Consider the following 72089-nt stretch of genomic DNA (forward strand, 5'->3'; position numbering starts at 1 on the left):
CAATGTGATTTGTTCTCTGAATGGATTTACAATAGACCTGGGCTTACAACATGATGCACTGGCTTCGAGCCAACGTCTAACCTCAAAGTCAGTATCCTGGAGGGGATGAAACAAAGTAACAGAACCAAAGAATGAGAAACCACCTACAGTACATCTCAGGCATAGGCACTTTTCATTCATGTAGGTAGTGAAGGGGATGTTCCTATAATAATATACAGTACATTTATTAATATAAGGCATTTCGCAATGTTTTTTAATCCAAAGCGACTTGCAGTCATGGGTACATCCATTTTAGGTGTGGTTGGCGCCAGGGGAAAGGAACTCACGACACTTGGTGATGCTCTACCAACTGAAGCACACAGGACCACAATACAATCCCACCTCTCTTTCTATTCTCTCTGTCATACCATCGTGAAAGCAGCTGCCGGGCAGAGGAGTGTGTGTGAGTACGAGAGAGAGATTTGCTAAGTTCACTTGTCCTCTGGTCTGGACCACGGGACGCCCATGCGCTCCAAAGCCCTGGGTTACCCTCCTCTCTGGTCAAAAAGGGTAGAGTGCCACCTATTGGTGCACAGCCCGTATCCTACTACATCTTGTTTGCTCCGCACAGGCTCACCATATCCCTTGTACACACACACACACACAGCTCTGCTGTCAGGTGCTACGTATGCAGGCGAACGGGGTAATGTTTTTGTATCTACTTTCTGTTTTTTTTTTAAGGTGAACTTTTGCTGTAGTAAGTGAACTCTACTTGTAACGAGTGCTGTTGTGCTTTCTGGAGCTAGATTGATAGGTGTAGGTGGATAGAGAGAAGACATTATCATCCCCGACCCCCGAAAGAAGAAAAAAGCCCCACACAGTCAGGCACAGAGGCATAATGAGTGGTGTGGATGGGAAGCAGGCAGACAGTAGAGAACTGCTGTTGTGTCTCAAGCTTCGTCACACTGAGCTTCCTGATGATTTCCACAGGCCTGTCAGAGGACACCATATTAGGCCCATCATATTCACTCAAATGCCAGACTGTCACATGCAGTCTGATTCATCAACTTCCTTGACACGGTCAGAGCCAGAGAGAAAGGGGGAGGACAAGCCAGCGGAGGATTCGAGAGAAAGAGAAGGGTGTATATTATGTTTTTAAGCATAGATGCAGAACTCCCACTCTTTCGTTCCTGAAATGCCAAGCTGGTGCTTGAAAAACATGACTGCAAACCTGCTCCATCCAGGGACATCAAGTGTCACACGCACGGTTCCACATAGCTGGCAGTGCTTCCACAATAACAGAGATAAATCAAATAAAAAGACAAGAATGTGTGGTGCCCTTTTTTTTGCCAGATTTTGCCAAAATTATATTTCCCTTTTATTCCGATATATGAATGAATTACCACTGTATCTTCTGTATGTATGGATCACCAATTCCATGTCTTCTGAGGAGGTACAGTAGCTTCTGGTGTGTGTCTTTGTTGAAACTGAACGTCCACACACTAAGAGTCACACATTGCTATGATCATCAGGCGTAACGGGCAGCAGAAAGCCTAGCGGTTAAGAGCATTGGGCCAGTAACTGAAAGGTTGCTAGATCAAATCCCAGAGTCTACTAGGTGAAAACTCGGCCGACGTGCCATTGAGCAAGGCACTTAACCCTAATTGCTCCTGTTAGTAGCTCTGGATAACAGTGTATCATTAAAGGCGGCAGGGTACCCTAGTGGTTCGAGTGTTGGACTAGTAACCGGAAGGTTGCAAGTTCAAATCCCCGAGCTGAAAAGGTACAAATCTGTCGTTCTGCCCCTGAACAGGCAGTTAACCCACTGTTCCCAGGCCGTCATTGAAAAAAAAAATTGTTCTTAACTGACTTGCCTAGTTAAATAAAGGTCAAATAAAAAAAGACAAACATGTTAATAAACTTTCTATAAATATTAACAATGTGTCCCCAAACCAAGATTATTCCTGTACGTGCTAAACTCTCAAAAATGATAGTCGCGCATGCCTTCTGTTTGATTATACAAATAATTCCTGATTTAATTTATTATAGAACAGCATGCTCTGATTAAAACTCTCATGAGGCCCGGTTAAAAATAAACTGAAATCAGTGACAAACGACCTCTTTCCATGGGCTCTATCGCTTCACAGTCCCCCACGGTGACGATGCTGGGGAAAGGGGGGAATTAAGATGGGGATTGAAGAGGCCATGGGTTCTGTTACAATTCTGTCTGATTAGGTATGGACCCCCGATAACTTTATAGTGCGGTTACAGTCGATAAGCTCTAGTCATACCCCATGTAAAAGACAGAGGTCCTGTAGAATGAATGGCCTCTGTACACCCACGCGAACCCATTGAATTTCCCTATTTCCTACATTGGCCTTATTCTCATTGACAACTCCTCCCAGTGAGAGAAAAATAACCTGGTGTGTGTGTGTGTGTGTGTGTGTGTGTGTATATGTGTGTGTATATGTGTGTGTGTATGTTTGTGTGTATGTGTGTGTGTGTGTGTGTGTGTGTGTGTGTGTGTGTGTGTGTGTGCATTTGTGTGTGTATATGTGTGTGTGTGTGTGTGTATCTATGTGTTTGTGTGTGTGTATATGTGTTGTACATGCGTTTGTGCGTGTGTGTGTATATGTGTGTGTGTGTGTGTGTGTGTGTGTGTGTGTGTGTGTGTGTGTGTGTGTGTGTGTGTGTGTGTGTGTGTGTGTGTGTGTGTGCGTGCATTTGTGTGTGTGTGTATATGTGTGTGTGTGTGTGTGTATCTATGTGTTTGTGTGTGTGTATATGTGTGTTGTACATGCGTTTGTGCGTGTGTGTGTGTGTGTGTGTGTGTGTGTGTGTGTGTATACGTGTGTGTGTGTGTGTGTGTGTGTGTGTGTGTGTGTGTGTGTGTGTGTGTGTGTGTGTGTGTGTGTGTGTGTGTGTGTGTGTGTGTATCTATGTGTCTATGTGTTTGTGTGTGTGTATGTGTGTTTTAGCCTATTAGCCATGAAAGCCCAGATAGAGAGTGTACTGTATCTGTTCTGTACTGTGTCTCCTGCTCTTGGAAGTATTCTCAGATCAACGCTTGTAAATTGACGAATTATCCTATCAGAGGAGAGGTGAGGTGTCAGGTGACTCTGCCCTGGGATGTGTCTGTTGTCTCTCAGTGAGGTAATGGGGCATTCGCTCTCCTATTAACGTCAATATGTTGTTATTAACATGCCCTATTATTATCTTGTCGTGACTAATTGCCTCTTAATACTTGGACAACAAGTGACTAACTATATAAGCTAGCCAACTTTTTTTCCGGGATTTATTATATTTTTTTTAGGAACAATCAAATCCCCATTAGTCACCATGGTCTACCATTGCTCCAGGATCCTGCACTGCCAGGTAAAGTGTGGCTCGCAGTGGTACCCGGTGGGGACCGGCACCATACAGCCTCGCCAGTGTAGATTGTTAGCAGATTGCTTGGAAGCACTCTTTATGCGTGAGGTAAAACACATGGCGCGAGGAGATGCTTTCCAGCATATGATTAAAAGCACTTCTGATTCCATGGCAACCGTTTCTCTTTTCTGGGATCTAGAGAGAGATCCAACCAGACGGCAGCGCGTCGCCACTCCGCTCCGCTCTCCTACGCTGGAGTTAAAGGACAGAGAGGGGGCGCTTAGTGCATCTAGCCCCCCAGGCTCCCCTAGCATGCAGAGATAATCGAGGTATAGCTTGAAGGGATTGGAACCATTAAGGATGCCTGAAAGGGTATTGTTGACGCACTAGACTCACCGCCAAGCATGTTGGCAGGAGGCCCTTGACGAGTGTTGGAGACAACCAGCTTTCTGTAGCAGCGAAGGCTCATTAAAAGCTGATCATTTCATTGATCGTCATAACGATCCGATTTGCTGCTAAATATTCAACAGGCCTTATCTGTTTTAAGGACTATGTTTTCAGTCTGCAGTTAAAAACATAGTTGGCATAATAGCCTACTGTAGATATATATGGAGAGCTAGTGAAGAAACTCATCATGTTAAGACCTCCTGCCATACATGTAAAGTGTTCAACCATCCTTGGCCCAGTGAAAATGGTCTAGTTCTGCACCTTGTTGAGATGCACCACGTACAGCCTCAAACCTTTCCGCTTCAGTCTCGCCATCTCCCCGTTGACACAATAACCTGATAGTGAAGTAAAAGCAAGGAGAGCTCACTCTCTCTTAGATAAAGATATGGCCTGGGGGTTAGTGGGGGGGCAAACACTTGTGCAATAACTACAAGTAAGCAGCTCACTGGTTCACAAGGGCCAGATTATAACTAATATGGCTGCATTCTACGAGTGAAACATGAAACAAGAACTGACGGAGGAGGCTAGAATCAAACTAATGATGTACTGTAGGTCCAAACAGTATGGAAAATGGTAGATATTATATTTTAGGTGTAAATTACAGTAAACATTCAATAGATTTGACTATGATGCTGCACACATCCTCACAGCGAAGAGTGTTTGTCTTGCTTGGATTTTCTCTGTTTTTTTTTGTCTTGCTTCACGTTTGCATATCTTAAGTGGAAGATTGATGACAGCTTGAACAGCATGGACAGAACCTATGCTAATGTGAAGTGCAGGAGCGTCCCCTTGGGTTTAAGGTACAAGTTGGATGCGAAGCAGGGCACAGTTACTCCTCCAAGCAGGCCTGCCAGAGCCTGGAAGGGGAGGGAGGGGAGAGGGAGGAGAGATATTAGACATCAGGTCAGCTCCACATTACCATGGAAACACAGCAGAGCGGACTAGCTGCTCCATCTGTTCCAGCTAACTTTGAGTTGGAATTCCAACACCTCATGCCAGCTGTTTGTTCAAGCAATCTTCCTCTTCTTTTTTTTTACACCCACCCTGTGCTGTGTAATTAGTGTGAGAGATGCTTCTTGCAATGTTCTCGCTAGCCTTTTCTACTGCGCCATTCTCCCATGGCATCAGAGTGCCAGGGTTCACCATTGCGTAAAATCCCTGCTAAGTGTTTGGCATCTATATGCCAAATGGATGTTTTTATAGGCAATTTCTCGCTGCAAAAGGCACTGATTGCTCTGTGCAGTCCAGTGACGATAATGGAGTGCTTACATAAAGTCTTCCCTGTCTCACTGTCAGGATGTCCCAGGAAACTCAGTGGAGCGCATGCATGGAATGACCGTGGTGCAGAGGGGGCCGACTGGAATGACCGTGGTGCAGAGGGGGCCGACTGGAATGACCGTGGTGCAGAGGGGGCCGACTGGAATGACCGTGGTGCAGAGGGGGCCGACTGGAATGACCGTGGTGCAGAGGGGCCGACTGGAATGACCGTGCCGACTGGAATGACCGTGGTGCAGAGGGGGCCGACTGGAATGACCGTGGTGCAGAGCGGGCCAACTGGAAACCGTGGTGACCGACTGGAATGACCGTGGTGCAGAGGGGGCCGACTGGAATGACCGTGGTGCAGAGGGGGCCGACTGGAATGACCGTGGTGGAATGACCGTGGGCCGACTGGAATGACCGTGGTGCAGAGGGGGCCGACTGGAATGACCGTGGTGCAGAGGGGCCGACTGGAATGACCGTGGTGCAGAGGGGGCCGACTGGAATGACCGTGGTGCAGAGGGGACCGACTGGAATGACCGTGGTGCAGAGGGGGCCAACTGGAATGACCGTGGTGCAGAGTGCAGATAGGACCGACTGGAATGACCGTGGTGCAGAGGGGGCCGACTGGAATGACCGTGGTGCAGAGGGGGCCGACTGGAATGACCAGTGCAGAGGGGCCGACTGGAATGACCATGCAGAGTGCAGATGAGGGCCGACTGGAATGACCGTGGTGCAGACCGTGATGCAGAAGGGGCCGACTGGAATGACCGTGGTGCAGAGGGGGCCGACTGGAATGACCGTGGTGCAGTGCAGACCGTGGTGCAGAGGGGGCCGACTGGAATGACCATAGTGCAGAGGGGCCGACTGGAATGACCATAGTGCAGAGGACCGACTGGAATGACCGACTGGAATGACCGTGGTGCAGAGGGGGCCGACTGGAATGACCGTGGTGCAGAGGGGGCCGACTGGAATGACCGTGGTGCAGAGGGGGCCGACTGGAATGACCGTGGTGCAGAGGGGGCCGACTGGAATGACCGTGGTGCAGAGGGGGCCGACTGGAATGACCGTGGTGCAGAGGGGGCCGACTGGAATGACCGTGGTGCAGAGGGGGCCGACTGGAATGACCGTGGTGCAGAGGGGGCTGACTGGGAGGAAACTGAAAGTCAATCCAGCCCTGCAACCCCTTATTCCTTGTTACATAAAATACATTAAATCCCCTTCAGTCTGCTTGGCTAATATAGCACATCTCCAAGCCCTTCCACTGTCTTTTGAGAAAGACTGCAACATGATATCATAGGAAAACACCACCCTGGCACGTTTTTTTCCAAAAGGGAAAACTTAATATATTGCATTCAATAGGAAAAGATGCGTGTCACAAGGTTGACATTTTTGTCAATACATAGTGTGTGTGTATGATGAACACAGTTATCAGGCCCCTGCTCACATGTCCCAGTCCTACTTTTTTCCCTCCCCCCTTTATTTAACTAGGCAAATTCTTATTGTCAATGACAGCCTAGGAACGGTGGGTTAACTGTTTTGTTCAGGGGCAGAACAACAGAGTTTTACCTTGTCAGCTCGGGGATTCAATCAAGCAACCTTTCAGTTACTGGCCCAATGATCTAACCACTAGGCTACCAGCCACCCCACTTTGATCTAATCATATGACTCTTGAGCAGAGAGCTCCTGATCTGGCTGATCTGCCATCAATACCTGTCTGTCTCAAATGACATCAGTCCCCAGGTACACACCCACTACTTCACGGGGGCACAGACAGAGAGGTGTGAAAATATGTCTGTTCATTCCTGTCTCAGAAATGTACACTGACTATACAAAACATTAGGATCGCCTGCTCTCTCCATTACATAGACTGACCAGGTGAATCCAGGTGAAAGTGATGATCCCTTATTTATGTAACTTGTTAAATTTGTTAAAAGATGTTTTAAGCCTTGAGACAACTGAGATATGGATTGTGTATGTGTGCCACTCAGAAGGTGAATGGGCAATTAAAAAATCTAAGTGCCTTTGAATGAGGTATGGTAGTAGGTGCCAGGCGCACTGGTTTGTGTCAAGAACTGCAAGAACGGAGTTTTTCATGCTCAACAGTTTCACGTGTGTATCAAAATAGCCTGCTATCCGAAGGACATCCACCTAACTTGACACAACGGTGAGAAGTATTGTATTCAACATGGGCCAGCATTCCTGTGGAACGCTTTCAACACCTTGTGGAGACCATGCCCCGACCAGACCAACTGAGAATGTTCTGAGGGCAAAAGGGGGAGCAACTCAATATTAGGAAGGTGTTGCTAATGTTCTGTACGCTCAGTGTATACATGTTGTTGCTAGTCGGTGGAAATCATGGCACGCATGATGTTCTGAAAACAAAAGATTATCTATGAATGTGAAAATTTGGTAAATTAGTAGGTTCTAGCATCAGCTACCCAAAGAGATTCTTCCGCTGCTTAGTTGTTTGCGACATTTGTCGTTCGCTACATAGTCTGAGACTGCCGTCATTGAAGTCGTTCATGGTGGTGAGGGGTAAGAGGGGCGTTGTACAAAACAAAGTCTTTAACCAATCAGAGTATCAAAGCCAATGACAAATTTTCAAACTACCGCTTTACCCATGTGTGTCTGGCTCTGGCCCAACAAGTCAGTTTCTGGACCAATCAGACGGCCTCGAATGTGTTTGCATTTGGTGAAGGGTCAGGGAGGTACTCAGATCCAGACTCATTGCAGAGGAGAAACTAATGTCTGTGGGCGTGGTGTAGCATCTGACTGAATCAAGGAGTCTGGGTAGCCAGGCAACAAAAGATCAATGCTCTGATTAAAACAGCACATTACCAGAAGGTGCTGATCTGCTCATCTGTGTCTAACATGAATGCATACATCGTGTCTCCAATCTGCCGCTACATGCAGCCTTGTCATGCTGTCAGTGCTGAAGTCTCAAATGTTCAGCTCCAACCCTGAGTGAAGGCAGTATACAGTGCACACTAGAGGGCATGTCACATGTATGAGGCAGTCAAACTGGACGGGAGAGGGAGACAGGGGTGAGGTAGAGCTGGGGGAAGGAGGGAAAGGGAGACAAGGGTTTCTCTCTCTCTCTCTCACTCACTCCCTCTCTCCCTCTCTCCCTCTCTCCCCCCCTCTCTCTCTCTCTCTCTCTCTCTCTCCCTCTCTCTCTCTCTCTTTCTCTCTCCACCATGTGGGCTCACTGCCATTCATCATTTTAAACAAGCTCTGTTGGCTTGTGGTAGGAACCACGTTGCAGGGCCCAGGGTGAGGCAGAGCCTTCACGAAATGCAGAGAAGCCCTGTGGCTCATGTCCAGGTGGTAGAGTCCGCCGGTCACCACAAGGTCAGTGATGATGATTGATGCCCGCGGCATGTGGACCTGACCAGACACCCACCCAGGTGGGAGTGGTCGGTGATTGTCTGTCTGGATGGTAAGTGATATTTTTGTGCAGTATTTCCTAAATGACCACTCTCCAAACTAACTGATTATGAGGCCATTTTCTGAGCTGAAATGTCCGAGCTGAATTGTCTGAGCTGAAAGTCTGAGTTGAAATGTCTGAGCTGAAATGTCTAAGCTGAAATGTCTGAGCTGAAAGTCATCCACTCAGGCTCTCTAGTTGTTTTAGATAATTTCTAATTATATGTTTACTACTCACATCTATTTGTGCAGAGGAAATAACAGTGTTAAGAATTGATTGTGCTCTCTCATGCTGTTACTGAGAACTTTATATGGGAGTGTACTTTATGAAAACAAAAACAAGTGCTGATAAACACCCTGCTATCATAAACTCCTCTGCAGCCATGGGAGATGGAGAGAGTTACTTTCAAATGCACCAGTTTACTCAAGCAATGGCCCCTTTCACCTGGAGGAGGATGGAGAGGTTGATGAAGGGGTTGTTGGAGAGGAGGATGGAGAGGAGGATGGAGAGGAGAATAGAGAGGTTGATGGAGTGGAGGAGAGGAGCAGCAGTGTAGCCAAGGAGTGTTGATAGACTTCAGCACCAAGGACAGCTCTCTCCACATACCGCAACCCAAGTCCTTCAGACACCCTGTGGTCACTGGAGGTACCCACTTAAATGCATACATTAAAATTACTGTGTGTGTGTGTGTGTGTGTGTGTGTGTGTGTGTGTGTGTGTGTGTGTGTGTGTGTGTGTGTGTGTGTGTGTGTGTGTGTGTGTGTGTGTGTGTGTGTGTGTGTGTGTGTGTGTGTGTGTGTGTGTGTGTGTGTGTGTGTGTGTGCGTATCATAACCCATAGCCATAGCAACTACCTACGGTAATATATGAGCCACAACACTCTTCATTTTATTACGAAAGCAAAGGCTGAACTTGAGGCCCACACCTGCAGAGAATTCACACACATTATTGTTCATTATTCTGAATGAAAAAGCATGAGATCTGTTTAGAAGCTATAAATGATCCACTGGGATGCTGGACCATGTTGACTTCAATCCTTCCCACAGTTGTGTAAAATTGGCTGGATGAATGAACAGACATATTTTTCACACGTCTCTGTCTGTGCCCTCATGAAGTAGTCCCCGTGTGGGTGTGTGTCTGGGGACTGATGTCATTTGAGACAGACAGGTATTGATGGCAGATCAGGAGCTCTCTGCTCAAGAGTCATATGATTGGATCTAAGTAGGACTGGGACATGTGAGCAGGGGCCTGATAACTGTGTTGCACTGTGTTCATCACACGACTTTCGCGTTGATAATGTCACCTTTTCAGTGTTTCATTACAGTGCTAACAACCAAATATGTGCCTCTCTCTCCTCCTCCTCCTCCTCAGGTTAAACAGGTTAAAAAAGATGTTTTAAGCCTTGAGACAACTGAGATATGGATTGTGTATGTGTGCCACTCAGAAGGTGAATGGGCAATTAAAAATCTAAGTGCCTTTGAATGAGGTATGGTAGTAGGTGCCAGGCGCACTGGTTTGTGTCAAGAACTGCAAGAACTGAGTTTTTCATGCTCAACAGTTTCACGTGTGTATCAAAATAGCATGCTATCCGAAGGACATCCACCTAACTTGACACAACGGTGAGAAGTATTGTATTCAACATGGGCCAACATTCCTGTGGAACGCTTTCAACACCTTGTGGAGACCATGCCCCGACCAGACCAAAAGGGGGAGCAACTCAATATTAGGACGGTGCTCCTCCCCCTTTCCTCTCTATTTTTGGGATTGATTTTATGGTTACTGTTACTCCATAAGAGAGAGAGAGCGGGAAGAGAGAGAGTGGGAAGACAGAGAGCGGGAAGAGAGAGAGTGGGAAGAGAGAGAGTGGGAAGAGAGAGAGAGTGGGAAGAGAGAGAGCGGGAAGACAGAGAGAGAGAGAGAGAGCGGGAAGAGAGAGAGCGGGAAGAGAGAGAGCGTGAAGACAGAGAGCGGGAAGAGAGAGAGAGCGGGAAGAGTGAGAGTGGGAAAAGAGAGAGCAGGACGAGAGAGAGAGTGGGAAGAGAGAGAGCGGGAAGAGAGAGAGTGGGAAGAGGGAAGACAGAGAGAGAGGGAGAGACAGAGAGTGGGAGAGAGAGAGAGAGTGGGAAGAGAGAGCGGGAAGAGATAAGGAGGATAGAGAACTACCTAGAGTAATAAGAACAGGGATTTTAGAGAGAGAGAAGGGAAGAGAGAGCAGCGGGAAGAAGGAGGAGAGAGGATTCTGAAGAGAGAGAGAGGGATCTGAGAAGCTATAAATGAGACTGGAGAGAGAGACCATGTTGAAGATCCTTCCCACAGAGGTGTAAAAAGGAGGATGAATGAGACAGAGAGAGAGAGAGGATGAAGTAGAGAGAGGGGTGTGTCTGAGGGACTGATGAGATTTGAGAGAGAGAGAGAGAGAGAGTATTGATGAGAGATCAGGAGATAAGGAGGATAAGAGAGAGAGAGATAGAGAGAGGAGAGAGAGGATAAGGAGGGAGGAGAGAGAGAGAGGAGAGATAAGGAGGATAAGGACTGAGAGAGAGAGAGAGAGAGAGGATAAGGAGGATAAGGAGGATAGAGAGAGAACAGAGAGAATAAGAGAGGATAAGGAGGATAAGGAGGATATGTTTTAAGCCTTGAGACAAGAGATATGGAGAGTGATGTGAGAGAGAGAGAGAGAGTGAATGGGGATAAGGAGGATAAGGAGGATAGAGAGAGAGAGAGAGAGAGAGAGAGAGAGATAAGGAGGATACTGGTTTGGATAAGGAGGATAAGGAGGAGAGAGAGAGAGAGAGAGAGAGAAGAGAGCCTGGATAAGGAGGATAAGGAGGATAGAGAGAGAGAGAGAGATTCAAGATGGATAAGGAGAGAGAGAGAGAGAGAGAGATAAGGAGGATAGAGAGAGAGAGAGAGGATAAGGAGGATAAGGAGGATAGAGAGAGAGAGAGAGAGAGAGAGAGAGAGAGAGAGAGAGAGAGGGGGGATAAGGAGGATAAGGAGGAGAGAGAGAGAGAGAGAGGAGAGAGAGAGGGGAGAGAGAGAGAGAGAGAGAGAGAGAGAGAGAGGGATAAGGAGGATAGGGAGAGAGAGAGAGAGAGGGATAAGAGAGGATAAGGAGGATAAGGAGAGAGAGAGAGAGAGAGAGAGAGAGAGAGAGGAGAGAGAGAGAGGATAAGAGATAAGGAGGAGAGAGAGAGAGGGATAAGAGAGAGAGAGAGAGAGAGAGAGAGAGAGAGAGAGAGAGAGAGAGAGAGAGAGAGGATAAGGAGGATAAGGAGGATAGAGAGAGAGAGAGAGAGAGAGAGAGAGAGAGGATAAGGAGGATAAGGAGGAGAGAGAGAGAGAGAGAGAGAGAGAGAGGATAAGGAGGATAAGGAGGATAAGAGAGAGAGAGAGAGAGAGAGAGAGAGAGAGAGAGAGAGAGCATAAGGAGGATAAGGAGGAGAGAGAGAGAGAGAGAGAGAGAGAGAGGATAAGGAGGATAAGGAGGATAGAGAGAGGGGCTAATCCTTAAAAGCATAGTGTCTTTGAAGGTAGAGTTTTATTGGACTCATGGGATGTCTAAGTATCTGAAATATCTATGACAGTAAATGATTGGCCTTCATCACAGAGAGAAAAGTCAATAACTATGCTGTAAATATTTATCGTAACATCAAACTGACCATATGTAGAATGCAAAGCACATACACAATTAATTGTACCAGGTACACAACAGACAAAGTAAGTGTCATGACTCTTAAAGCATTGGATTCAATCTCCCTGTGTTTTCATTTATTTTCATAGTATATTTTACAAAAACAGCATCTAACTGATACTTTTCCTTGAGTTCTGAACTCGTGCACATTGTTGTTCCAATAAAAGTTGTTATGGAAGGAAAGTATTTGAAAGAAAGCAAACAAGAGGAGGAACAGATGGCCAGTGGAGGTTTTAATGCCGGAGCCAAACTGTTGCACTTTGGTAAATCTATGGGTTATAATCAGTGTTATGTAAACTGCGGACTGGATACACTGCGCTGTCTGCCTGCACCCCCTACGCACACAACATAAAATCAACCCTACACTATTATTCAGTACAAGCAGCCCTCTTCCTGAATCACCCACTGCAAAAAGACTGCTGGCAGGAGATGTTATCCATCAATGATGCATTATATATGCATTCATATGTTTTGCTAAACTGATTTATTTCTGTCTTGCGTCGTGAAGATGTTTTCTTTTTCCGAAGCGGAATACACCAGATATCAAGATGCTACATTAGAACTTGTATATTTGTAACTGTGAGTAATATGTTCAACAACATAAGTTGTGAAGGCATGGGAATGACACGGAATGTTCAGGTAAACTCACTGGAGAACGGACCCAAAGACAATCCTCCTGAGGCAGTGAGGGCAAGCGGACGCTGTTGCTTACCAAGGTGGATGGTTGAGTAACTATTGGTGAATGACCCCTTGCCTACCTTGCACGTGTTTCATAGCTTTGCAGTCGAATGCGTCCACAGTTTGTTGATCATACATTTAGTGCATGAGTCACCAAGATGGAACGTTATACACCTAAAGACTTAATTAATAAAGAAAATACCCCCACTGAAACTTCTTTCCGCCTCACTGTGGATCTGTAGATGAGTCACAGACAGTGTCAGCTTGTGGCTGATTGCTGAGGACCCCCTTCCTTCACCACCAGTGGGAATCTGGTTGCTTCCTAAAACTGAGTGATTGAGTCCAGACTCAGTTAAGGCTCCCAAGTAGCGCAGCGGTCTCTGTGCTAGAGGCGTCACTACAGACCCTGGTTCGATCCCTGGTTGTATCACAGCCGGCCATGATCGGGAGTCTCATAGGGCAGTGCACAATTGCCCTAGCGTTGTCCAGGTTAGGGGAGGGTTTGGCCAGGGTAGGCCGTCATTGTAAAATAAGAATTTGTTCTTAACTGACTTGCCCAGTTAAATAAAGGGTTTTTAAAAAATGCTGCTCATGCAGACAGTGCACGTTTCATCATGGTTGGTACTGGCAGGTAGCTTCATAGAGAAATAGTATGTTCTAAGTGATTCCCTATGCAGTGCAGTACTTTTAAGCAGGGCCCATAGGGAATAGTGTGCCATTTTGGACAGTCCCAAAATCTTCCAGTGTGTAAGCTTCATAGCAATATAGTCTTCCAGCGTGACAGCTATGTAGGTTTTCCTCAACATCCTTTAATACAGAAGACATACGCATGTCTTTGTGCTTTTCAACGATACAATGGTGACCACTTTAGAGGAACAATGTGAGCAGGCGGTTAATATGAATATACACACTCATACACATAGATACAAACACACACGATACAGACAGACACACACACACACACACACACACACACACAGGGAAACACACACAGATACATACTGTGTACATACACACACACACACACCCAAGATACAGTATATGGATAGTGAATGATAGTGAAAATGCTGTTAGGCTGCCTATATTGTACAAAAGACTTGTGGGGAATGTAGATGCTGGAATATAAACAGCAAGGAAAGATGATATAATTCACTGGGCAACTGGCTATTGGATAGAAGATTATTATACTCATGTAGTTTCCATTCAAACCCTTACTTTAGAAGCAGTGATTATATCTCTGGAACCCGCACATCAAACAAGGCACTTACATAAATGCTAGTCATCCATCACATTGATGTTTAGTCCTACTTTATCCCCACACTACACCACTGCTCCTCCTTTATTGAAGGTAACAACATGCAACTCTCAGAGATTGGGGTTTCTCGTTTGGGCGAAAGTCTGTCCTCTCCTCCATGGCCCGAAAACTCATAAGTGGTCGAGTGGTGCAGGATTGTGTCAATTCCTTAGTATGCAAACGAAAAGGTGTGTCCCTTCCTCTATAGCCTCCTTTTGGCGAGGAAACGCAAATGTATTATAACCATAGAGAATGATAGAGGCCTCTAGTGGCCAAAAGGCTGGTCAACGCCATTGAGAGCTTTTACCATTTTAATGTAGTGACGTGTTGGAGTCATGTTCAACCGGACATCAGGAGGGATCAGCCAATACTGAAGAAGAAAATGTACTACTTCAAAATTCAGATTATGTCAGTGGCACTGCCCATGCTGTCACAGACGCTATAATGGCACAGATAAAAAATATGAGTAATCTATCTATCTCTATGATCCTACCTGAGACCTTCAATAAAAAGTTTTGAAATCTGCTGCACCCCCTTTGAATCAGCTATTGTTTTCTAGAAGGAGAAATGCATGCAAACATTTAAACGATTTAAACGATATGCTATTTATCCTTTTATGTATAAAACGTATTGCACATCTAGCTACATTTGTTTGTATCACTTTATACATACATTTTTGTATTCCACCCTGTAAACGTCATTTGCCCGATGACGCGCGATTGGAGAAGAAGTGTCATTTCATGCAAGCACATTTTCGTCCACTTTCCCTGTCCTCTCCGCCTCTCCTCGATTACCCTTGAACTTTTCAAAAGCAGGCCAGAGAAGACAGAGGAGAGAGGATGCAGGAGGTGAGCAAATCTAAATGATGAAAGGCCAGTGTCGTTTTGTTCGAACTCTGTGAAGGGTGTGATTTTCATTGGAAATAGACTTGATTGGCCACAAGCGGTCCGGTTTTGAACTGCTCATGGTGCTGAAATGACAGTTCGCCATACACTGCATTGTAGTCTCTCTCTCTCTCTCTCTCTCTCTCTCTCTCTCTCTCTCTCTCTCTCTCGTCTCTCTCTCGCCCTCTCTCTCTCGTCTCTCTCTCGCCCTCTCTCTCGCCCTCTCTCTCTCTCTCTCTCTCTCTCTCTCTCTCTCTCTCTCTCTATATATATATATTCGCTGACTTCTGACCAGACTTAATGTTATTGTAACGTAATGAACTCACTGTTCATTGGACAGTGAAGAAGCATGTCTGCGAAGACATTACGTTATAATAACAGAGACAGAGAGCGAGAGCGACAGAAACCTTACTGAGTACCCATAACTCATACATGCACTATATTAACCACATATAAAGCAACACATAAATCCGGTTCCATTTCAGACGAGAGGAATCACAGTATCCGTAGTCTGGTAAATTAAACCCAATGCCAATATTGCATTGGCGAGTTATGATTTGTACATGAAAGACGAGTAGTATAGATGTCATCATAGCGTGTTGTAAACGTATTCAAACAAACCAATAAGATCAGTGTGTATTTTGCTTTGAGGTCAATAAACCGGCTACATAAATGTTCCGTTATTACATATCTCATCATGATTAAAATGTCTTCTGGTTTGTAGTTTAACTTGAAATACGCAGATGACTACAAAAATATAAGCTTGGTATCATCAGACGGTTTTTGCAGAAGCACAGCACAGCTCTGTCTGTGCTCAGTCGTGGAGTGCAGGCGATAGCGGCATAATATTTGACAGTAAACAGGCGGTCCTGTCATCTCGATGCGAATCCTTGGCTTTTGGGGTACAGTGAGTGACTAAAGTTAATTTTCAGTGAGGCTTGTCTCATCAAATATATCGGGTGAGGGAATATGCATTTATTAACATTGGGAAGAATGTATTCGTGTGTATGAATGTGTTATTTTTATTTGCATTGTGTGTTCATTGATATGAGATAATAATTTAATAATCGGTTGGGAGTCTTCGTTTTGGTCAGAGAGAAATCTCGTGCTGGTTGATATAACCAATTCTATAAATGTAAAACGCTGCTTTTATCGGAGAACATGAAACATCAATCAGGAAGAAAAGGGGAGCGGGGGACAAGGGAGCTGGTTGAAATGGAAGAGGATTTGATTTTGCAGCCACTGAAAAAGAGATGAAGTCTAGAGCAGTGGAAGTTACATTGTGCTGAATATAAACAATGGGCGGATTGGTCTTTAGATGAGACGTTGGTACCACCTTCCATTCTAAAATAAAATCGCCCTGGCTTGAAGTCACAGCCTATTTCATATCCGGTTTACGCAGTGATATGTTACCATTGTCCTGGTAAAGTAAAGCTTTATTTGGCTGCAGTCTCGGTATTTAGAGTAGATTTTGTAGTTAGACTGCCAATTTGTTGGGGACTGAGAAGAGTTTCACTCAACCACACCATTGAACAGTGCGCGAAACCTGCGCATACTCAGCATCGTCAGCTGCCGCTTCTCGAGACTCAAGCTAAATTTGGTCAGATCTGAGATCTTGGAGGATTGTTCTCATCGAATCCGTGTAGAAAATATATCCATAAAAGTTTGAAAATACGACAGCCTCGAACATCTCTGGCATATCGCTGTAAGTGAATTTTCCTTTGACTTGTCTTTTTCGGTGCAGAAGGGAGTCGGGGAATTTGACTTGCAGTTCGAACGGCAGTGAGTTGTGTTCAGCCTAACAGAGGCAGAATCCAGTTCAAATAGATGGCATATGAGTTGCAACTGTCGGGGAGTGGATGATGTGGAGTTAGCTATTGAAAATGAAGACGATTTACTGGCATCTGCTGTGGTATGACATGGTTTTGTCCAAGTTGTTTCATCCCTGGACAGCGCTCCGAATGTAGCATTATTCAGTTGCTTAATTACTCGCCACACACGAATGTTTAGGGTGAGCATTGAGAAATGCCAATATCTCCCTGAACTCAAGATGTTTATACTGGGGACACATTTCACGGAATAATATAGAAAGTGTGGTGTATATGATTTTTTCCCACATTAAGCTGCATTATCCCTGGTTTATCAAATCCTTGTCAACTAACGACATTTTAACAGAATATTGCACATCGTTTAATACGCTTCGTTTGCGGTATATTCCAGTGCAGTTTGGAGAAATTAGGCGCCGTATCTTCTACAGTATGTATCTTTAATTTACAGGTTATTGTAGTCGTTTGTTTGATAATGGTGTAGCTATTGATTACAATACCTTTGCATGGGTAATTAATTGCTGCTGCCGTGGGAAACATCGTTTTATATATATATATATATTATTTTTTATGGTTCAGTTAAACGGGCATCTGGCCAACAATTGTATTTTCATAACGCAATAACGTTATCCTACCACTTACATCCTCTGAAAGTGGGTTGACATTATGATTTCGGACGAAGGTGAAAATGCGTGAATCGAAGGGGATTTGGTTTAATATGTGGTTTCAGCCGCCTTTTAATTGCAGGCTATGAATAAACTAAGTAGGCTATACAAGTGCTATGAAAACAAATGACATACAATACTATGTAACCGGTAACGTGTTTGATTCTTTATGCAATATGCATGCGTAATGTAATGTATGTCGACGGATCATCCGAAATCGATTCTTCATGGAATGTAGCTCTTTTTTAAAGAAACCAATACATCGCCGCCAGTGTATCACATTCATTCAGACGCGCTCTCGCTATCTTTCTTTTCAGGTAATTATATTAAGTTTAATATATAATAAACTGAAAACACTAAATTATATCTGATGGCTTTAACGGCTGTGTGTTTATGTGTCAACTGACATCTGACTTGTGACGAGAACGCTTGGTTTGATTTGTGACATATGAGCTTACGGATGCAGTCTCGTTAAAAGTACGGTTCAAGATAGCCCATATAGGCTGTTTTTGTGAAATATTTAGTGTTTTGAGGTTCGACCCATCACTACATCTTAATGTAAGTCTTTTTTTGTGTGTACAAAAGCTGGATACTAATATGAACTGAAAGATACAACATAGTTATTGGGAAAGGCTGGTCTTAGAACGGTGCCTGCCTCTTATGTTCCTTGATCTTCTTGGTTTCAGAATCACTCACCTCTTGATTTGTGTCTTGTTTGATTCTCTTTTGAGCCAGTCTTGTCAATGGTACTGCTTATTTTCTGATGTGTAGTTGTTGTCTTCCTTCTTCAGTGACAAACCACTCTCCAACCATGGGTGGACGGACAGGAACGGCCATACTGCTATGTGTATGGGCCTGTTTGCTGGTGGCCAAAGTGCTTTGTGGGAAAAGGTAAGGTGGGCTTCGACCACACAAACAAAATGTTCACTGTCAAGCTAGATTTGGCCCAGAAAAGAGAATCATTGTGCTCTGTTCTAGGGTCTAGTTACGGAGACAATATGCTCGCTCGTCTCTTAAGTCCCCAACAGTGTGGAATTAGAATATATTTTGTGATCTGCAATCATGTCATGTTGGAATCCATCCCTCACTGGCAGTCTGAGAGCAAACACCTGATTATCCTGGAGAAGAAGGTATGATTGTAATGATCATGTTTTGCCAACTGATCATATTTTATGTTGTGCATGACTCTGTGATGGCAGTAATTAGGGCATCACTTCAAGACTCCACACTGTAATTGCGATAATAAGAGGAGCTGGGGCGGATTTGCCCAAAATAGCAAATACTGTGTTACAGTTTCGATATGCTAAGCAACCATATAGGATAACACTAAATGTTCAACCAGAGTAGAGAAGTGCATGTCTCAGACATTCTGTCGTTTATTCAAAGGATGTATGTGTTTCAAGTGACATAGTTGAAGTAGAGGTTAGTCCAACATAAAAAGTCAGACTTGGGAATACAGATGGGGTCTGTGCTCAGACCACCCACTCAGTACCACAGTGAGATGGGATGAGAGATGATAGGTTTTGACTTGTGATTGCCACACTACTGATCCCACCATTGGAAATGACAGACATTTGCATTTACACCTCAATGCTAATCCAGTCTTTAGGATTAACATTGAGAAGTTTGACATTGAACTAAAAATATGCAAATATCAAGGATTCACTATTTGCAAATGAGGCCGCATATACCTAGATAACTTTGTGTGCATATGATCATGTGGAATCACATGAAGATGCTTGACTATTAAATGAATGAAGTTTTTTTTCTTTCTATTCTGCTCGCCTAAATAATTCAGTAGAACTGTCTGAGCTGCATCCACATCTAATCAGTCTAATGAAATTGCCATTTAAGGATTTATTTTCTGTGAGCTGTGACATTTTCCCTATTAATCAACAGACAGTTTAATGTATCTTAACCGCACTGCTTCAAGGATGGCCCATTTAACCAATAAACACCTTCCCTGATTACTCCACCTTACAACTGTCACCATAAACTGCAATGTAATTACTGCGTTGTGATTGACTGTATTGACCTCTAGAACTCAAAAACAAACCATGGAGGGTCTTTGAACAAACGCAATAATCAGGAGCACACGTTGATATTGGTGTTGTGATATTTTAACAGAATAGGCAGGGAGGCAGGTAGGGAGAGAGGCAGAGAGGTAGGGAGGGAGGTGTGGGAGGTAGGCAGGGAGGGGGGAGGGAGGGAGGAGGGAGGGAGGCAGGGAGGCAGGCAGGGAGGGAGCAAGCGAGGCAGGCAGGGAGGGAGCAAGCGAGGGAGGCAGGGAGCGAGGCAGGGAGGCAGGCTGGAGGCAGTAGCATTTATTTAACTTTCCTACTTAAATAAAGGTTCAATAAAAGAAAAGGCATGCAGCAGTCGGCAGTACTGTTGCTGTTCAGTGGACCTGTAGATGGGGGGGGATGATGCTTTATGAGGAAGTGACCCCAGCAGCTCCTAAACATCCAGTCCATTGCTCTCTGCTTATCTGTACCCCCCCTTCTCTCTCTCCTTCTGCCTCTCCCATCCTCTGTCCCCACCTCCCATTCCCAAATATATTCTATGTCAAACGCATTTGAATTATTCCTCACTTGAAAGAACTCCAAGGCGTGTATGTAAGTGTAAGTCTGTGTTAGTGTGACGGAGTGAGCATAGCATGATGTACTGCGTGTGCTCTGTTTGTTCGTTTACCTCTCGGCTTCGCTTACTGTTTTTACTCAATGTTATGTCGTTGCCATGTGTTTCTGTTCTGCTGTGTTGTGATATCAGCTCTCCTGCTGCTGTAAGTGTTCTGTATTGGCGTTTGTGTTTGTCATAATGTCCCTGTCCTTCTGTGTTATGATGTCTGTACTGTCCTGTGATTTCAATGTTTTAAAATAATAATAATAATTGCACCGCACTTCCCAGTCATCACTGGCCAAGTCGTCATTGTAAAAAATAATTTGTTTGTAATTGATAATAAAGGTGAAATTTAAAAAAGAGGCATCCTTGCACGTTTCCTGTTGTGTTTTTTTGTGAGGAGGATATAATGAACTAATCTACTGTATCTGGGGAAGATCTAAAACCTTCGGCATGTTGTTTTCACTCATTGTATCAGCAAGCCAAGCAAGCAGAAAATACATGTGTGTGTATGTGTGTGTGTTATTCAGATGAGAGTGTTTCAGCCTCACATGACCCTGCAGGCAGTTCATTAGATATTTGTTTTGGTGGCCCAGGCTCTTGAGCTATGGCATGGAAGATTTGGCCATTTCTTAAAGATTCACACAAAATAGAGATTCATAACTGTGGAATTGTTTGATATCAGACGCTTGTTCCAATTGCTTGTCTCATTATTTGTCTTATTTATATTTCCTAATAGTATTTTTGTCAGGAAGCTGCATTTTTAACTAATAGCCTATGTGGGAATGAAAGGTGTGTTTGATGGCACATTAACTATATCATTCCTGCAGTGATGTGAGTAGCATGTCCTTATTTAGAAGAATCGTTTACCTGCTCACATCTAAAGCCGTGTGATCTGACCCCCCGCCCCCACCTTCTCTCTCACTCTCTATCTCTCTCTCTCATTTGCGGCCGCCTGCATGCATGTCCTCTCAGCTGTTTTGTTCTCTCCTCCTGCTACTTGCCATTTCAGATTCCCCCTTCCCTTCCCTTCCCTTCCCTTCCCTTCCCTTCCCTTCCCTTCCCTTCCCTTCCCTTCCCTTCCCTTCCCTTCCCTTCCCTTCCCTTCCCTTCCATTCCCTTCCCTTTGCAAGTCCATGCTAACTTATCTTGATGACCTCCCCTTCTCCTTGAAGCTACGTTCTGAGTAGAGATTGTTTCCTAACACTGGGGACTGTTTATTTAGCATGCAATCAAACCAGTGTGGTCCGCGATTGGGTGTAAAAAGAGAAGGTGATTGCTCAGAGGCAAACTATTATTTATGAGGAAAGTTTTCCTGTGATTATGTATGAGAAAGGCTTTCCTGTGATTATTTTTGAAAGAGAGAAAATAAACCCCCCCTCCTTCCCAAGCTGACCATCTCCCTCTCCATCTATACTTCCACTTGTTAAAATACATATTTTGCAACATAATGAAATCTATATGGTTGTTGATTATTGTGTTGAGATATTAATGAGTGGCGATGTTTACTCCACTCACACAATTACTGATTGTGGGTGTTCTGAGTATGAATGAACTATTTTGTTTCATGTTGCTCAAAGAGCACACTCAACGAGTCCTTTGCGGTTAAAAGACCACATTAAGGTATGAATAATTAATTATGAGTCCTGTGTGTTTACAATTTCATGCCCTGTGGATAAAATAAACCTATTTCTCACATTAATATGGCTTTATTACAAATCTGTATCATCAGAGGAAGTAGATTTTAAAGGATCAAGAGAAGTTGCTCAGGTGGGACTTTTCTCCAACACTCCTGCATCGATTCACAGAATTCACTTTCCAAAATGTCTCTTCCTTTTCGTCAGCTCTGGACAGAATGGCCAGACGGACGAGCAGAAAGACAACACAACAGTGTTCACCCGGATCCTAGACAGTCTTCTAGATGGCTACGACAATCGTCTCAGACCAGGGTTGGGAGGTACAGTACTGTACAATGGTTTCTCACCAACTCATATCATTTTGAAGTTTAGGGAAATAGAGGTGATGGGAGATAGATGGGTGGTGATGAGTGTCTTTGATTTAGTTAATAACATGTTTATTGCATGATGCTGTCAAGTATTTTCCAGCTAGTCATTTCCTGAATCATTTGTTGTGTCATTTGGAATTGTTGGCACCAGGTTGCAGCATTCTGTTGGTTTAATATTGATGGTTTGCCAAAACCATTACTTGGAGGATAGCAGTCAAGAGCACATCAAAACAGGATTTAAAGTAATATAATATAATATACTATAATCTTATATAATATAATATATACACCATTTAGCTGACAGTTTTATCCAAAGTGACTTACAGTCGTGCGTATTGACGACAGTCTGGAGTCCTTTGTCCTACTTCATGAAAAATAATTCTGCAATGTGCTTGCGTATCGTCACAAGCATGCTCATATCTTGTTTTCTCTGCCTTTGCACTCGTATCAGAGGAATCTACAGGAGGGTGATTTACTGTTAGCTTGTTTCCTTAGCAGCATGATATCAAGAACTAGCATCTTTTGAAAACTAAAGCAAACTGAAATTACAGCTCCCCGATAAATAACTCCCCTTGTTCTTTTGAGGAAGAGTGTATGGTGTAGGATACTCTCATTGAGGAAGAGTGTATGGTGTAGGATACTCTCATTGAGGAAGAGTGTATGGTGTAGGATACTCTCATTGAGGAAGAGTGTATGGTGTAGGATACTCTCATTGAGGAAGAGTGTATGGTGTAGGATACTCTCATTGAGGAAGAGTGTATGGTGTAGGATACTCTCATTGAGGAAGAGTGTATGGTGTAGGATACTCTCATTGAGGAAGAGTGTATGGTGTAGGATACTCTCATTGAGGAAGAGTGTATGGTGTAGGATACTCTCATTGAGGAAGAGTGTATGGTGTAGGATACTCTCATTGAGGAAGAGTGTATGGTGTAGGATACTCTCATTGAGGAAGAGTGTATGTAGGTGTGAGGAAGAGTGTATGGTGTAGGATTGAGGAAGAGTGTATGGTGTAGGATACTCTCATTGAGGAAGAGTGTATGGTGTAGGATACTCTCATTGAGGAAGAGTGTATGGTGTAGGATACTCTCATTGAGGAAGAGTGTATGGTGTAGGATACTCTCATTGAGGAAGAGTGAATGGTGTAGGATACTCTCATTGAGGAAGAGTGAATGGTGTAGGATACTCTCATTGAGGAAGAGTGTATGGTGTAGGATACTCTCATTGAGGAAGAGTGTATGGTGTAGGATACTCTCATTGAGGAAGAGTGTATGGTGTAGGATACTCTCATTGAGGAAGAGTGTATGGTGTAGGATACTCTCATTGAGGAAGAGTGTATGGTGTAGGATACTCTCATTGAGGAAGAGTGTATGGTGTAGGATACTCTCATTGAGGAAGAGTGTATGGTGTAGGATACTCTCATTGAGGAAGAGTGTATGGTGTAGGATACTCTCATTGAGGAAGAGTGTATGGTGTAGGATACTCTCATTGAGGAAGAGTGTATGGTGTAGGATACTCTCATTGAGGAAGAGTGTATGGTGTAGGATACTCTCATTGAGGAAGAGTGTATGGTGTAGGATACTCTCATTGAGGAAGAGTGTATGGTGTAGGATACTCTCATTGAGGAAGAGTGTCATGGTGTAGGATACTCTCATTGAGGAAGAGTGTATGGTGTAGGATACTCTCATTGAGGAAGAGTGTATGGTGTAGGATACTCTCATTGAGGAAGAGTGAATGGTGTAGGATACTCTCATTGAGGAAGAGTGTATGGTGTAGGATACTCTCATTGAGGAAGAGTCATTGAGGAAGAGTGTATGGTGTAGGATACTCTCATTGAGGAAGAGTGTATGGTGTAGGATACTCTCATTGAGGAAGAGTGTATGGTGTAGGATACTCTCATTGAGGAAGAGTGTATGGTGTAGGATACTCTCATTGAGGAAGAGTGTATGGTGTAGGATACTCTCATTGAGGAAGAGTGTATGGTGTAGGATACTCTCATTGAGGAAGAGTGAATGGTGTAGGATACTCTCATTGAGGAAGAGTGAATGGTGTAGGATACTCTCATTGAGGAAGAGTGTATGGTGTAGGATACTCTCATTGAGGAAGAGTGTATGGTGTAGGATACTCTCATTGAGGAAGAGTGTATGGTGTAGGATACTCTCATTGAGGAAGAGTGTATGGTGTAGGATACTCTCATTGAGGAAGAGTGTATGGTGTAGGATACTCTCATTGAGGAAGAGTGTATGGTGTAGGATACTCTCATTGAGGAAGAGTGTATGGTGTAGGATACTCTCATTGAGGAAGAGTGTATGGTGTAGGCTCATTGATACTCTCATTGAGGAAGAGTGAATGGTGTAGGATACTCTCATTGAGGAAGAGTGTATGGTGTAGGATACTCTCATTGAGGAAGAGTGTAGGATACTCTCATTGAGGAAGAGTGTATGGTGTAGGATACTCTCATTGAGGAAGAGTGTATGGTGTAGGATACTCTCATTGAGGAAGAGTGTATGGTGTAGGATACTCTCATTGAGGAAGAGTGAATGGTGTAGGATACTCTCATTGAGGAAGAGTGAATGGTGTAGGATACTCTCATTGAGGAAGAGTGTATGGTGTAGGATACTCTCATTGAGGAAGAGTGAATGGTGTAGGATACTCTCATTGAGGAAGAGTGAATGGTGTAGGATACTCTCATTGAGGAAGAGTGTATGGTGTAGGATACTCTCATTGAGGAAGAGTGTATGGTGTAGGATACTCTCATTGAGGAAGAGTGTATGGTGTAGGATACTCTCATTGAGGAAGAGTGTATGGTGTAGGATACTCTCATTGAGGAAGAGTGTATGGTGTAGGATACCCTCATTGAGGAAGAGTGTATGGTGTAGGATACTCTCATTGAGGAAGAGTGTATGGTGTAGGATACTCTCATTGAGGAAGAGTGTATGGTGTAGGATACGCTCATTGAGGAAGAGTGAATGGTGTAGGATACTCTCATTGAGGAAGAGTGTATGGTGTAGGATACTCTCATTGAGGAAGAGTGTATGGTGTAGGATACTCTCATTGAGGAAGAGTGTATGGTGTAGGATACTCTCATTGAGGAAGAGTGTATGGTGTAGGATACTCTCATTGAGGAAGAGTGAATGGTGTAGGATACTCTCATTGAGGAAGAGTGAATGGTGTAGGATACTCTCATTGAGGAAGAGTGTATGGTGTAGGTAACTCTCATTGAGGAAGAGTGAATGGTGTAGGATACTCTCTTTGAGGAAGAGTGAATGGTGTAGGATACTCTCATTGAGGAAGAGTGTATGGTGTAGGATACTCTCATTGAGGAAGAGTGTATGGTGTAGGATACTCTCATTGAGGAAGAGTGAATGGTGTAGGATACTCTCATTGAGGAAGAGTGAATGGTGTAGGATACTCTCATTGAGGAAGAGTGAATGGTGTAGGATACTCTCATTGAGGAAGAGTGTATGGTGTAGGATACTCTCATTGAGGAAGAGTGTATGGTGTAGGATACTCTCATTGAGGAAGAGTGAATGGTGTAGGATACTCTCATTGAGGAAGAGTGTATGGTGTAGGATACTCTCATTGAGGAAGAGTGTATGGTGTAGGATACTCTCATTGAGGAAGAGTGAATGGTGTAGGATACTCTCATTGAGGAAGAGTGTATGGTGTAGGATACTCTCATTGAGGAAGAGTGTATGGTGTAGGATACTCTCATTGAGGAAGAGTGAATGGTGTAGGATACTCTCATTGAGGAAGAGTGAATGGTGTAGGATACTCTCATTGAGGAAGAGTGAATGGTGTAGGATACTCTCATTGAGGAAGAGTGAATGGTGTAGGATACTCTCATTGAGGAAGAGTGTATGGTGTAGGATACTCTCATTGAGGAAGAGTGTATGGTGTAGGATACTCTCATTGAGGAAGAGTGTATGGTGTAGGATACTCTCATTGAGGAAGAGTGAATGGTGTAGGATACTCTCATTGAGGAAGAGTGAATGGTGTAGGATACTCTCATTGAGGAAGAGTGTATGGTGTAGGATACTCTCATTGAGGAAGAGTGTATGGTGTAGGATACTCTCATTGAGGTAGAGTGTATGGTGTAGGATACTCTCATTGAGGAAGAGTGTATGGTGTAGGATACTCTCATTGAGGAAGAGTGAATGGTGTAGGATACTCTCATTGAGGAAGAGTGTATGGTGTAGTATACTCTCATTGAGGAAGAGTGTATGGTGTAGGATACTCTCATTGAGGAAGAGTGTATGGTGTAGGATACTCTCATTGAGGAAGAGTGTATGGTGTAGGATACTCTCATTGAGGAAGAGTGTATGGTGTAGGATACTCTCATTGAGGAAGAGTGTATGGTGTAGGATACTCTCATTGAGGAAGAGTGAATGGTGTAGGATACTCTCATTGAGGAAGAGTGTATGGTGTAGGATACTCTCATTGAGGAAGAGTGTATGGTGTAGGATACTCTCATTGAGAACCTTGGGTAGTTTTGTCACTTTTCATGTGCCACACAGTTATTGCGTATACTGATTTATATCCGACTCAGCTGTACAGAGTTTTGGAGAGATATGTAGGCCTACTGGAACGTGAAGAGGATTTTTATGGAATTGACTTGAGTGGAAGGTCAAACAGGCAGGGGATTAGTATATTTTCAGTGGCAAATGGAGAGAAATTAAGCATTATGATTGACACCATTCCTGATGTAAATCATGTTTCCATTATTCACTTCAAGAAACATAACTCTATACAGCAGACAGAGTTATTGTAAACACATCAGCCACATAAAGACCAGGTGGAATTTGATCACAGCGAAGAGATTTGAAAATTCATGAAGAGATTGAGTCAGTCCCCGGGTAAAGGTCTTGCCACTGAAACGGAGAACTGCAGAAATGGTTATTGACGTGAAAATCGGGATTATAAGGTGTCATTTTGGAAGGGGGCTCTGTGAGAATTGGGGAATGAAACGATCAATGGGCTAGAAATGCTCCCCAGGATTACGAACTAGTTAGAGCTAACGAGGAGCCCTGATCGCCACTCACTCTCCTAATTTCTTGGTTCAACAGAGCGTGTAACTGAAGTCAAGACTGACATTTTCGTGACGAGTATTGGGCCCGTCTCGGACCATGACATGGTATGCCTGTCTTTCCTCTCTGTTATTCCCCTCTCTGAAATGTCACCAGTTCTGTGTCCTTGTTCTCCCCTTAACCTATTTTCATGTGGTTTCAAAGGTAAAGTGTTTATTGATTTGATCAGCCCCCCATTAGTTTTTTTTGACATAAATGAAATGTCACAAGCAAGGAAATGTTATTAGACCAATTGGCTCAGTCATTTCCTAGATAAATGCCGCTTGTAGTCTTAAATGAAAGTACACGTGTATGTCAGTTTGTATTGCATGGCATGACCCAAGCGGAGAGGCTTGGTATTGATATGGGTATAACGACTTTGGATCTTGTGTAGCCTTGGTCTTTAGACGTGGCCATGATGTACAGTGTATTAGCAGGTGATTGGGACTAGATTGCAAAGCCCCAGTCCGTGTTCCAAATGGAACCCTATTCCCTACTTAGTGCACTACTTTTGACTAATTTTAATGGCACCCTCTTGGTCCTGGTCAAAAGAAGTGCACTATATAGGAAATGGGGTTCCATTTGGGATGCTAACACAGAGAGCAGATGCTGTTGTCATGGCTAAAGACATTACCCTTCCTATGTCTATCATGACTGGATAATGTGATTGGATGGATATCATAATCACACTGAGATATCAACTGACAGAGGAATGATTCGGCTAAGTCTTCCTCAAAATAGACAAAAGTAATTTCATTTAGCAAATGTGAGCGTACCTACCATGTGAAAAATAATGTCGAATATTGAATAGGTCCTCTTTATTGAATGGCAATGGCTAATGTGAGATTGATTTGTTCGTGATTTCTTGGTTGAGACGTCTTCTTTAACCACTGTGGATCTCTCTGTATCTCTCTCTCTCTGTATCTCCCTCTCTCTGTATCTCTCTCTCTCTCTGGATCTCTCTGTATCTCTCTATCTGTATCTCTCTGTATCTCTCTCTCTCTCCCTGTCTCTGTCTCTCTCTCTCTCTCTGCCTCGCACTCTGGATCTCTCTCTCTCTCTCTGTATCTCTCTCTCTCTCTCTCTGTCTCTGTCTGTCTCTCTCTCTGTATCTCTGTCTCTCGCTCTCTCGCTCTTTCTGTCTCTCTCTCCCTCCCCCCTCTCTCTCTGTATGTCTCTCTCTCTGTCTCTCTCTCACTCTGTCTCTCTCTCACTCTGTCTCTCTCTGTATGTCTCTCTCTGTCTCTCTCTCACCCCCTCTCTCTCTTTCTCTCTCTCTCTGTCTCTCTCTCTGTCTCTCTCTCTCTCTCTCTCTCTCTCTCTCTGTCTCTCTCTCTCTCTCTGTCTCTGTCTCTGTCTCTCTCTCTGTATCTCTGTCTCTCGCTCTCTCTGTCTCTCTCTCCCTCCCCCCTCTCTCTCTGTATGTCTCTCTCTCTGTCTCTCTCTCTGTCTCTCTCTCACTCTATGTCTCTCTCTGTATGTCTCTCTCTCTGTCTCTCTCTCTCTGTCTCTCTCTCTTTCTATCTATCTGTATCTCTTTCTCTCTCTCTCTCTCTCTCTTTCTCTCTCTGTGTGAATCTCTCTCTCACTCTCTCTCTGCCTCTGGTCTTGATGAAGGTTCAATATTTATGCAGTTGAACCATTTATATTTGATGTAATATGAGTTAATTACTGTTCATGCTCTAACATATGGGCCTGCGGTACCTTAGAGTGAGTAACGGAATGGTCTGGTCAGAAGAAACAGCTACAAAAGCTACCACTTCCCTTTCCCAGTCCACTTCCATTACCTTGCAGCTCTGTTACCGTACACACTAATTACCTCACAGATCTGTTACCGTACACACTAATTACCTCACAGATCTGTTACCGTTCACACTAATTACCTCACAGATCTGTTACCGTTCACACTAATTACCTCACAGATCTGTTACCGTTCACACTAATTACCTCACAGATCTGTTACCGTTCACACTAATTACCTCACAGATCTGTTACCGTTCACACTAATTACCTCACGGATCTGTTACTGTTGAAAGTAATTACCTCATTGATCTGTTACCATTCAGACTAATTAACTCACTGCTCTGTTACCGTTCAAACCAATTAACTCACGGTCGGGAGAAAACTGAGAAGCACCTTTTAATTTCACTGGCTAGCTAACTCTGTCAGGCATTCGGAAACAATTACATTCTTAGCCATAGTTATTAGTGCATGTTAGAGTGATATATCATGCCAGTGTTTGTATTTTTTGGTGCGCTAAAATCTAGAGCACTGTGCTTCTTCCTCATGTTTATGGAGGACACATTCATGAGGACAAGCTGGAAGACAGAGACGGAAGCCACTCCACCAGTTAGATAGACCCACCTTTGTTGAAGCCTCTTCCTTGACAAGACAAGACAGTCACCAGCAGGACAAATAGACCAATGCTGCTACATGGAAGCCTGAGTGACGTGAGAGAGAAACAAAGTGGTGAAAAGTGGGCGTGTGCATTACTCAGCAGCATGTGGTCTGTAACATGTCTGGCAGATATAGGACGATTAGGGCAGGACAACCTACCTCTTCCAGGTGCTGATCTTGCATTCTCTCTTACAGGAATACACCATTGATGTGTTCTTCCGTCAAAGCTGGAAGGACGAGCGGCTAAAATTTAAAGGGCCAATGGCGGTTCTCCGTTTGAACAACCTGATGGCCAGTAAAATCTGGACCCCTGACACATTCTTTCACAATGGCAAGAAGTCTGTGGCACACAACATGACTATGCCCAACAAACTCCTACGAATCACAGAGGAGGGAACTCTGCTCTATACTATGAGGTGAGAGAAACCATTTTCCCAACTGGGATATAGTCTGCTTTCTTCATATTAGATTTAGGAAGAGGTATTTTTAACACTGAATGTGGAAATCCTCACTGGGAAGCAGAATGTGGTTTTCTCTACAGATAATAAGCATACATCTATCAGTCTCACGATGATCGTGATTCCAGTACATTATAATGTTTTTGTAACTTATGCTCCAGAAAATACTGTTGGTATCCAGCAAATGATTTATCCTTAAAAGGGAGTGGCAGTGGAGAGCACCAAGAACCATAGTGAGTGGAGCGAGTAGTGTAGACTAGAGTGGTAGAGTGGAGCGAGTAGTGTAGACTAGAGTGGTAGAGTGGAGCGAGTAGTGTAGACTAGAGTGGTAGAGTGGAGCGAGTAGTGTAGACTAGAGTGGTAGAGTGGAGCGAGTAGTGTAGACTAGAGTGATAGAGTGGAGCGAGTAGTGTAGACTAGAGTGGTAGAGTGGAGTAAGTAGTGTAGACTAGAGTGGTAGAGTGGAGCGAGTAGTGTAGACTAGAGTGGTAGAGTGGAGCGAGTAGTGTAGACTAGAGTGGTAGAGTGGAGCGAGTAGTGTAGACTAGAGTGATAGAGTGGAGCGAGTAGTGTAGACTAGAGTGGTAGAGTGGAGTAAGTAGTGTAGACTAGAGTGGTAGAGTGGAGCGAGTAGTGTAGACTAGAGTGGTAGAGTGGAGCGAGTAGTGTAGACTAGAGTGGTAGAGTGGAGCGAGTAGTGTAGACTAGAGTGATAGAGTGGAGCGAGTAGTGTAGACTAGAGTGGTAGAGTGGAGTAAGTAGTGTAGACTAGAGTGGTAGAGTGGAGCGAGTAGTGTAGACTAGAGTGGTAGAGTGGAGCGAGTAGTGTAGACTAGAGTGGTAGAGTGGAGTAAGTAGTGTAGACTAGAGTGGTAGAGTGGAGCGAGTAGTGTAGACTAGAGTGGTAGAGTGGAGCGAGTAGTGTAGACTAGAGTGGTAGAGTGGAGCGAGTAGTGTAGACTAGAGTGGTAGAGTGGAGTAAGTAGTGTAGACTAGAGTGGTAGAGTGGAGCGAGTAGTGTAGACTAGAGTGGTAGAGTGGAGCGAGTAGTGTAGACTAGAGTGGTAGAGTGGAGTAAGTAGTGTAGACTAGAGTGGTAGAGTGGAGCGAGTAGTGTAGACTAGAGTGGTAGAGTGGAGCGAGTAGTGTAGACTAGAGTGGTAGAGTGGAGCGAGTAGTGTAGACTAGAGTGGTAGAGTGGAGGCTCGCTGTGAGTTTTCATTTGAGCTGAATCATCATAAATAATGGTCCCAGATGTGAATTCCCATGGCCTACAAAATGGAGCTAACGTGTGGGTCACAGAGGGTGGCCATAAAACATTCTTTAACATATTTATTAGCAGATAAGGACGCAGTGTGAGTTAATATTTATGTCATAGAGATGACGAATGGGTGACATGTCATGGTTCGTTTGACATTCCCCTTTTCACCGTGCTGTCAGGAAAAGGCTGCTGCTCAGAGCTTTGCAGCAGTGTCCCTCCATTCCTTCAATTAGATTTGCAAAAGGCTTTTGTTGTATCTTATCTCGCTCTCATCTCTGTCTCTGTCTGTCTGTCTCTCTCTCGCTCTCTCTCTCGCTCTCGCTCTCTCTCTTTCTCTTTTTCGCTTTCTCTTTCTCTTTCTCTTTCTCTTTCTCTGTCTCTCTCTCTCTCTCTCTCTCTCTCTCTCTCTCTCTCTCTCTCTCTCTCTCTGTGTCTCTCTCTCTCTCTCTCTCTCTCTCTCTCTCTCTCTCTCTCTCTCTCCCTCCCTCCCTCCCTCCCTCCCTCCAGACTGACCGTAAGGGCAGAGTGTCCCATGCACCTGGAGGACTTCCCCATGGATGCCCATGCTTGCCCACTGAAGTTCGGCAGCTGTGAGTGATTCGCTGTTTTCCCCCGCTCTCTTTGTCTTTCCCTTCCAACAGGAAACCCAGTACTCGTACCTGATAGGAGTTGACAGTGGCGTAACAGCTGTTTTCAGGCAGGACCTGGCCTCCCAGGCCCGCCAGGCCCCACCAAGACCCACCAGCATACTGTAGACCTCTGTTTATCGGAGGCAGTACTCCCTGTCATACTTCCAGTTCCATTGTGCCAGCTGGTCATTGCTGCCAGGTCTTCTGACCCCAAATTATCCTCGAGAAGTCGAGAGAGAGAAATAGTTTTTTGTTGATGTTTTATGTCTTCTCACTTTTGTTTATTGTTTATTTCACTACCTTTGGTAATGTGAACAGATGTTTCTCATGCAAATAAAGCCCATTTGAATAGAGAGAGAGAGAGAGAGAGCGAGAGAGAGAGAGAGAGAGAGAGAGAGAGAGAGAGAGGGGAGGAGGAGCCCAACGATAATGAGTCAGTTTGTTCAGAATAACACACCTTGAATAAAGACCAACTCTCAACTTTAAACTGGCTTGCTGAATATTTCATTGATGAGGCTCCTCTGCAGTACAAATCCTCAACAGTGCTGAAGCAACACTTTACGTGTTGGCTGGGTCACCAGGTGGGAAGAAATCTGACTTGGTTGTTTAAAGGTCAGTCAGATTGAGATGTTGTTTGTTTCTCTTTCCCTCTCTCTCAGTAGCGGTGCGTGGGTAAAATCACTGGGGAAAATAGAAATAAAGCCATATTACAACATATGTGTTGTGATAATTGTGTTGTTTTCTCTACAACCTGTTAGTTCATATGCCTTGCCACTGTGATATATAGATAGGCCTAAGGCAGAGACAGTAAGAACACACAGTGGCAGAATAAATTCAACCACACCTTTGTTTCATCACAAAACCGGAGAGCAACCTCTGTCTGGTGAAGTCCACAAAGCATATTGCATGTAACAAACAGTTACGTGGCCTACAGAAACAGGATCTACCTCAACTAATCCAGCGCCATTTATTTTTTTCTACATTTTTTTAATTTTAATTTTTAATTTTACCCCTTTTTTTCTCCCCAATTTTGTGGTATCCAATTGTTGTAGTAGCTACTATCTTGTCTCATCGCTACAACTCCCGTACGGGCTCGGGAGAGACGAAGATTGAAAGTCATGCGTCCTCCGATACACAACCCAACCAAGCCGCACTGCTTCTTAACACAGCGCGCATCCAATCCGGAAGCCAGCCGCACCAATGTGTCAGAGGAAACACCGTGCACCTGGCAACCTTGGTTAGCGCGCACTGCGCCCGTCCCGCCACAGGAGTCGCTGGTGCGCGATGAGACAAGGACATCCCTACCGACCAAGCCCTCCCTAACCCGGATGACGCTAGGCCAATTGTGTGTCGCTCCACGGACCTCCCGGTCGCGGCCGGTTACGACAGAGCCTGGGCGCGAACCCAGGGACTCTGATGGCACAGCTGGCGCTGCAGTACAGCGCCCTTAACCACTGCGCCACCCGGGAGGCCCCAGCACCATTTCAACTTCAACATTTCATCATCATCGAATCACCTCTGATTAGTCTAATACAGTGACAACTAAAAGGCACCAAAAACTGTAGAAAAACCATGTTGACTCCCCCTACGGTCTATGACTCTGTCATATTTTACACACTTTTAGTTTTTGTTGTTCAAGGCTACCTGGTTAAAATGCTCGCTAGCCTAACTTCCTTATATGGGCAACGTTAGCTAGTTAACATTAGCCTTTTACATCTAGCTACATTTTGAACTTCCATCCTCTCAGGCCAGAGGCACAATGTATGAATTAATGGTTGGATCAGAATCGTTGTTATAATCATTGGCCAGTACGGAGAATTAAGTAAAACCACAAGTCCAAATCCCTATCTCCATACACGGCTAATTTAGGAAAGGGACAATTTTAACCTGCTAGCCACCGGAGGACAACAACACGACGAGATGTTTCTATCAATGACGTATTGCTCTCGATGTGATGTGATTGGAGTGATCCCAAATCCCAACTGGCTTTTTTTTGGTGCGCCAGTGCCATTCACAGTTGAGCGCAACGCTGATGGGCTATTATTTTGTATTTTGCATTCAATGCTACGGGCGGCAACAATGTCATACTCTTTTTGACCAGACAGCATCAAATAGATGGCCTACACATACAGAGACAGAGGGGCGCTGTTTCCCTCGCTCAGATGCTTTTCTCCGGTGAGATACATTCAGCCACTTGCGAATTGAAGGAAAATTATTAAACACAAACAAAATATTAATTATTTTATGTTTATTTCTTGGTCATTTTTGGGGGGAAGCCTGCCTCTCCTTGGCATCCATGAATATACACCACTGCTCTCTCTTCTTCCTGACAGATGCTTACACCAGGGCTGAGGTTGTGTACGTGTGGACGAGAGGGGCAGCCCAGTCTGTTGTGGTGGCTGAAGATGGCTCTCGGCTCAACCAGTATGATCTGATGGGGCAAAGCGTGGACTCTGGGGTTGTCCAGTCCAGCACAGGTCTGTTTCCCTTGTAAAGTACACTATATTTACAAAAGTATGTGGACAACCCATAGACAAACATTGGCAGTAGAGTAGCCTTACTGAAGAGTTCAGTGACTTTCGATGTTGCACCGTCATCGGATGTCACCTTTTCAACAAGTCAGTTCGTTAAATCACTGCCCTGCTAGAGATGCTCCAGTCAACTTTAAGTGCTGTTTTTATGAAGTGGAAATATCTAGGAGCAACAACGGCTCAGCCGTGAAGTGGTAGGCCACACAAGCTCACAGAACGGGACTGCCGAGTGCTGAAACAGGTAGCGCGTAAAAATAGTCTGTCCTCGGTTGCAACATTCACTACCGAGTTCCAAACTGCATCTGGAAGCAACGTCAGCACAAGAACTGTTCGTCAGGAGCTTCATAATATGGATTTCCATGTCCGAGTTGCCCCACACAAGCCTAAGATCACCATGCGCGATGCTAAGTGTCGGCTGGAGTGGTGTAAAGCTTGTAGACATTGGAGGGAGGGAGATCAAATCAAATCAAATTTATTTATATAGCCCTTCGTACATCAGCTGATATCTCAAAGTGCTGTACAGAAACCCAGCCTAAAACCCCAAACAGCAAGCAATGCAGGTGTAGAAGCACGGTGGTTAGGAAAAACTCCCTAGAAAGGCCAAAACCTAGGAAAAAACCTAGAGAGGAACCAGGCTATGTGGGGTGGCCAGTCTTCTTCTGGCTGCACCGGGTAGAGATTATAACAGAACATGGCCAAGATGTTCAAATGTTCATAAATGACCAGCATGGTCGAATAATAATAAGGCAGAACAGTTGAAACTGGAGCAGCAGCACGGCCAGGTGGACTGGGGACAGCAAGGAGTCATCATGTCAGGTAGTCCTGGGGCATGGTCCTAGGGCTCAGGTCAGTTGAAACTGGAGCAGCAGCACGGCCAGGTGGACTGGGGACACACCACTGGATGGAAGCAAGTTGGACAGAGAGAGAGACAGAGGCAGAGAGAGACAAAGCAAGGTCTATACAGAAAGGGTTTGATGAGATTGTTGTGGAAGAACTTGACTGGCCTGCTCAGAGCTCTGATGTCAACCCCATGGAACACCTTTGGGATGAATTGGAACACTGACTGTGAGCCAGGCCTAATAGCCCAACATCAGTGCCGGACCTCACTAATGCTCTTATGGCTGAACGAAAGCAAGTCCTTGCATCAATGCTCCAACATCTAGTTGAAAGCCTTCCCAGAAAAGTGGTGGCTGTTATAGCACCAAACTTCCCTCTCTGTTCTCTCACTTCCACTGCTCTGTGTTTGTAGGCTTACTCTGAGAACATGTCCCAGATTTGTCATTTCCCTTGTGGGCATCACATCCTTTACCTTCTTTTTGGTACATTGATACTGGCAAAGGTAGTGACAAAGTAAAAATCGGTGACCCCTTTACAGTGCATTTAACTGCAGGCCGAAAGGTAGATTTGAGTGTTTCTGTATTGGTCTGTGTTTGATAGTGTCAATACCTATCTCATTCAATTATATATGCTAATTCTGAGGAACCATTGATTTACCAAAACCAATGTAATTAATGTTGCATGACCATTGAATGATTCCTTTGTTTAAATCTCTGTCAAACATAAAGAGCCAATGTATTACTACCTAGGTCAGGGATCATCAACTCAATTCAGCCACTGGCTTTCTTCAGCCGATGGTCGGGGGCCGGAAACATGATTACAAATCATTTGTATGCAAGTTGACTGCAAGAAGCCCAAACAAATCTAATATTTGACTCAAGCATAATCATTTCAAACCTTGCAAACATTTGTATACAATCACGTTTCTCTCTGTGTGGGAATACTTGGCAACATATTTCAAATAAATCCACCCGCGGCCGCCAGTTGGGTAACACTGACATAAGTCATTCCCAGTGCTGTCGCAGAGCATTCAATATGGTATTGCTCTAAATGCATTGATGAATTAGGTTATTATCAACTAACTCCATGCCACATTATTGTTGATAAATGAGGCCTAAACAATAGTAATACATGGCTGGCCATAAAACTACTCCATGTCCATAACATGACTAACCTCCACAAAGCACACATAGACAGACTTCCTGTTCGGTATGGTTTAATAGTCTTACACGACAGCTGAAGATTATGGAGTGCACAGAACCAGCACACTACATAATCTGATTGGATGTATTAGTTTCCATATCTTTTCTTTCTAATTGGCTTTTATTTCTGTTTTGGAAGGGGTGTACGTTGACACAGAGAAGAACTGCACTCTCACACATTTTTGGAGTATATCAGATCAAATATTTAGGATTCACAGGAGCACTAGAGCTCTATGAAGTGGCTCTCCAACTCAGATGACACAGCCCCTTCTCATGCTTTTCAACTCTCTGTTTCCCTCTGTCTCACCTTCCTGAAAAACAGGAGAGTATGTTGTCATGACGACACACTTCCACCTGAAGAGGAAGATTGGTTATTTTGTCATCCAGACGTACCTCCCCTGCATCATGACGGTGATCCTGTCCCAGGTGTCCTTCTGGCTCAACAGAGAGTCCGTCCCAGCCAGGACTGTGTTCGGTGAGTCCCTGCTACTTCATGCCAAACGTAAACCAGTTGACATACACTCAGTGGTAACTAACCACAGCAGACCTACACTTTCATTGAGATTGTGATGGGAACAGAGTGATCCTCGTCACATTGCCTTACTAACGTCCCTTCACATGTAGCTCTGGATTCAATTACTACACTATATCTCAATTTTGATAGAGTAAGTCTGTCGCCCATCAATGAATGAGTTTGTGTCGAAGCAAAGGAAAAGTATCACTGGCACTCACATTGGTTGGTTTCACTCACATTGGTTGGTTTCACTCACATTGGTTGGTTTCACTCACATTGGTTGGTTTCACTCACATTGGTTGGTTTCACTCACATTGGTTGGTTTTCTAAAGTCAGTATAATAAACCAGATTGGTAGAATTATCTTATTACCATCTGTTCACAGTGGAATTTCAACTTCTATTCTGGCTGAGTGTTACTGTCTGTTCACAGTGGAATTTCAACTTCTATTCTGGCTGAGTGTTACTGTCTGTTCACAGTGGAATTTCAACTTCTATTCTGGCTGAGTGTTACTGTCTGTTCACAGTGGAATTTCAACTTCTATTCTGGCTGAGTGTTACTGTCTGTTCACAGTTGAATTTCAACTTCTATGCTGGCTGAGTGTTACTGTCTGTTCACAGTGGAATTTCAACTTCTATTCTGGCTGAGTGTTACTGTCTGTTCACAGTTGAATTTCAACTTCTATGCTGGCTGAGTGTGGCTGTGACTGTGGATATGCGTGTGTGTGAGAGAGAGTGCTGTGTGTGTGTCAGCTCGTACGCATCAGCGTTCAAAAGGAAGACTCTTGTTGGTCAGTCTGAAGCATGCTTCTCCTTAGCAGAGCAGAGTACTGTCTAGCTGGGTTGTCCTTGTTTTACCTTCTCCTCTCTCTGCGCATCGCCCAGTGTCTCCCTTGGCCTAGTATTTATTAAAAGAGCTTTCCGAGCTCCATAATACAGCCTTTATGTGAGTGTAAGGAAGAGGGTTTTTCAGCACCAGTCCCAGCCTGTACTATGTTTGCTGCAGGGTTCCTGTGGTGCTGTTGCCTACCTTGGGCTGTTCGTCACATGGCAGAGAGAGGAGGAGGGGAATGAGGTTGACCTTGATGCATAAACTGACATTCGAATTGTTTTAAGATGGTTATACTATGGATCATTTAGCAATTTGATTTAGAATTGTTGGACCCCTTTAGGTATATAAAAAAATATATATATATTTGATAAAATATTGATTTGGGCCTTTACTACTATAGCCCATAAAAGTCACAAAAATTACAGTAAATGACAAAAAGGACAGTAAAACAATTAATCATAAGAAGCAAGTTTTGAGGTATCGTAGGAAATATATACATATATATATTTTTCCACATATTGAACCTCTATTTTTAAGGTAGGAACAAAACTACCTCCATACTTCCATTCGTTTTTGAATCCGGAACTGGTTACCTTCAGAAGAGTCCCCGAGAACACCATGATGTTCGTGATGAGACGGTGACACGGTCTGACAAACACCACTCTAACTCTGCCACCTTTCACTGCAGATGCGGAAGTGCTACACTGCCAGATGCGGTGGATTGAGACGCAATACAGTAAATTGCGAAAGTATTCACCCTCTTGGCATTTTTCCTATTTTGTTGCCTTACAACCTGGAATTAAAATAGATTTTCAGGGGGTTTGTATCATTTAATGTACACAACATGCCTACCCCTCTGAAAATGCAAAATATTTTTTATTGTGAAACAAACAAGAAATAAGACAAAAAAAACTGAAAACTTGAGCGTGCATAACTATTCACCCCCCCAAAGTCAGGACTTTGTAGAGACACCTTTTACAGCAATTACAGGTATAAGCTTGGCACATTTAGCCACTGGGATTTTGCCCATTCTTCAAGGCAAAACTGCTCCATCTCCTTCAAGTTGGATGGGTTCCGCTGGTGTACAGCAATCTTTAAGTCATACCACAGATTCTCAATTGGATTGAGGTCTGGGCTTTGACTAGGCCATTACAAGATGTTTAAATGTTTCCCCTTAAACCACTTGAGTGTTGCTTTAGCAGAATGCTTAGGGTCATTGTCCTGCTGGAAGGTGAACCTCTGTCCCAGGCTCAAATCTCTGGAAGACTGAAACAGGTTTCCCTCAAGAATTTCCCTGTGTTTAGCACCATCCATCATTCCTTCAATTCTGACCAGTTTCCCAGTCCCTGATGATGAAAATCATCCCCATAGCATGATGCTGCCACCACCATGCTTCACTGTGGGGATGGTATTCACGGGGTGATGAGAGGGGTTGGGTTTGTGCCAGACATAGTGTTTTCCTTGATGTCCAAAAAGCTCAATTTCAGTCGCATCTGAGCAGAGTACCTTCTCCATATGTTTGGGGAGTCTCCAACATGCCTTTTGGAGAACACCAAACGCTTTTGCTTACTTTTTTCTTAAACTTCTTGCGTCGAGCAATCCCGGATCCGGGATTCTATTTATAGCCTCAAGCTCATTAGCATAACGCAACATTAACTATTCATGAAAATCGCAAATTAAATGAAATAAATATATTTGCTCTCAAGCTTCGACTTTTGTTAACAACACTGTCATCTCAGATTTTCAAAATATGCTTTTCAACCATAGCTAAACAAGCATTTGTGTAAGAGTATTGATAGCTAGCATAGCTATAAGCCTAGAATTCAGCCAGCAACATTTTCACAAAACCAAGAAAATCATTCAAATAAAATCATTTACCTTTGAAGAACTTCAGATGTTTTCAATGAGGAGACTCTCAGTTAGATAGCAAATGTTCAGTTTTTCAAAAAATATTATTTGTGTAGGACAAATCGCTCCGTTTTGTTCACGTTTGGCTATGAAAAAAACCTGTATCCAGTTATAGCCTCAAGCTCATTAGCATAACGTAACGTTAACTATTTATGAAAATCGCAAATGAAATGAAATGAATGTGCTAGCTCTCAAGCTTAGCCTTTTCTTAACAACACTGTCATCTCAGATTTTCAAAATATGTTTTTGAACCATAGCAAAACAAGCATTTGTGTAAGATTGTTGATAGCTAGCGTAGCATTTAGCGGGCAACATTTGCACAAAAACCAGAAAAGGATTCAAATAAAATAATTTACCTTTGAAGAACTTTGGATGTTTTCAATGAGGAGACTCTCAGTTACAGGCGGGCGAACCGGGCGGACACCTGGCAAATGTAGTCTCTTATGGTCAATCTTCCAATGATATGCCTACAAATACGTCACAATGCTGCAGACACCTTGGGGAAACATAGATCGGGCAGGCTCATTCCTTGCGCATTCACAGCCATATAAAGAGACAATGAAAAACAGAGCCTCAAAATCCTGCTCATTTCCTGGTTGAAGTTTCATCTTGGTTTTGCCTGTAGCATCTGTTCTGGGGCACTTACAGACAATATCTTTGCAGTTCTGGAAACGTCAGAGAGTTTTCTTTCCAAAGCTATCAATTATATGCATAGTCGAGCATCTTTTTGTGACAAAATATTGCGCTTAAAACGGGCACGTCTTTTTATCCAAAAATGAAATAGCGCCCCCATAACATCAAGAGGTTAAGAAATGGCTTTATTCTGTCCACTCTTCCGTAAAGCCCAGGTCTGTGGAGTGTATGGCTTAAAGTGGTTCTATGGACAGATTATCCAATCCCCGTTGTGGAGCATTGCAGGTCCTTCAGGGTTATCGTCGGTCTCTTTGTTGCCTCTCTGATTAATGCCCTCCTTGCCTGGTCCGTGATTTTTGGTGGGCGGCCCTCTCTTGGCAGGTTTATTTTGGTGCCATATTCTTACCATTTTTTTATAATGGATTCAATTGTGCTCTGTGAGATGTTCAAAGTTTCTGATAATTTTTTACAACCCAACCCTGATCTGTACTTCTCCACAACTTTGTCCCTGACCTGTTTGGAGAGCTCCTTGGTCTTCATGGTGCCGCTTGGTCTTCATGGTGCTCCTTGGTCTTCATGGTGCTCCTTGGTCTTCATGGTGCCGCTTGCTTGGTGGTGCTGCTGACTCTGGGGGTGTATGTATATATGCTGAGATTATGTGACACTTGGATTGCACACTGGTGGACTTTATTTCACTAATTATGTGACTTCTGAAGGTAATTTGTTGCACCAGGTATCATTTAGAGGCTTCATAGCAAAGGGGGTGAATACATACATATGCACGCACCATTTTTCGATTTTAATTTTATTTTAAATTAAGTTATTTCTTAAATTTCACTTCACCAATTTGGACTATTTTGTGTATGTCAGTTACAAGAAATCCAAATAAAAAATCAATTTAAATTACAGCTTGTAATGCAACAAAATAGGAAAAATGACAAGGGGGTGAATACTTTTGCAAGGCACCGTATCTTAAACTGAAAGATTTTGATGGGGATCGTTTTGTTATGTAACTTAGATTGACACACCGGTGCTTCAATCAACTGTAGGCTATTGACAAATAGCTTATTTATGGCTGCTATTCTTATTGATTGTTTTTCAGTTGAGACAGTTGAATTTAAGATTCCAATAATCAGCTGTACATGCTTGTATCGGTTCTATACTGTACTATACTGTATCTGTACTAGTGTTTTATACTGATGTTTGTAACAAGCATGTCTTAGCAATTCTTCAAATGAAACTTGTTCAAGACATTAAGAAATAATGAGTAAAAATCATCAAGTCATATTAACTAACATAATATATTGTAATGTATTGCCTCCTGGTTAATAGGTTCCGTGTGAGTGAGAAAACACAGTATACACACACAGCCTCCCTTTTAGATAAATAGGCAATTTAAAAACACAGCAGTGGGTTAGGTAGGGTTATCTATTTGTCGTTGTTACGATTAAAGAAGGCAGATAAATTCAGAGACAGATTATTGCAGTGGAAAATTATTTGCTATTTATTTATTTATTTATTTATCATTCCAATAAAATAAAATACATATATGGTAATGATTATATGGCTCTGAAAGGAAAACTGTATGAATATGTTACATTATATTACATTTTGGAGCAAATACCCTGTCCTTTATTCTCTCTCTGTGGCTGTCATATACATCAACGGTGCTCAGAAGATTAGCTGTCTTTCTTCCCTGCTCTTAAAGCCATTCACAGTGTATGTACTGGCTGTGCTGTGCCCAGCTGCTTTTTGATGTATCTGCTGATTAAGGTACAATGGAAGCGAAAAAGAGAGAGAGAAGACAGCCAGAGAGAGAGAGTGAGTGAGAGAGTGAGTTGGTGAGTGAGAGAGAGAGAGAGAGAGAGAGAGAGAGAGAGCTAGAGAGAGAGAGGGAGAGAGAGAGAGAGAGAGAGAGAGAGAGTGTGTGTGTGTGACTGTGGGTGGGTAGGCCAGTCAGCTACGGAGATGTGATGCTGGCACACGTCTTTCTTGCAACATTCCCCCCAGTAAACACTCTCAGAGTACCGCTATACAACATCTTCTGGGTTGCTGTGTGCCACTGGCATGGTTAGACATGTGCAGAATACTTTTTAGTTATTGATAAGGCCATGAATAAAGCAGTAGTCTTAAGGTTGACACAGCAGGCTTCTCTGATAGGTGAATAGAGAGGACCACTTCACTGCTGGGAGTGGTAGGAAGTTAAATATGAGTTTATTTGAGATTTCATTTGATATACTTGATTTATTGGTTATGATTCATCCATGATTTCCTTGTGACAGCGTTTTCGATCAGCCACCGGTGTGACCGGTGTGACCGACACTATTACTCTTTATCTCTAAAATGTTCTTCCCTGCTGCCTACTGTGTGTGTGGAGGCAAACCTTGTTAGAAGATGTGCTGATCTGCATCAAGTGGCAGTGCTTCTGCACATTGAGCTAAATTGAGTGGAAGGAGTACCAAAAACTGAGCTAAACCACTACTAATCCACACAGAACTTTCGAGATGGGTGCCTCTGTTCAGTAAGGGCCACCAAGCCTATTAGTCCAACTGGTCAAATAGAGGAATGTAATGATTCAGTCGCTGTGCTCATTTAAGTGAGAAGGAATCTGAATACTGAACAGTGTTTCTCTGTTCTATAAGTAAATGTTACCATGCCCAACACATGACTTTGTTTGCATTCCATGCATCATTTGGGATTTTAACACTTGGTTTTTTGGGGGGGTGGGGGAAGGGTTGTGAAGACGTAACAAAGTTAGAGCCGGCGAGTTGTTTCCATGGCAACACAGCTTGCTGTCTCTATTTATGATAGTGGGAAAGAGTGTGGTGGGGTAACGAAGGATGGAGGCTGCTGCCTTAAACCAGCCTCATGACTGGCTGTCGCATGCCACTCCCACTTCCCCAAACCCACTTATCCATCCAATCCCCCCTCCCCCCCGCACAAATCTTCAGGCACGGTTAGATGCAGTTGTGATGTGTTTTTCTGCAGGCTATGGATTCCAGCTGAGCTCCTAACAAAAGGGTAGCGTGTAGGAGACCTCAACTTCTAATTACCCCTGGCAAATCTCCTAGCATGGAAATCCAGCCAGTGATGATCAGACTGAGGTGACTGAGCTGCTGAGGGGATAATGTCATGTTGGGGGCGCTGCCTTTCACAGCACGTAGCTATTTCTAATGTAAAGCCCTGTCCAGACACAAAAACACTCTAAGCACATGATGGACCCACATGATGACAGTAATAGAAAGCTGATTTGACACCGTACAATAAAGGAAAGTGTCCGAGGTTGATCAAGATTGTTTTTATGTCAGTAAAAAGACATCTTGATAGTAGTATGACCTTTCAAAGTAATTCCACCCCTGTCATACTACTCTAGTCGAGTAGAAATTATATCATAGCTTGGCCTTATACAAGGCTATCTGCAAAATCTAGTGGTCCCTCTACAAATGGAGTGAACATGCATATTTTGGGGACATTTGAATTTTGTATTGATTTGATTATTTGTTGCTGACGTGATTGTATTATTAGCGTCACTTTGTTAGCCTCATGTAACTCAATGAAATCAGAATAGAATGAGCGTGAATGGGATGTAGGACTATGAGTCATCATCACATCATCGTAACGAGAGAATTCATCATTCTGATGGCAAACAATAACATTCAGAGCTCAGGGGAGAACGTTAACCGCTCCACTGCCAGATGCTTTTATGGCTTTGAGATTGCGTGCGTGTGCTGTCTCATTTGTGATTGAAATTGTATTTGTTTTATTTAGTAAGGTCATAAGAGTTAAATAGACATCAAAGAGCCTCACACACCACCATGGAAAATTATGTTAAAATGTTGTTTGTAATATCTTTGTGAAGTCTAGAATAATTCTGCATTTAACTGTGAGAAAAACATTTTTCTTTTCTGTTCTCATCAACAAAAGTAATTAAAAAGAAGTATGATTAATTAGATTAAGGTTGTCTAAAAACCAAGTCACAGGACCAAGGTCAAACCAAGTCACAGGACCAAGGTCAAACTAAGTCACAGGACCAAGGTCAAACCAAGTCACAGGACCAAGGTCAAACCAAGTCACAGGACCAAGGTCAAACCAAGTCACAGGACCAAGGTAAAACTAAGTCACAGGACCAAGGTCAAACCAAGTCACAGGACCAAGGTCAAACCAAGTCACAGGACCAAGGTCAAACCAAGTCACAGGACCAAAGTCAAACCAAGTCACAGGACCAAGGTCAAACCAAGTCACAGGACCAAGGTCAAACCAAGTCACAGGACCAAAGTCAAACCAAGTCACAGGACCAAGGTCAAACCAAGTCACAGGACCAAGGTCAAACCAATTCACAGGACCAAGGTCAAACCAAGTCACAGGACCAAGGTCAGTGGAGTCACTGAGTTTGAACCTATCTCTAAAACACCAGGTTGACTCTCTGATTTGTCTAATCTCTTCATCTCGGTCTCAGTCAACACAGTCATCCAAGCAGAGCAGAGTAGGGAGAGACAACAGTAGTTTCGAAGCGTATGTTGGAGTTCAGCTTACTGTATACTCCAGATTTTTATGTTTTATGTCCACTGTATTTGTACAGTATTTTCTGTATGTTGACCTTTTTGACTGTGTGTCTGTATCCTGTCTGTACATTGTCTATTGCTGGCAGCACCTATTCACAAAGTCAAACTCTAGGTATGGGTAAATGTAATTCATGAATAAGTGATTCTGATCCTGCTGACAAGGCTAACACTATCCTTTCTCTATATACCTGTTTTAGCCAGTACCATTGCAGTATAACACAGGGGTGGTGGAGGAAGACTGTATACTGGCTAGTTCATGACCAGTCTCTCCTTCTGTCCCTTGAATTGCCTTGGCCCCAGCTGAGTTCTCTGTGTAAGCCGCTGGGCTGTTATTGTTTTGTGGTGTAAACATCTGCAGCAGTCCGTGTGGGTGAGCAATGCACCGACAGACATCCCCTGACCTGCTTCTATTCTCCAACAGCCCTGCTCTCACCTCTGCTTTAACAAACCCCAACTATAGTACATGATGACCTCACATAACCCTGTAGGCTTAACACCCTCCCTCTTTCTGTTTTTAAGTTCATCCAACCTTTCGTGCACAGGTATTATGCAGGCTTAAAAAGAAACGCACGTGTTTTGGTGCTTTTATCAAAACTAAATGATGTCTCCACCGGCATTACATGATAATTCCTATTTCTCAGGGGCTGCAGCCTCGTTTTTCATGTAATGCATGAAGTTGGAATCAGGGATGCTTTGGAGAAGTTGGCAAGCTTTGCGGCAGCTAATCAAAATGTAATGTTCAGGATGCCAACATAATGGTAGCTCATGCTTCATCTATTTAAGCAATTTTACCCAGTGACCAATTATGTTGTTACTGATTCAAGATGTGCAGTGTTACATATGTCAACAACAGTGTGTTTTAATTTGACCAGAACATCCCCATTTTGTAAATGCCCACACGTGCTAGATTGGACAGTGTGTAGTTGTTGGATGTAATATGTGTATTTAGACTACAATGTGAAACCAAAACAAGCAAGAACATGCTTTGTTCCATTCTAGAATGTAACCCATTCTCCCTCTCTGTCCATACAGGAGTGACAACTGTGCTGACCATGACCACCCTCAGTATCAGTGCTAGGAACTCTCTCCCCAAGGTGGCCTATGCCACAGCCATGGACTGGTTCATTGCAGTCTGCTATGCCTTTGTCTTCTCTGCCCTCATTGAGTTTGCTACAGTCAACTACTTCACAAAGAGGGGCTACGCCTGGGATGGAAAAAGTGTGGTGCCAGAGAAGGTGTTCTTCCTTTTATCCCCCATAAAATATATTGTGTTTTTTTTAAATGAATTACGTATTTTGTGACATATTAAGATTTTAAAAACTCAAATAGTTTCTAAACATCAAAATCGGGAGTGTTCTACCTAAAACCAGAGCAGTTAGTTGGAGCACAACATCGAGGGTTGGTTTTATGTCATTTGCTCATCTCAGTGGTAATGATATTCATGGGACATGAATAGTTTAGTGTTCCTCCATAGTGTTCAGGTCGTCACTGTGTCACCAGTGCAGTTCGAACTACATTACTATGTTGTCTTCAGCTCCTCCTGAACAACACTGAGTGCTATTAGACAAACTCTCACACAATGTTTTGCCATGTTTTGTTATACTCATCCGTGAAGGTTGTCCCGAAATGTAAATTGCTTGCTTGTCAATGTGCTTAGTTGGTTGGTTTCTCATAAGTTAACCCAAGGAACTGTCTGCTTACCTCTCATGCAGCAGAAGAAGAAGAAAGAATCCCTCCTGAAGAAGAACAACACCACCGCCTACACCGCCGCCACTGCTACAGCCTTTGCTCCAAACATTGCCAGAGATCCTGGTTTGGCCACCATTGCCAAAAGTGCTCCCCCTCCCCCCACCGAGCCCAAGGAAGAGCCCAAGCCCAAGCCACCAGAGGCCAAGAAGACCTTCAACAGCGTCAGCAAGATCGACAGGATCGCCAGAATAGCCTTCCCCTTACTCTTCGGAACCTTTAACCTGGTCTACTGGGCAACTTACTTGAATAAAAAGCCTAAGTTACAGGGTATGACCCCAGGATCCCACTAATCTCAATCCCCCTTTTCTTTTTCCCCCAAATGTTTATTTTCTGAAAACATGCTTTTCATGCTGGTTGAATTCCCAGTCGCCACATTGCTTTAATGTCAAATAACTTCCAAGATTAAATTTTTTTTGAAAAGAGTAAAGGTCTTAGGATCAACGTGGTGACTATTTCATGGGAATTGTTTTGGGGGGAGGGATTATGCTACTAAAGAAAATATGCTATAAATAATATATGATATACACAAGAGAATGCTATTCTACAAATGCACATAGCCCAACAATTGTTAAGGATCTATTATTTGTTTTAGTTTTCTGATATATGTTCAGTTGTTGTTTTGCATTACATTTTTAACACTGTAAAAGAAAATAGTGTTTTTGCATGGACTGGGCATTTTTCTTTTCAAAGATCCACATTTATTTCACCGATGGACCAGTTTGTTTGATATCAGTGACAAAATGCTACCTTCAATCTTCATCAAATATTCCTCTATTCTCTGTAGTTGATGTTTTTGGGGTTTGTTCATTTCCTTTTGTTGAAAGAATCAAGATAGGGGTTCAGCAATAGCAATAAAACATGTCTCAATGGAAACATCCTTCATTCATCAATTTTAGAAGAAGCTAAATGATTTTATTGTTTCTATGTGCAACATTAGGAGTAATATGAATTTAGTTGTTTTGTAAATATGCTCAATTGTTAGAGATGTCAACATTATGTTTAAGCTTTTCAAAGAGTAACTAATGGTATACGTATACAACTCCTGGCAAAAAAAGCTTTTCTTTCTTTAACTGTTTATGAAACATTGAAAATAGTTTGTATGAAGAGAATATTTACTGGTTCACTCCAAAGTGACTGTTTCTTACCAAGTCAGTGTTCCACTGATCGCTGGTCAACGTTGCCGGTGGTTATCAAGTTATCAAGTACTTATCAAGTATAAGTTAATATATATTCAACTTATTCCATAGCTGTGTGTATGTGCGTACTGACACCAACAATGTGTCAGGTCTGGGATAGTAATGAGTAAGAATGTAAAACTGTCGAAGTCTAAATGTCGGAATGCATTTTATATTTAGAATTAAAAAACACTATTATTCTTTACTTTGGTTTCTGGTTTCTATGGCAGAGATGAGCCCCTAAAGGGACATTTGTACAGGGCCCAGAGGACTGTCAGCAACATTGTTAAGTTTCTAAGATGGCTGGTAGAAGTGAGCGTTGCACCGAGCGGGCAGTGGCAAACACATTGAGAGTGAAGAGCAGTGCCACTAAGGAAAGGCTACTCCCATGATTGATGACACTAAGTTTTCCATCCTGCTCTATTCCGTGACCCTGTGATGGCACCGTAGTTCCCATCTTCTGTTATCGATGTTTTAGACATCACTTAAAACATACCTGCTACGCCGCCTTCAGTCTCACATGCCGTTAGGCAGGCTGCTTTTTGGACTGCGTCTGTTGCTGCTTGATGTTGATGAGAGAGAAGGCGGAGGCACTCAACTCTATTGGCTAGTGCTGTGTTCTGTGCATAGGAAATGTCTTGTAGTTCTTTGACAGTATTGAATATCTATATTTTTGTAGCATGATGTCAATCACTCCTCAGAGAGAACCAACAGATTCTAAACCAAACGTGAAAACATTTTTGCTTTCTTTTTATTTGCTCATTCCAACATACAATGTTTTCCCAGATGTGGCAAGTTAAAGTTAATTGTCCTTCTCAAATTCTGTTGATGTAGCAATATTGATTAGCAAGGGCTTTTTGAAAATCTGAATTTAAAACATGCATTGTCCGGGATGGTAGCTTTATGGTGACCTCTGTAGTCATGGTTCCATGTGTATTGTTGTTATCCAAAATATCTTTGGATTAACGATCACGAGCAATGGCTTATATTTTTTCTTCTCTGTGGTTTTAAGCCGTCAGCACCTGGCTTTCAGAAATCTATGATCCAATTTGAGAGTGGGGGTATTGCATAGCATGGGCTGGGGTGTTTTTACAGTAAATGGGTTTTATAGTACTGGACATTGTGCAGTGGTGATGACATCTCTGGACCTTGTAGAAAGACTAGAGTGTATTGTATATCAGTGCACAGGGTTTCCCAGAGGGAGAAGGAGAGAGTCAGTTGCATTACGACCAATAGACAGAATCCATTCCTGGAGATGGAGGGCTTTCAGTATGCAGGTTCACTCTGCCGTGCACAGAGTAGTCTGTTTCAAACTGCGTCAGGAACACAAGTTCCGTGTGAAATGTACAAATATAAATACATAGATAATTAAATTCAAACGTATTGTATGGATGTTTAATATCATGACGAAAAAACTATAAATATATATATAATATACATAATGCATATATGACTATTTCATAAAACATACTAGCTAAGATAATGATAAATATTGTTTGTACCAACCTATTGTTATGTCTTTTGCACATTAGAAGTATACTTTACATGTATGTAGTCAGCTTTGTGCTATGCAAGGACAGCTTTGCACCACGCTAATTCACTTTTTCTTTGGCCGTTGTTTGTCCAATTAAAAAGGTGTTGTAAACAGCTTAACTCTTTAATCAACCATGCAACCTACTTAGCTGTTTAACCATTTCTTTCTGCTGGGTAATCACAAAGTTGATAGTGATTGTGAATTACTCTACCATTATTTCTTGATGTACATGTCTGAATCTAATGATGGTTGATGGAAAGATGATGGCTTTGAATGTCGAATGCATTTTTTTTTGGGGGGGGGCGGTTATTGTAATAAAGTTAGTCAATTGAAAACCTCAAGCTAAAGTAAATCAAGTTAACATACATATTTTTATTTGAGGATAAAATTAATCAGATTTGATAATATAATCTGAGACTGATGAATTGCAGACTGGATAAATAAATAAAAATATTTTCCACATGGCTAGCAATTTAGTTTTAGAGACTAAATCCCTGAAGGGTTCCACTGTCATTTAGCAAATGAAAACCTCAGCTACAATTCATTTCATAGTGGAAAGTGGACCCACCCCACTTGTTGTCATTCTGGCATAATCATTTAGGAAGGCATTGTATTTGCTCCATAGCACTGGCTGTGGAATCTGTGGCACATTTTCAGACATGAGCTTCCAACCCCTTACCCTTTTACATTAATCAGCTGTAACATGTAAAAGCACCTCAAACCAATCCCCTATGTTGGAGACCAAGTGATCCCCCATCGAGAATCCTCCCTCATTGATTTTCAAAGTTGCGTCTTTGATCAATATTAGGTGCCTGTGGGAGTTTGTTGTTTTCTTGTGCATTTATTTATCAGGCATACAAATATATTTAAATCGGAAATAAAACCACATTTTCGAAAGCGCAAATGTTGCAGATATATAATGGATGAGGGTGAAAGGCATCCACACACACTGATATGTTACATCTGATAAATTACAAACGCTGATGGAGAAGGGTAAGGATTCTGTTGGATTGGATGGAAAGGTGCATCTTCTGTAAATGTCTGGTTTTGTTATAAAATGACTCTCAGTAGAATCTGATTCTCAACATACGTCTTTAAATAAACCTGGTCACGTTGACATTTTTATCAATGTGTAATAAATGATTAAAATGCCAACACATCGTTCTTTTATGACTTGGCGTATTATGCGTTCTGTTACTTTTACAACCAAAGATAATACTTGAGAACTGACAGTTCATACATGTATGTGTCTCTTGGGGAATGGACAACTCAAATGCATAAGAGTGAGACCGTTGCAGCTTATTACACATAAAATACATGTGTCAGGGACTCGAAGGGACAATAAGTGAAATTGTGCACAGGCAAGGGAAGGAATAACACCTCATGTTTCTATGGCTGGTATGTCTCAGGGGGTAGTTTTGGTTTGGTGACAGGGCTAAGTTGACATAAATAACAATACATAACTGAGTGATGTCCCCTGGTTAAACTGATGTACAGTACTGTAAAGCTCTCCAACAACATCCTAATCAGAAGAAGGTCCTAGAGCCCTACTATTATCCAAATGATGATGTCTATCCTCCTTATCTCTCTCTCTCTCTCTCTCTCTCTCTCTCTCTTCTCTCTCTCTCTGTTTCTGTCTCTCTCTCTCTCTCTCTCTCTCTCTCTCTCTCTCTATCTTCTCTCTCTCTCTCTTTCTGTCTCTCTCTCTGTCTCTCTCTGTCTCTCTCTGTCCCTGTCTCTCTTCCTCTCTCTAATGCACATTGAAGTTAGGAAACACACTAACCAATGGCTATTGACTTCCCCTTTTACATCTCTCCTCGTCTCTTAAAGATACACGCAGTCCATGGGGACACTCATATAAATAATGTTCTGCTTCGTTCACTAACCATGAATGTTCTGAGTGTGAGAGAGAGAGTCGGGAAAAAACACCAGTATATAATATGCAGTGTCTAAGATAGGAGTCTAAAGTTAATTTTGTCTGTTGACTGTTTTATGCTGAGTGGAAGTTAATTGGTTGAGACCTCACATACCGACAGAGAGAGGGAGGTAGCTCGCTTTCCTCTATGTCTTTCAAGTGGTGGTGATGGGCCATCCTCTTTCTTCCCCCTGTCCCTACCACCGTCACATTCAGGTGCAGAGGAACGTGCGTTGGCTTCCTCAAAAGCATGAGACGGTTACATAATGTGGGGCTTCTGCTGTTGGCTGAGATGCTCTCTCTCTCTCCCCTCTCTGGAAGTGCCTGGCTGCCTGTCTGTCTGCCTGGTCTCCCTGTACTGGGCTCCAGAAACGCCAGGAACTATGAGCCATCTCTCTGTCAGCTCCAAGCCGCCTTGTGCCACATTCAGTTCTTTGGCTCTTAATTCACTCGGCTGTAGCGGTATGTGCTGAGATTCCTAGACGTGATTTCTCTCTCGCTCACTCTCTATGTCAATTCAATTCAAGTCATTTCAATTTAAGGGCCAAAGCAAGTGAAGTTGATAATAAACAAAAGTGAAATAAACAATAAAAATGAACAGTAAACATTACACTTACAAAAGTTACAAAGGAATAAAGACATTTCAAATGTCATATTATGTGCAAATATTTAAAGAAAAAAAGGGAAATAAATAAATAAATATGGGTTGTATTTACAATGGTGTTTGTTCTTCTCTGGTTGCCCTTTTCTTGTGGCAACAGGTCACACATCTTGCTGCTGTGATGGCACACTGGGTATTTCATCCAGTAAATATGGAAGTTTATCAAAATTGGGTTTGTTTTCTAATTCTTTGTGGATCTGTGTAATCTGAGGGAAATATGTGTCTCTAATATGGTCATACATTTGGCAGGAGATTAGGAAATGCAGTTCAGTTTCAACCTCATTTTATGGGCAGTGTGCACACAACCTGTCTTCTCTTCAGAGCCAGGTCTTGTGGCCTCTCTCAATAGCAAGGCTATGCTCACTGAGTCTGTACATAGTCAAAGCTTTCCTTAAGTTTGGGTCAGTCACAGTGGTCAGGTATTCTGCGACTGTGTACTCTCTGTTTACGGCCAAATAGCATTCTAGTTTGCTCAATTGTTTGGTAAATTCTTTCCAATGTGTCAAGTAATTATATTGTTGTTTTCTCATGATTTGGTTGAGTCTGCAGAATTTTGCATGCAGAGTCTCAATTTGGTGTTTGTCCCATGTTGTAAATTCTTGGTTGGTGAGCGGACCCCAGACCTCTCGCTCTCTCTATCTCTGACATTACCTGTTCACTTATATCAAAGATTACTTGGGCAGGTATTTGGACCTGTGATGTGTTTTTCCCCATCAATTTAAATGAATAGGTCAACATTACTGTATCTAAATTCCTTCACCTTACAAAAGGGCTTTTCGCGTTGTGTCTGTAGAAAACGGTTTGTGCCTGAGGGGCAAAAGTGTTTATCTATACTTTTATGTGTGAAGAAATGCCAATTGTTTTATACAAGAGAAATACAAACTCCCAATACGGTAGTCCAATCCATCCTATTTCATCTATAGTATTAGGACAGACATTTATTTATGTTCAATATAGCTCATGGAGTTTCATCTGCCATTTTGGATAGCACACAAGAAAACCAATGAATGGACTTGGAAATGTATGAAAAAGCATGAAACAGGTGCTATATTCATGTAGATTTCTATCCATGTAGATTTAGGCGCATTGGACTCCCTATGGCGGGAGTTGATTATAAAGTTGATCCAAAATAGAAGGGGTTCTATTTAATTCAATGTCTCATTCTCTACCAATCGAACAGACACTAATGGCAAAATCCCCCAGAGGGATAACACTGTCGTCTACACCCATGTTACCCGAGAGGAGGTGATGTTGATCATTAATAACACACATTCACACACACACACACACACACAACAATTAAAGCCTTCCAAATCCAATATAAATGTGTTAGCGGCCCAAATAGTAAGAAGCCCCAGAGGTGTTAGAATTTGTGGCAATAATGCTACAGTACATACCACAAAAAATGACATGCTGGACTCGGATGTGTCGGGCTGTGCAGGACAGCAACATTAACCTATGAACTGCTCTACGGGGGTTGTTGCATTAGAGATACTGTTCGTCATTCAATACTCCTTCCTCTAAATAGCCATCCCATTACTTGGTTGAACTTTGCAGCGCCTCGCAATCAGCTAACGAGTCAAAAAGTTGCCAACAGCAAGACTCGTCAGTCTCGCGGAGAGGGGCGGAGAGGAGAGGAGCAGGAATTAAGCCTCCAGGCAGTAGGCCTTAATGATATCATCAGCAGATTGTATGTCCTTGGTGCCTCTCATTAGAATCCACAGGCCCTATCTCTTTCTGGGGCCAGTGGTTTGTTTTTGAAGTTGTCACTTGGGTCAGCCTGACCGCAGGGCAGATCGCATTGATCCTCTGCTCAAACATCGCTTCTGTTTCAACTTCCGTAATTGACATGTTTCTCTGGAGATAGGGGGAGGTTGGAGAGGGGAAGAGGAATGGAGGAGAGGGGGGATGAAGAACAAGAAAGTATTTTCTAGAGAAGCAGGCCGTAAGTAGAGAACAGGAAGGAGTTGTCCCCTACTGATGACTTCACATCCTGTTCAAAGTGGACTTAATGGTGACTTTTGGTCATCCTTTTGTGTAGAAGAAAGGTTGAGAGAACGGGTGTGTTTTATGTGTGTGGTGTGTGCATGCGTGCATGGCTGTGTGTGTATCTAATAATATTAAGTTGTTATTTTCCTGTCATTATGTGTGGGAAACAGTGTTCATCTTTCCACTCTTTTTTAGATTTAGTCTAGTCTTAGCATTTTTACTTAAAAATATCCTTAAGTCTTAGTCACATTTTAGTAATTTTGAAAAATGATTTAGTCGAGTTATTGTTAAAACGACAACAACAGTGGGCCATTTTAGTAAACTAAATGCCCTTTTCATTTTAGTCACATTCTAGTCACATCACATTTGTACCCATGGTAAACATAAATCACTGACTTCCATGTGCACACACATTTTTTATGAGCATGGCCTTATTTGTATTACACCATATTGGAGGAATGTCATTCATATTCCTTTTACCCAAGTCAATGTAACATCGATAGGTTTAGGCTACTATATGATAGTCAAATTTACCCATAAGGTTGCTACATCCTAGCCTATGAATCAAAGTTTACAACGTAGGGGCACAGGTCGAGAGAATTTTGAGTAATCAAGGAGCCAGACAGTGATGCATTCAATACCGCCTTGCACACTCTTGCCTGCATCTAGCTGATCTAGTGTAATCATTAGTCCAACAGTTGCAAATGAGAGTTTATATTGGACACATTCTGATATGTTCATCTCCGTTTTGTTCTGTTTGCTTTCGTTTAGAAAAAGATTTTAAACAGAATCGGCAGAATGAATACAACTCTGATCACAAGCAAACACAGTTCACTTTCATATCATCCACATAAAAACAACATGATCACTTTGCTCTTTGCATATATAATTCCTTCTCTCAACTATATCCTCTCACCTTTTCCCTTCGCTTGTGGACTTACATGCACAACACATCAGCTGTCTGTGACCAGGCGAAAAAAAAACATTCCAAGCCAAACCTTCATATCACCGGTGACAATAAATGAATAAAAGCAAAAGCAAAAGCTTACCTTGACTTGGAAGAGCTCCAGTGTTGGATAATCATAGCCAGCTAGCTAACATAGCATCCCTCTCTGTTTGAGCCGGGTGTTTGAGTAGACAAAACTAGCTAGCTGCATTTGCTAGCTAAGTGAAAGTTTAAAAAAAATACAACCAAATATAGCTATCTCTCTCTGTGCCATAATCAATGTGCAAGTCTATGGAAGGGGGTGAGAACCATGAGCCTCCTAAGTCTTGTATTGAAGTAAATGTACCCAGAGAAGGATCGAAGTTAGCTGTGCTCTGGCTACAACATGGTGCTACGCTACAGAGTGCTGCTGAGGCTACTGTAGACCTTCATTGCATAACAGTGTGTTTTAATCAATTATTTGGTGACATTAATATATTTAGTAGAATAACTTAAAGGGTAACTTTCTTTAATATTTTACTTTTTAAATTTATTTTTATTCACTGAGGAGGATGATCCTCCCCTTCCTCCTCTGAGAAGCCTCCATTGTCACGTTCTGACCTTAGTTCCCTTTTTTTTGTCTTTGTTTTAGTATGGTCAGGGCATGAGTTGGGGTGGGCAGTCTATGTTTGTTTTTCTATGTTGGTTTCTGTGTTCGGCCTACTATGGTTCTCAATCAGAGGCAGGTGTCATTAGTTGTCTCTGATTGAGAATCATACTTGGGTAGCCTTTTTACACCTCTGTTTCGTGAGTGTTTATTTTCTGTTCTGTGTTTTGTTGCACCGTTCATGACTGTTCGTTTGTCGTGTATTGTTTTGTTCAGTGTTCATTACTTTATTAAAAAACATGAACACTTACCACGCTGCGCTTTGGTCCTCACCTTCTTCCACCACAGACGATCGTTACATAGCATCCTACTCTCTTCCCAACAGCAGAAATATGACAAACGTATATAAGAATTATCTGCCCATATAAATTCCTATTTCAACCTATATAGATATCTCTTTCTCACTCTCAAGGGAGAGAAAAACATAGGAAGACTGTTGTTTTACTATTAAACTCAACGCTGCTATTGTTTTGAAGTTCGTCGAGCATTTTGTGCTTTGTAACAAGGCAAAGGTAGCTAACTAGAAGGCTGGTGGTGACTGGTTAGCTACGAGGAAGCAAGAGAGTCACCTGAGCAATGTGAATAATCGGAGGCGGAGCCGGAGCGGAGCCTGTCTGCCTGTCTGACCACACTCATCGCTTGCTCCCGTGCAGCTTACCAGCTAATGTAGGCTGTGTGCTGGGTTTGGTGCGTCCTTCCTACTGCTGATCAAAACTGCGCTGCGCATCTGTGCTGTTAATATGAATTGTGCTTATCACTGAAAAGCTTTCAGATTTTAGTCACAGAGATAATTTCGTCTTGTCTCATTTTAGTTAACTGAAATGAAAAATATTTTTTGTTTAGTTATATTTTTTTCTGAGTCTATTTAGTCAGTTAGTCTTAAAAAAAATATGTGTTTGACAAATATTCTTGTCACTATTTTTGTTGATGATATTTACATTGGTGGGAAATCACTCTGGCTCTGATGGTCGATTGACATACCCATCTATGTGGATAGGAAGGAATAGACTGGGCGCGCATTATGCTGGCCACTCATTTGGCTGTCGTGTAGAGAAACGCCTGGAGATGGGCGTAGGACCTTGGCATTACACCGCTTCCTGCCGCCTTTGTGTCTGCATGCGGCTGATGTCACAGGCATCTATACTCAGGGAATGATATGACACATCTCAGAGGAGGTGTAACACGACAGCAGAGCTTACATGACTAAAGACCAAGGAAAATCTGTTATTCTGGCTCACCAACTCATGTGCATCCTCTCTCTCCCTTCTTGCTCTTTCCCTCTCTCTATTCCCCTTTATAAAAGCAATTCTATCATCTAGGAGATATTGTTTTTAAGGGCTGCTACAGCTACATTTATGTAACAGAAGTTATGTAACATAATTAGAAGTTCTCATTTTTCAATCATTGCATTACATTCATTTAGTTTCCTTGTGCCAGTCATTTATCCCAATTCAGATGTCCTCCGCCTTTTTCAGTGCAAAAATCCATTTGCTCAGATGGTAGTTGAAATGTGTTTGGCTTACATCAGAAAACATACAGTTCCATTAAATTACAAGTGAGAGCTTTCATGTGGAGAAAAAAAGGAGTTACACCTCATTTCCAGTGTAATTGGGGTACTTTGGACACTGCATCAAACTGTCAAATAGGAGGCAAGCTAAACCTGAGATGCTGCTTCATCCATCCAGCAAAACTAATCATGACCTTCCAGAACACATCACAGACATTCTCCACTGCCAAGGAGGCTCAAGACGTCTTTGAGAAGCACATCAAACCCAACACACAAGGGGACAAGCTGACAGATGGTACCCCATGGCTGGCTCATTATTCAGGTATGCTATCCATGCACAATCATGCAGCCTAGCCTATGGCTACGATGCTGCCCTCAGAATAAGACTAGGATGAGGACACCTCTCATGTTTGGGTACAAAGAACAATATAACTATTGATGCTGAGCATTGAACTTGTTATAATTATTTTGCCTGTGTTCTGGGACATTTACACAGTGATGACACCATGCTAACTAATGGGCAATGAACAATATATGGAGGTATCATACATACTGGGACAGCTTTCTTGTGTGGCTACAGTACATGGAATCCATTTGGGCTAAATATGGCAATATACACTGAGTATACAAAACATTAAGAACACCTGCACTTTTCATGACGTACACTGACCAGGAGAATCCAGGTGAAAGCTATGATCCCCTATTGATGTCACTTGTTAAATCCACTTCATTAGCTGCGGAGACAAGTTCAAGAACATTTTTTTTGCCTTTAGACAATTGAGACATGGATTGTGTGCCATTCAGAGGGTAAATGGGCAAGACAAAAGATGCCTTTGAACGGAGTATGATAGTAGGTGCCAGGTGTAGGGCTGTGGCGGTTACCAAATGTAATCAGTTGGTGACTGTCAAGCAAATATCTGCAGGTCTAATTAACATAAACACATTAATTAACATAAACACATTTGGCATCTACTGGCTTCCACAGAGCCTACAAGTTACTGATGCAGACCTTTGGAACATCTACAGTACATTTTAAAGATTCTAATAAATCCATGTAATATAGCCTACACCTTCACAATAAATTCATTATTTATTTTAGACAGGTCTAAAGAAACATTAATTGAAGAAAATGTAGTCTATTTCAGAAGAACAGAATAGCATACTCTGAGTTGTTAAGCCCTGATCTGGCTATGCCGTATGGCTGTGGACTACACTCATTTAGCAGACAATATTTGCTCAGAATGTAGTTTTTTATTCTTATTTTCTATTGAGCTAATCATGCAAATATAATTAACTAGAGTGTCGGGCACCACAAAATAATAATTATAGAGCTGTTATCTTCTGAATAAACTCTTAAAGACCTAGTAATATTTTAAATCCATAAGCAGTCAACATTAATCTTCAGCTTACTTCAGTCTCATCTGAAAGTTGTAAATTCTTGGCTAACAATTTGAACCCTGGCTAACAATTTGAATCAGCAATACAAAATTGGGTTTAATTATTTATCTACTAAATACCTAACTAATCACACAGAATTACACATACACATAATTAAATCATAACTTGATTACAAATTACGTCATAAAGGAAAACGTCCCTGGCGGGCGGAACAGATATGACAGCTTGTTACACAAAGGAAAAGAGGCTGGGTAGAGTGAAAGAGCGGGAAGACAGGAACAATGGCGAAGCTGTGCTATCATAAATACAGTATCTTATGCATTCATCTCATTATATCAAGGCGAGACCCAAATGCAGACACAGGAGGCAGATGGTTGGAGTCATACAATGGAGGGGGTGGAGACAATAACGAAGACAGGTGAAACTGACCAGGGTGTGACAGTACCCCCCCTCTAGGGACGCCACATGGTGTCCTACCTGGGCGCATACCTGATTGACCGACGTGTCTGCGGTGGAAGTCGATGATGAGGGCTGGATCCAGGATGACTCTAGCGGGAACCCAGTACCTCCACTCCGGGCCGTAACCCTCCGAGTCAAGCATGTACTAGAAACCCCTGTCCTGTGGTCAAATACCAGGAGACGTTAAACCGTGTAGGCCGGGTGGCCATCAATAACACAAGGAGGGGGGGGGCTAGGGACAGAAGACAAAGACAGAGGCTAAATCTTAGACACATGGAAGGTAGGCTGAATACGGAGGGTACGGGGTAACACAAGACAGACAGCAGTGGAACTCAGGACTCTGGAGATGGGAAAAGGACCACTGACCCGAGGAGACAGTTTGCGGGACTCTACCCGTAGGGGCAGGTCCCGTGTGGACAGCCATACCCTCTGCCCAATGTGGTAGGGGGAGCTGAGGTCCGGCAACGGTCCGCTTGTCGACAAAACCTGGAGTTGGTCTTGAGAATAGCCGCCCTGGCTCTTCTCCAGGTATGTCGACAAAGGCGGACAAACATCTGATCCGAGGGTACGCTGATCTTCTGCTCTTGTTCAGGGAAGAGTGGAGGCTGATACCCCATGGAGCACTCGAAAGGGGAGAGTCCCGTGACAGAACTGGGAAGAGTGTTCTGGACACACTCCACCCAGACCAGTTGACGGCTCCAGGTAGTGGGGTTGGTTAAGACCACGAGAACTAAGGACCCCAATCGGAGATCATGTCTACCGGGAGTCCATGGATCCGGAAGACATGCTGCACCATTAGCTGGGCCGTCTCCTTGGCAGAAGGTATTTTGGGGAGAGGGATGAAATGGGCGGCCTTGGAGAACCGGTCGAATACCGTTAGAATGACAGTGTTGCCATCAGACCTAGGGAGGTCAGTGACAAAGTCCAGAGATTTATGAGACCAGGGACGATGAGGAACCGGTAGTGGCTGCAAGTGGCCAAAAGTAGCTTGACGTGGAGTCTTGTTTTGAGCACACACAGTGCATGTGGTGACAAAGGCAGAGATGTCAGGGATCGTTTTGGGCCACCAGAAACGTTGTCGAAGGAAGGCTAGCGTACAACGGGACCCTGGATGACAGGTCAGCCTGGAGGAATGAGCCCATTCCAGAACCTGGGACCAGACTGGATTAGGGACAAACAGCCAGTTATCCGGGCCCCCTTCAGGTCCAGGCTGGGAGAATTGTGCCTCACGGACCAGGTTCTCAATACCCCAATCCACAGTGGCAGCAAGGCATGAGGCAGGGAGAAAGGTGTCAGAGGTTGAGGGTGTGGCAGAGGAACTGTATAGGCGGGAGAGGGCATTAGGCTTCACATTCTTTGACACTGGGCAGTAGGAGAAGGTGAAGTTAAATCTGGTGAAACAGGAAGGCCCACTTGGCTGTATGGAGATATTCCAGGTTTTTACGGTCGGTCCAGACCAGAAATGGCTTTTCTGCTCCTTCCAGTCAATGCCTCCACTCTTCCAACGCCATCTTCACCGCCAGGAGTCGTAGTTGCTTTCAGCAGGATTGAGACGATGGGACTGGAAGGCACAGGGATGAAGCTTCTGGTCCTGGGCAGATCGCTTGGACAGGATGGCCCCCACTCCAACATCTGAAGCATTCACTTCCATCACAAATTGATGCGAGGGATCCGGATGGATGAGAATGGGAGCTGATGTAAACTGATGCTTATTAAGATCCACAAAGGCTTTGTCAACAGCTGGAGACCATTTGAACGGAACCTTGGGAGAGGTGAGTGCCGAGAGGTGGGGCGTCAGGATGCTGTGGTCCCGAATGAAACGGCGGTAGAAGTTTGCAAAATCAAGAAACCGTTGCAACTGCACCCTGGACATTGGTTGAGGCCAATCCAACACTGCTTTCACCTTACCAGGATCCATCTGAACATTACCCTCAGCAATGACATATCCCAGAAAGGTGATAGTAGAGTGGTGGAACTCACACTTCTTGGCTTTCACAAACAGTTAGTGCTCCATGAGGCAGTGAAGGACCTGTCTGACATGAAAAACATGTTCTTATGCAGATCGGGAAAAAACAGGATGTCGTCAAGGTAAACGAACACAAAACGGTTTAGCATGTCCCAAAGGACATCATTAACCAAAGCCTGGAAAACAGTGAGTTCAAATGGCATTACCTGGTACTCATAATGTCCACTGGCTGTGTTGAAGGCTGTCTTCCACTCATCCTCCTCGCATATCCGAACCAGGTGGTAGGCATTTTGGAGGTCCAACTTGGAAAATATGGTGGCACCCTGGAGAGGTTCAAACGCTGAGGGGGTAACAATTCTTGACAGTAATGTCATTAAGTCCTCGGTAGTCTATGCATGGACACAGGGTCTTCTCCTTCTTCTCCACAAATAAAAACCCTGCGATGGCAGGAGATGCAGATGGACTGATGGCCCCAGTGGCCAGAGACTCCTCTATGTACTCCACCGTAGCTTTGGTCTCTGGTCCAGACAGAGAATACAATCAACCTTGAGGTGATGTGGTGCCTGGGAAAAGATCAATGGCACAATCATAAGGACGGTGCGGGGGAAGGGAAGTAGCACGTGCCTTACTGAACACTTCCAGAAGGTCATAGTATTCTGTGGAGATAGCATCCTGAGGAAGATGACTTGAGAATGGCTGTGCAGCTTGAAGGCAGTGGGAATGGCAAAATGGGCTCCAACCCAGGATGGAGCTTGTGATCCAATCAATCATCAGATTGTACTTTTGAAGCCAGGAAAAACCACCGGAACATGGGGAGAGGTAATGAGGAGGAACTTTATTGTCTCACTGTGGTTACCAGAAATCCGTAATTGAATTATTATGGGTGACTTCCCCTACAGAGCAGCAGTCCAGTGCCCTAGCATCCATGGGAACAGAGAGAGGCTGAGTGGGAATACCAAGCTCCGAAGCTATTGTGGCATCCATAAGATTTTCATCAGCCCCAGAGTCAATGAGCACTCGGGGAGACTTAGATTGGTCTCCACACAGCACAAGAGCAAAAAGGGGTGTGCAGGTGATGAGAATTAGGGAACTCCCAGTCTGACTCACCATAGTACTGGTACCCACTAGAGACAAGGGTTTCCTAATAGGACAGGTGGCTGGCTATAAAATGTCAGTTATTATTCATCCTCCTTGAGTGCTGCTGAACTGATAGCCTAGTTCGTCCCAACTGCATAGGCTCAGGAGTATCCAACTCACCCGTCGTAGACTCACGAGAGAGCTTGGGTGGCTTCAACTCCTCTCGGAAGAGCTGCCTTCAGGAACTTCCGGATTCCATAGGAAGTGAATGCTCCATATCGGGTGCACGAGTTTGCCTGAGACCAGACCTCCTCTCACTCTTGGGTTTCCTTAGGCGTCCATCAAATTTAATGGTTAAGGCGATAAGAGAGTCGAGGTCCTCTGGCAGTTCCAGAGCAGCTAGCTCATCCCCTCCTCAGATAATCCGTGCAGAAAAGTACCGAAAAGAGACTCCGGATTCCAGGCACTCACGGCGGCCAACGTGCGAAAGTCAACCACGTAGTCTGCCACACTACTGGAGTTTGCAGTTTGCTGGCCACCTTTCTCCTGGATACCGGAGACTTAAAAACCTTTCTCACCTCTGCCATAAATTCCTCCTAATTCCCGCAAATGGCAGATTGTTGTTCCCAAACTGCCGTAGCCCAGGAGAGCGCCCTTCCCGACATTAGCGTAATTATATATGCTATCTTCAATCGGTCTGAAGAAAACGAAGATGGATGTAGCTCAAAAATAAGCAAGCACTGAGAAAGAAAACCCCGGAAGGCACCAGGATTCCCCGAATATCACTCTGGAGGAAGTAAGCGGGGTTCACGGGGATTCAGGATAGGCTGTACCAAGTCACCACAGCTAGGGATACAATTACAGAGTGATTGGAGTTTTTCAGAAGTGGCAGACAGTCTCTGAGCTAACTCCCTGATTTGCTCCATAATAGCCTTTAACCCATGGTGGTGGCATTCCGTCAAGGAACTGAGCCCTTCCATAAGGCCCTGTAGCAACTCTTGATGTCTCCCAATTGTGGCTCCCTGCAGGGAGACAGCGTGACGGAGCTGGTCCAAGTCTGCTGGGTCTGTCATGGCCAGTTCGTACTGGCGAGACCCAAATACAGACACAGGAGGCAGATGGTTGGAGTCTTACAATGTTTATTAATCCAAAGGGGTAGGCAAGAGGCAAAAAGGTAAAAACCAGATCAGAGTCTAGGAGGTACAGAGTGGCAGACAGGCTCGTGGTCAAGGCAGGCAGAATGGTCAGGTAGGCGGGTACAAAGTCCACAAACAGGCAAGGGTCAAAACCGGGAGGACTAGAAAAAGGACAATGCAAAAAGCAGGAGAATGGGAAAACGCTGGATGACTTGGAAACACACAAGAAAAAATGGAACATACAACTGGCACAGAGATACAGGAAACACAGGGATAAATACACTGGGGAAAACAAGTGACACCTGGAGTGGGTGGAGACAATAACAAGGACAGGTGAAATGGATCAGGGTGTGACACATGTATGGACAATATCTTACTTACCCCCGACAATGTATCTCAATCCCTCCCATAGACAATTTTTTTTATTTTTTTATTTTACCTTTATTTAACCAGGCAAGTCAGTTAAGAACAAATTCTTATTTTCAATGACGGCCTGGGAACAGTGGGTTAACTGTCTGTTCAGGGGCAGAACGACAGATTTGTACCTTGTCAGCTCGGGGGTTTGAACTCGCAACCTTCCGGTTGCTAGTCCAACGCCCTAACCACTAGGCTACCCTGCCGCCTCAAATTCAGCTCCATCTCAAGTTATAAAATACATCTAACCAAATCTGCCCTACTGCCTCTCAAGACGCTGATGGAGGACTCCATCTCTACTTATAGAATCCCAATCTTTCCCCGTATTCCCGATCTTCCCGTAGATATATTTCCTTCCTTAGATAAAACCACTGCCAGAAGCTTTAACACAAAACTCAAATCAAATTCAATCCGACCTCGTTAGAAATCTCAATTTCTTTAACTTCTTGATACTACCCATCCCATCCGGGATCGTGAATACAGCCTCAGGCTCATTACCATAACGCAACGTTAACGATTTCTGAAAATTGCAAATGAAATGAAATAAATATGCCTGCTCTCAAGCTTAGCCTTTTCTTAACAACACTGTCATCTTAGATTTTCAAAATATGCTTTTGAACCATAGCAATTCAAGCATTTGTGTAAGAGTATTGCTAGCTAGCTTAGCATTTAGCGTAGCATTTAGCACGCAACATTTTCACAAAAACCAGAAAACCAAATAAATAAAATCATTTACCTTTGAAGAACTTCGGATGTTTTCAATGAGGAGACTCTTAGTTACATAGCAAATGTTCAGTTTTTCCTGAAAGAATCTTTGTGTAGGAGAAATCGCTCCGTTTTGTACATCACATTTGGCTACTGAAACGAACCGAAAATGTAGTCACCAAAACGTCAAACGTTTTCCGAATTAACTCCATAATATCGACCGAAACATGGCAAACGTTGTTTAGAATCAATCCTCAAGGTGTTTTTAAACATATCTCTTCATTGATATGCCGTTCGTGGAAGCCTGCTTTCATCTCAGAATCCCATGGAAAAATACCAGCAGCTGAAAATGACGCAACAATTTCGACGGAGGACACCGGGCGGACACCTGGCAAATGTAGTCTCTTATGGTCAATCTTCCAATGATATGCCTACAAATACGTCACAATGCTGCAGACACCTTGGGGAAATGATAGATAGGGCAGGCTCATTCCTGTCGCATTCACAGCCATATAAGGAGACAATGAAAAACAGAGCCTCAAAAATCCTGCTCATTTCCTGGTTGCAGTTTCATCTTGGTTTTTACTTGGTTTTGCCTGTAGCTCCTGTTCTGGGGCACTCACAGACAATATCTTTGCAGTTCTGGAAACCTCAGAGTGGAAACCCCCAAAGCTATCAATGATATGCATAGTCGAGCATCTTTTTGTGACAAAATATTGCGCTTAAAACGGGCACGTCTTTTTATCCAAAAATGAAATAGCGCCCCCATAGATTTAACAGGTTAACATTCCAAATATGTATTGTCAAAATGTATTTATTGCCATTGCTGAATTTCTGTTGTTCCCCTTCTGGCTATGGGGATAAAATCCATAGTTTCAACAGGTATATGGCAAGGTAAGCAATCCCTGACAAAATTAAAAACTTGCAAGGAGGTAATGATTTAGGATGACCAACCATTTTCAACGGGTATTTTGCGCTCTGGCACACTCATGCTAATCGCATTAGACTACGTTAGCTCAACCGTCCCATGGAAGGGACACCGATCCCAAAGAATTTCAGACATGTAGCTAGCTAAACAATGAACCATAATCCAAATTCATGACGTTAATACCCTGCATGAATCTGCAGGTACCTAACCAACCAGGTTTCATTTTTGCTGACTAACATTAGGCTATAACTAGCAAAGCAAATGACTCTGAGATACAAATAATATTACTACACAGATCATACACATAACGTTAGCTAGCGAGCCAGCCAGCCAGCTAATATTTACATATATGATAGATTGCATACAAGTTTCTTATTAAGGCACATGAACGTTTGTTATTACGGCACATGAAAGTTCACATGTTCCAGAAGGTACTTCTGCCCCAAAATTGCATTTTTCTAAAAATAAAAAAGGTTTATGTTAAAATGACTCTCCTGTGAAGTAGTGACACACGACATACACTTAGTTTTCTAAAACTAGTCACATTTGATTATTTAGCCCCCTGGCTGATTATAGTCAGAAATATGGTGTCTCCTATTGCCCCGAAAGAGGTGGTCTTCACTGATATATCCCTGAAACAATGTAAACTACATTTTGGTCCTATTACTGCTCACACAATTTCTAATAAGTGCAACATTTAAAAAAAAAATGAAAATGGCATGCCCGTGCAATATTTTACAATAATGTCTTGCGATCTAGAGGCCGGCCTTTTGAATCCCCCCAATGGTCTAAATAAGGAATCCACACCCTTGCTGATTTCATGGACTGAAACGGGTTGAGAGCATTCCAAGATTTGAAAGACATACACATTACCAGGCAACTCCTTTTTATATTTACAACATAAGTCAGCTATTCTGGCCTATGGAGTCCCTTGGGAAATCCAACTACTGAACCATCCAATGATGGGATTTATAAATAAATGATCTGGGTTCCCGAAAGGTCTAACATCTATAATATATAAACAACTTTTGGAAAGCTCATATTCTGAGCTAGCCATTAAAAGAGTATTGTCCACAGATCTAAGTGAATCTGAACAACCCTTTAACTGGAACAGAATATGGAAAAATATGACCTTAGCATCCTCTAATCTGAACCATGAATTTATACAGGTTGTTCACACCAATGAAAAGGTTTATGATGAAATTTGCCCCAACTCCCAACTGTTCACTTGGTCCCCTAAATCTCGTTCCTTCATATGATGTGGGAGAGCCCTGTAGTTACTGTAAATGCTTCTGGGCCAAAGTTACTAAATTAATTTTGAAGTGTATGAATGTAAATGTTAAATGCGTTGCATCTACTATGTTACTTAACGATGATAGCTCCTTGAATCTTTCAATCAATCAGAGACGATTACTGCTGGGAGGCAGCACTGCTTGAAAAAAAATATGGAAATCTGCTCCCTCTCTCCCATTTAACCAGGGGATACAGTTACTATTAGAAGTTATAACATCAGAATTATCGACAGCGAGAATGAATGGTGTTAGTCCAGGAACAATTGAAGCCTGGACAAATATACTTGACACTGTAAAGAATAATCTCAGCTATCTATAAAGTCCAACACATACATACAAACAAAATAGTAAATATACATTTATATACCTGTAGGCTAGCTTAAGGGGGGTTGGACGGAGATATTTGTCAGCAGCCCATACATGTTATAGAAACTGAATGTATGAATTGATAAACCATTCAACAAAAAATGACAGAACAAATACAAACGTGGATTTTTTAAATATTACCACATTCTTTTTCAATAAGACCATCATACCAACACAAGGGAGTATGAACATTAGAGCTTTAACTACTGCCTTGGGCTAGTATGTTACTTATCTACTGCCTTATTAAGGCAGGTAGCCTAGCAGGAAGTAGCCTAGCATAACAGTGTTTTTCTTCCATCCCTTACCTCTCCCCAGCGTGGGCTTGAACCAGGGACCCTCTTCACACATCGACAGTCACCCTCGAAGCATCGTTGCCTATCGCCCCACAAAAGCTGCGGCGCTTGCAGAGCAAGGGGGAACAACTACTTCAAGGTCTCAGAAACAGTGATGTCACCGATTGAAACACGACTAGCACGCATTGCTAACTAGCTAGCCATTTCACACCGGTTACACTCGTGTTAGGTAGCCTAGCGGCAGGTAGACTAGCGGTTATAGTGTTAGGCCAGTAATTGAAAGGTTGCTAATTCAAAGCCAACAAGGTGAAAAATCTGTCGATGAGTAAGGCACTTAACCCTAATTGCTCCAGTGTCGCAGTTGATAATGGCTGACCCTGGCCGCAACCCCACTCTCCAAGGGTGTCTCAGGGAGAGTTGGGATATGCAAAGGACATATTTCCATTTCACACATTAATACACACTTGGACATGTGTGAAACAGGACAAATATACACACCCACCACATTCCTATTCTCATGGGATGTCCCACACTCAGGGCGATACACTTCTGCTGGCGGGTGGTGACTCCTGGGCTCAAAGCATTTGTCCAGCCTGGATCTCTAGAGTCCCGAACATAGCTTCACTTTGGATGGTTAACAGTAGCAGCGCGTTCTACCCCCAGCCTGAGGGTGTGTATCTACCTCCGGCCCATAAATCACAGTGTAATGCAACCGCCACAGCAGTCAGCCCCTAACATCACCTGGTAGTGGGAAAGGAGTCCCCCCTCTGTTCACACTGTTCCTACAAACAATACATTATGCTCTCCAGAGATTTACAGGGTCATTCACACTAAGTCTTCTGAAGCTTTCCGGATGTTCCTTGTCAAAGCCAATTGTTGCAGTGTACATCTCTAACAAGCAGTGCAGTTCAAAAGGGTATAATGCTCACTTCGTTCTGCTCAGTCACATATTTTCATTCAATCATATCCTATTATAAGGAGGTTCCCTTTGAAGTTCTCTATTTTGTGGGAAAGCTGCTCATAGGGCATAAACTAGAAATTCAATCAGTGCAAGTTAAAAATATATATATATATATATTCCGTATTGCAGATAATTGCACCAGTGACACTGCGTTTCAGGGAGCATTATCCTTTGTGTGTGTTTGAGGATAATCCTAAAGTAACAAGCAACATTCCCACTTTATTCCCTCTGCTATTTTTGCACCAAAAAAGGCACATTCCCAGGAAGAACACACATTTCAGGAATAAAAATCAATAAAGTTAGTAAAGAATAGGATTGATCCAAGAAAATATGTTATGAAGAAGGGGACCTGCCATGAAAGACTCACATGGTGTGTCAGGGAAGAAACAATGTCAGTCATCACTAGATGTAGGTAATGGATGTGTACCTTTGTCTAAATGTGATTCTATGCTTTTCCCTCTTCATGTATTCCAGGGAGGTGTCTAATGGCTATACCCCAGCCACTCTGCTCAATCTGGCATTTCTATGTCAGACAGCCCTGATCCCCAGCCACAATACTCTGAACATATGGGAGAATGGGGTGAGTTGAGACAACCCTTTTCTAGGAAACCATACACAAAATGTATCATGTGACCAAATATTTAGGAAGAGGTCATTTTATGGAGTCTGTGATGGATGAAAACCCATGGAAAAGTGTTAAGCAAGTTCGGTAAAAAAAAAGAGGTTTCATGATGCTTGTATCTAAACCAAAGTATATTGTTTTAAGATTGTTTTATACATCAGTTGGTGTCTCTATAAGCTTCACAATGAGGTCCTAAACTTAGCATGAAAGTGCATCCTTGTAGCTTTGTGGGCTAATAGACAAAATGTTTGCCTTCGGGTAAGTTGAGCCAATGGTCATGTGGTAGTTTGAGGTTTTGGCCACCATAACCCATACACAAATTATGATTACATTGTGTCAGTTCTATGCATAGTACTGTTGCTGTCTGTCATGTATAAGAACTCTAGATAGTGCATTTGTATTGTTACAGAGCAGACATCATCATGCCTTGTGTATACAAACATAAAACAAGCAGGGGTCTGGCCCCCCTTGAGGTTTTTGAGAGAGAAGCCAAGGAAGTGAGAGAAGGGATGAAGTCCATTTGAACAGCAGCAAGGGATGAAAAAAATTGACTGAATGACACTGAAGAGGTACCTTAACAAAAAGATAATGACCATGTAAAGTTGAAGACGGAAGTTTACGTACACTTTAGCCAAATACATTTAAACTGAATTTCACAATTCCTGACATTTAATCCTAGGAAATAATATTCCCTGTCTTAGGTCAATTAGGATCACCACTTTACTTTAAGAATGTGAAATGTCAGAATAATAGTAGAGAGAATGATTTAATTCAGCTTTTATTTCTTTCATCACATTCCCAGTGGGTCAGAAGTTTGCATACACTCAATTAGTATTGGGTAGCATTGCCTTTAAATTGTTTAACTTGAGTCAAATGTTTTGGGTATCCTTCCACAAGCTCCCCACAATAAGTTGGGTGAATTTTGGCCCATTCCCCCTGACAGAGCTGGTGTAACTGTGTCAGGTTTGTAGGCCTCCTTGCTCGCACACGCTTCTTCAGTTCTGCCCACAAATGTTCTATAGGATTGAGGTCAGGGCTTTGTGATGGCCACTTCAATACCTTGACTTTGTTGTCCTAAAGCGATTTTGCCACAACTTTGGAAGTATGCTTGGAGTCATTGTCCATTTGGAAGACACATTTGCGATCAAGCTTTAACTTCCTGACTGATGTCTTGAGATTGCTTCAATATATCCACATCATTTTCTTTCCTCATGATGCCATCTATTTTGTGAAGTGCACCAGTCCCTCCTGCAGCAAAGCAAACCCACAACATGATGCTGCCACCCCCATGCTTCACAGTTGGAATGATGTTCCTCGGCTTGCAAGCATCCCCTTTTCCTCCAAACATAAAGATGGTCATTATGGCCAAACAGTTCTATTGTTGTTTCATCAGACCAGAGAACATTTCTCCGAAAAGTACGATCTTTGCCCCCATGTGCGTTGCAAACCATAGTCTGGCTTTTTTATGGCGGTTTTGGAGCAGTGGCTTCTTCCCTGCAGAGCGGCCTTTCAGGTTATGTCGATATAGGACTCGTTTTACTGTGGATATAAATAATTTTGTACCTGTTTCCTCCAGCATCTTCACAAGGTCCTTTGCTGTTGTTCTGGGATTGATTTGCACTTTTTGCACCAAAGTACGTTCATCTCTAGGAGACAGAACGTGTCTCCTTCCTGAGCGTTATGACGGTGGCGTTGTCCCATGGTGTTTATACTTGCATACTATTGTTTGTACAGATGAACGTGGTACCTTCAGGCGTTTGGAAATTGCTCCCAAGGACGAACCAGACTTCTGGAGGTCTACAATTTTTTTGTTGAGGTCTTGGTTGATTTCTTTTGATTTTCTCATGATGTCAAGCAAAGAGGCACTGAGTTTGAAGGTAGGCCTTCAAGGTACACCTCCAATTGACTCAAATTATGTCAATTAGTCTATCAGAAGCTTCTAAAGCCATGACATCATTTTCTGGAATTTTCCAAGCTGTTTAAAGGCACAGTCAACTTTGTGTATGTAAACTTCTGACCCACAGGAACTGTGGTACAGGGAATTTGTGACTGAAATAATCTGTCGGTAAACCATTTTTGGAAAAATCACTTGTGTCATGCACAAAGTAGATGTCCTAACATACTTGCCAAAACTATAGTTAGTTAACAAGAAATATGTGAATTTGCTGAAAAACTAGTTTTAATGACTCCAACTTAAGTGTATGTAAACCTCCGACTTCAACCCTACATGTGTGAAAGAGAGTCTATGATAGAGTAGCAGAGGCACACAAGGTCTTATCTGATGACATGGAGTCTGAGCTTGATAAACACATCAAGAATCTCACAGACCAGTCTCATGGGGTTAATAGCCTCAAATGCAGAGAAATACAAATTGGCTCATCGAAACAACATTTTTGTCCCTGGTCAAGAAATGGAAGGTGAAGTGATATTGAACAGATAAATCTATATCTGAATGTAGGCATATATTTAAGATTTACAATATACCACACCCCCATACCATGAATTAAACTTTGACCTACCAGCACCATCATCCACTGTCACAGGACACCATCCCCCACTTACCCCAAGGAGGCTCAACCTACCCCAAAGGTTTTGCCAAGAGGACCAGCTATATTTTCGAACTGTTAGGTTTTCATTAATTCTGATTATTTCCAGGAATACACAACATCCTGAAATATACAGTATGGAGATATCTTTGTTAGAAAGAACACTATATTTTCCTTGATGTAGTGATGCTGAATGCAAAAAAAAATGGCTCAATTTACCCCAACCTACTGTGCAAACATGCACCTCATATCAGCTCCCTGGGGAGCCAGTGGCCTCTTCACCATCCAAACACACCGACAATGGATCCTTAACGCACCTCAGCACCATGCAACCGGCTGCAAATAGCATACATGTACGTACATGAACGTGAAAACAACCGAGTGCATCATCCAGCCAACTCTTTTTTTTATACCAACCTCGTTTTATCTTCTTGCTGTTCAGCGATCCAGAAGAACTCAGAACCAGCAGATAAAATGAGGAGAATGAAATACATTGAAGGCCAAATGAATAGGAGCCCTTGTGATTGCAGCAGACAAACATGGAACAACCACCCGGAGTGAAGCGAAAGCCCTCTCCCTGCATGAAGTCAACTGATTAGCTTATCTGCATTTTTACTAAACCACTTCTCTTCTCCTGTTTGTCGAGCTCCCTACTGTCCACCGACCTGCACTGCCTGCCGCTGACAATGCCATCCTGTCTCATTAATGAAACTGAGAATTACTAAGGTCCAAAATGAAGATAGAAAACTTTTTCACAAAAAGGGTGTCTTCCAATCCTTGAAGTGGTTGATGTGGCCCTCAATGGCTGAGAGACCAAGAATGTTCCAACATTCG

General features: G+C 43.0%; 1 protein-coding gene across 6 annotated transcripts; it reads left to right on the forward strand.

The window, feature by feature from the left end:
- Positions 1-14975: 14975 nt before the first annotated feature.
- Positions 14976-48099, forward strand: gabra1 (gamma-aminobutyric acid type A receptor subunit alpha1). Of its 6 annotated transcripts, none has more exons than XM_064982284.1 (10): positions 14976-14994; positions 18313-18412; positions 21985-22097; positions 27209-27276; positions 29801-30021; positions 31832-31914; positions 34287-34430; positions 36846-36998; positions 46003-46205; positions 46683-48099. In XM_064982284.1, exons 2-10 carry the CDS (start codon positions 18333-18335, stop codon positions 47007-47009), a joined length of 1392 nt encoding a protein of 463 aa, XP_064838356.1. In that variant the 5' UTR covers positions 14976-14994; positions 18313-18332; the 3' UTR covers positions 47010-48099. The 6 variants fall into 6 exon arrangements, with proteins under 6 accessions (XP_064838356.1, XP_064838351.1, XP_064838350.1 ...); XM_064982279.1 differs by lacking the exon at positions 14976-14994 and adding an exon at positions 15770-15937 and having other exon boundaries at positions 46686-48099; XM_064982278.1 differs by lacking the exon at positions 14976-14994 and adding an exon at positions 15774-15937.
- Positions 48100-72089: the final 23990 nt, after the last annotated feature.

Source organism: Oncorhynchus masou, chromosome 12, assembly GCF_036934945.1.
Source record: "Oncorhynchus masou masou isolate Uvic2021 chromosome 12, UVic_Omas_1.1, whole genome shotgun sequence".
Lineage (NCBI taxonomy): Eukaryota > Metazoa > Chordata > Actinopteri > Salmoniformes > Salmonidae > Oncorhynchus > Oncorhynchus masou.

Bases quoted from the DNA above. Each gene is read 5' to 3' on its own strand.
- gabra1 (XM_064982278.1), top strand. The intron at 34,431-36,845 runs GTCTGTTTCCCT...CCTGAAAAACAG, and splicing joins GGTTGTCCAGTCCAGCACAG to GAGAGTATGTTGTCATGACG. The intron at 36,999-46,002 runs GTGAGTCCCTGC...CTGTCCATACAG, and splicing joins CCCAGCCAGGACTGTGTTCG to GAGTGACAACTGTGCTGACC.